Here is a 72089-nt window from a genome sequence, read left to right as displayed (position 1 = left end):
AACTCAGTTGTGTTTTTTGACCTTCTGAAATATGCACTAAAAGGTGGGAACATTTTTAAAAAAAGCGCAAATGTAGGTTTGGACTAGCTGGGCAAATGGCCTGTTTCGGAGGGTAGATTACATGTATTTTGCAGCATATTATTCAAATTATTACTAAAGGTGAATGGGTGGTTAATGGAGGGAAACAAGCTTCTTCAAATCACTGTTTATAGATGCAGACAGCAGGCTTACTGGGGTGTTGGCATTAATGAAAAGAGCTTGTACTATAAACATCAGTGGGTTTCTATTTTGCATTGAGGACAGCACATGATTACAGGTTTGTGTTCGCAATTTGTTTCAGGATTTTTTTTCTCCCTGGAATTTCCTTCAAGCTGATTTCAACCATAGAATGCAAAAGCACAACATAATTCTTATCTGCTCAGCAACAAGACACTGCCTCTGGCTGTATTAAGAAATGTGTAACATAACCATGCTCCAGGTCAGTCAGCTTCTCCGCAGTTACACAGTCTGCTGTTAACTTATGGGTCTCTTCAACCGTGGTTTTTACTGAATCTTCACCCTTGTGGTCAGGAGTGCCTGTTCACCTTTTTGCTCTGACATGATCTCCACCCATTAATAAGCTCCCAACTTTTGATTCTATGCACAACAACCTCACTGTTACTCTTCTCTATTCATTTACACTTCTAACTTACATGCTCTCTGGCTCAGTGTACTAGTCTATAACTAGTCGATTATCTTTCACCCAATCAGCCTTTCCACAGCAACAAATTGCCTTAAGCTTAATTCTGTTTCCGAATAAATATTACAGATCAGCTGCCTTCAGCTCAGCCTCCAGAAATGTAATGATTATTTTTGCTTCATTTAATCTTTTTTTTGTTTCTCCCTTAGTTTATTTAGCCCAAACCATTCTCTTTCACCACGACTTTTCTTCATCCCCTCCAACTGCAATACGGCAAACCTTCTACACCAATGGTCCATGAACCTATTGTTCATCTGTAAATGTCTCAGCTCCCTTGGCTCTTCCCAACCTGTGCCTAACATTATTTAGGTAAGAATTAGATAAGTGGGGTGTGTCCTTTCAGGGAGACAGTACATGTTCCTTTGTAGACACCAAAATTTACATGTATACATATGTGGAACTCGATTATGAGTGCTTCATGAGTTTTCTTTTGCATTATTAATAATAATAATACTTGCATTTGATATAGCCCTTGATCATGTCGTTGAGACATCTCAAAGCGCTTCACAGAATATATTGCAAAGTAGATTAACTTGTGTATTATGTGGGCGTGCAGCACTGTCTGTGGATTGAGTGACCACATTTTTATTAAGGGATTATAGCCCCCAGAAAGTGCTCTGCCAATTGAAAGCTAGGTTCCTACTTACTGAATTACCAATTAAACGGCACACTGCACCGAACCCAGCACACAACGCATTATAGAAAGGCATTCAGAACAAAGGATCAAGACTATGTTCTGCTTATCAGTATATCACACCAGATTCTAGGTGGTGGCCATGAGATTGAGCCATTGGTGATACGCTGCTGTGTTATATGGATTGGGGAGGTTTGTACTTGAGCTTAATATTGCTGCTGTCCTGTCCAGTCCTTAGTATTTTTTCCATTTTAACTTCCTTTTTAACATTGTCACTGTTCTTCAATTGTCAAACGCTTATGCATTATTCACTTTGTGCACAGCATGAATGGTACAAAGTGTCTGTTAGAGTGTAATAGTGATGGAGGCTTGCTGAGTTGAGAGTGGGTGTGGTCCCCTTGTCTGATAATATCTGAGTTATGTTTGGATTCTTACTGATGCACCAGCCAGGCTGATCCTTTTTCCACAGTGATTGTCAGTTCAGTCAGAGTGAAAGCAGCTCTTCTGGGCAGTTTCTAAGCAATAGCTGTTTAGTTTTCTATCAGCATGTTTGGATTGCCAAACGATTTATTTCTCATACGGGTCAAAATGTTTATGGATGTTTGTTAAGGTGCTAAGCTGCGCTCATCCATGGTTCCTAAATTGTTGGATTGAAGAATGGGGTATTATAAGGCTAGCCAGACCGCACTGCAGTGCTCATCTGCCTCGTATATTCTTCACTTTGCACAGACTGTTCTTTAGTTAGAGGTCCCAACAGCTGATGTAAAGAAAATTACTCCCAAATGAATTGCTGACAAGCGTAATTTCAAACAGAGGCACTTATTTTAAAAGAAATCACAACTGTCAAATGAAATAGCACAATTATTGGAAGATGTGGACGTCTTAAATGGTTTTATATTTATTTTGTCTGCTTAGCCAAACAGTACAATGATTCACCTTAGGCGACTTTTTCTGTGAATACCTTCTGCACTGTGCTACTTTCAAATTTAATTTTGATCCCTTGTTCTCAATGCCTTTCTGTAAGGATCAATGCAACACAGCGAGTAACAAGTAAACATGTACAAGTCTCAGACAAAGGAATTAATCATCACAAATCATTCCCTGCTAACCCATAATAAAACATCAATTATGTCAGCCGCTCCATACAAATGACAATCTTAAAGGACAGTTCCAAAAAAAGAAAATAAATTGCCTTTTTATTCTTTTTAATGTTTCCGAAAAGCATTCAACTGGGAAACAATGTCAGGATGCTGCCTCAAAAAGTTAGCTTTTGGCATTCTAAAGAATTTTAAATGTCACCTTATTCTCACTCGTGAGCAAAATAAAAGCATTACCTCAACTTAGAAAGTGTTCTAATTAATAATAAGGGGAAAAATGTATTTGTAGATGATTGGGTAAACTTTCTGAACTCCCTTGAGAGGAAATGGTAGAGTCATCAATTAGGTTAGCTGAAATAATATAGTGTTTTAATTAGTTTAGAGTTATACCTTCCTTCTCATTTTTCAAAAAAAATGGGATTGAAGGAACAGAGATAGTCCATTGTAAACATATCTCAGATCCACCACACTTTGTGTCAAATCGAGCATAACAACAATTGTTTATCATCGTTGGAATTTAGGTTAAGATCTCAAGGGATGAAAGTCTTCTCTCTCTGCTGCATTTCATGTCTAATATGAAATAGTACACAAATCGTAAGAGGTTCAGATCAAGAAACCCCTTCAATCCTTCCAGAATGCAAACTCTACCATCTTTCTATCATATTATCAAGCTGTTTCTTATTGTAAGATGTAATGTATTGGGGGATAATAATCCTTGTGTTTGATATAGAGCTGTATCACATCAAAACATCTCAAACTCCTGCACAGAATTTTCTGGAAAGTGTAATGACTGCATATTTGCAGATGAATGGAGCAATCAATTTGTGCACAGAAATATACCACAAACATGCATGAAGTGAATAATTTAAAAAAAAGATATATATAGTGGATTGTTGGCCAGAACATAAGAGAAACTCCTACTCTTTTTGAATCGTATCATGCAGTCTTTAACGTCTGCCTGAACAGGCAGCCAGGACCTGAGTATAACGTCTCATTTGATATCTCCAACAATACAGCACAACTCCCACTAGTGTATTGGATTATCAGCCCCTAAACTATGCAGTTCAAAATCATTTATCATGTATTTAACAAATATGAGCCACCAGGTGCTACTTGCCCACCTGCTTTCATTTAAAAGCAATAGACTGAGATGAGGCACTATCATGGAGCAGAAAAGTGAGCAGAAGTAATTAAATACAATCAATTGGTTCTGTTCAGGAAAAATTACATTTAATAAAATCTTGTGGTTTCCTCTTTTCATCTTATTACAAATCTTTGGTGTGAATCATTAGCTAACCAGCTTTGCTTCCAATAAACGAAAATCGTGCCATTGTGGGATTCATAATGATGAGATGGCACATCAGAAACGTGAGCTGGAAAGGGTGGATGAAAGATTCAGTGCTGTGTGTGAATGTTTGAAAAGCAGGCTTTGTTCTCATTGTCCCATATGTGTTCTTCCTGATAAAAAAAACATAGAACTGTAGCCGAATTTAGTTTATTCCATAAAGATACGTGTTGCTGAAGATAACGCAAAAGTTCTCACTTTGATGTCAACACCTTCTAAAATTTAATGCTTTTTTGTATTCACCACAAGATAGTCTTCAAGCAAAAGTTCACTGATTTATTCCATTGTCTGAATAGAAGAACACTACTTCTAGATCTACCGCAGCCCTGCTTTTCTTCTGTCTACCTTCTTAACTTAACTTCTTAACGTGCACTAGGTAAATAAAAAAAAGCAGGAAGAGGAATGGTTGATAAGCCCAAATTGGCTTTTGGTTTTATGGTCCTTTCTCCTTTTCAATCTTACTTGAAGTTTCAAACACATAAATATTGTTTTGCAAAACATGGGAAAACATTAAACATTAAACATTCCAATCTGTGATGATATAGGACTGTTTTAAAGCAGAACCTTTCCAGCGGAAATCCATGTGACCCGTTGTGATATTAAGAATGAAATTCTAGGAATCTCCCCACCCTACCCCCAACGATGTCTTGCTTAAAGTTGATTGAGACAACAAATATAATTACTCAGCATATTCTGTTGAAACATTGGAGATCTAGTGACTCTAGTTCTTGTATGCAGCAATTGGATTGTATTCAGTATGAACAGATCTGCTCATCCAGTCCAATAGCCTCTGGGTGAAATTGAAAAGAACCTTGATATTGCTATAAAAAGCATAGAGAGTACAATAATAATCTGCCTTATAACAACTTTGAGACATCTGAAAGTGCTTCACAGAATATACTGTAAAGTAAATTGACTGTACATTTTTGGTGGATGAAATGAGGCAGCCAATTGCGTACAGCAGTGTCCCACAAGCAGTCGTAGATTGAGTGACAAAATTATTAATATTATTTTTTTTTGAAGGGTTGATTACCCCCAGAAAAGCAATCCACTAATCGACTAACAACCTAGTTTCTACTTACTGCTAGGTGAATAGAGGCATGTGGAGTAAGGAATCTTGCCCAGTGTTTTGCCCTGCTGGGAATCGAACCCTGGTCCTTCACTTGCGAGGCGAGTGCTCTAAACACTGAGCTACAAGACTCCATAACAGTGGGGAAGGAGGAGACAGGATTGTTAGGATTGAATCACCACAGATGCTTCCATTCCTTTTATTCATTATGTTCTCCGATCTTATCTCAAAGAAGCAATTCTGCCCTCACTGTAGCCCATCCAATGACTCTTAGTGAGACATTTCACATTCTGTACCTGAATAAGGATTTATTCAGATACAAAATGTACCTTTGCATCTTAATGTGTTGTGATTTTGTTTTACACACTTTGGGTTTGGAAGTTTAAGCTATTTTCTCCTCCCCCACCCCCTCCCCCCCAAAAAATAAAACAAACTAGCTTGTTGGTAAAGATTATAAAACAGGACAATTTGTAGCTTTCATTTAAATTTTTATTTTATCAATAATTGACCAAAGTAGTGCAGACATGCATAAACATTCACGTGTATCAGCAAAATTATTTTACGTGTTTAGCCTTGTTCCAACTCTCTACTCTCAAATTCACAGAAGGCTTTTTCTTTATACAAAATAATATATGGTTATCAATGCAAAAGTATATGCACAGAGACTGCTGCTGCACATATTGCCTAGTTCCCCCGGGTTGAATCCTCAGAACGCATCGGGACTGTATAAACACAAAATAATTAATAACTGACAGTGTTGAAAATGTTGTATTCTATTATTTTTTGCATTAAAGTTTCACAAGCTTGACAGCAGAGTGCTGCAGCAGTTGTTTGAATATTTAACCAGCATTCCGGTACATACCATTGCACTATAAAGCTACCAAGAAACTTTTGTGTTTGTGACCAAATATCTCCTATTTACTGTTCAATAAGCCTGCCAGCACAAGTGTTTCATCTGCCTGACAGTGCTGGCAGTCTATCCAGAAAGCCTTGTACAAATTAGAGGACCGAAGTTCCACTCGCTTTTAGCCTGTAGGATCATTTTGCCTTGAAATATAAAATGGCCCAGAATTGCAGACAATTCTTAAATTCAGTATTAATTTAGAAGCTGTTATTCTGCATTTCTTGAAAAAAATAAGATACTGAAATAAGATTGAATTTAAGAGATTTTCCCCAATTCTGCTCTATCTTGAATTTTCAGACAAAATGGCTGTATCTAAAACAAAGTGAAATTTAGGGCCATGAATGTGAATGAAAGTATATTCAAGAAGCAATTCATAATAATAATAATAATCCTTGCATTTGATATAGCAATTTTCACGTCTTTTAGATGTCTCAAAGCGCTTCACAGTATATACTGTAAAGTGAATTGACTGTATATTTGTGGGCGAAATGCGGCAGTCAATTGCGCACAGCAGTGTTCCATCAACAGTCGTGAATTGAAGTGACCAATTTATTATTGTTTTTTTTCTTGAGGGATTATTATGAGGCGTGTGGAGTAAGGAAACTTGCCCAAGGTTTTGCCCTGCCGGGAACTGAACCCAGGTCTCTCGCTTGAGAGGCGAGTGCTCTAACCACTGAGCTACAGGACTCCACAAACTCTGTACTTTACATATGCTCTGACATGCTTATAGAAGCATGTCCCAGTTAAACAGTTAAAATAAATGTGCCCAGCACTAATTCTATGTCTCAGGAAACTTATTTTCACCAAAGAGGTATAATTTAAGGTATAATATACATATATATGATGAAGAATCAAAGGTGGATACAGCAATGGTTTGAATTAGGAGTGGGGGCGAAAATGTGGCATTTTTCTCCTGATAATAATTAACACATTGACCAAAAATGTGTTCAAAAGTAGTCAACGGGAGGGGTAGGGTTGTTGATCATAAGCAGAGCTGATGAGGTAAATATTAAAGTGGGAATTAAAGATAAAGAGGGGGTGAGGCGGAGGGATTGAGGCATGGAGTTCCGATGGTGGCACAGAGGGGTCAGAGAACATGGTGCCCATCTTAAATATTGTTTGACTAAACTGTTAATTTTCTGCATAGAGTATTTTACAGGCGCCATCTGCTTTCTTGGCTCACTTATCACCGTTCAAAACAGTTCCAAACAAATCTGCCAAAAAAAAACATAATTAAAGCGATCCAGCTTTCGGCTAAAAAAAACAGTTTGTGCAATTTCAGAAAATAATCATCATTTAGCATGTTTCCATCTACACTTTCTACATTAAACACTCTACTGATTTTACAGCGTGTGTTGTCAACCTTTTGGATCACAATTATAGCGTTTGCATTTCTGTCTTAGCCATTGCAAAAAAAGTAGACAAAACCATGGTCAATCAAAGCTATTTAAAAGAATATTTAAAAGCCCTTTAAGTTGACAGTAGGGTCTGACATGTCAATCATTTTTAATAGCATTTCTTAATAAAGTGGAAATATCTCAGGCAAGTCTCTCCTCCATAACCGACTCCTCAGATCCCAACACTTTTTATCTGCCTCCAAACAAATATTGCCCAAGATTGCCCACCACAATGGAGAAGGACATCGGTGGACAGTTGAATTTGGCAGGTAATCGGATCAGTAACTGTGACAACCTCTGTGGGAAATGTGTTGTTACTCTACTCCAAGGAGATATGAAAACACTTGATACTTTCGAGACTGAGGCGGTGCGAAAAACTACTCTTTTGCTCAGTGTTATAGGGCACACTCGAAGCTGGGTCAGGGAGGTGAGTGGGACTCCTCCTCTTCTGAAGGCATTTGCCTTATTTTTCCTTCTCCTGAGGCATTTTTCTACAAGCGCTGTTCACACACCAGTACCTCGCTCACTTGACAATTATATAGTTGTGAGTGGACATTCAAAAACACTGTTCTCCTGACACAACCTCAGATTTTCAGCATTCTTCCCTTCCTTGCAATAGACTTTGTCGCAGTTACAGCTGATTCCACTAATTCCATAATGTGGTGAAAGCCATTCGTTGTTTCATGAGCTATACGTGTCTTTCAGGATTTTAAGTTTATTTTTCCATAGAAGAAGGACAAATCTCTGAGTTTCAAATCCCTTTGTGTTCCCTTAATGAGAGATATCTTCCAGTTTTCAATTGATTTAATCTTTTTCTAACATGTATTTAGGCCTCTCTGCATTCTTGGAACAGTAAGGAAACGCTTGTGCCAAAATTCTTCTAAATGAATCACTTGGGAAGCGTTTGCTCTGCAGCAAATGTTGAATCAAATTATTCCCACACACTTTATGGGAAAAGGATCTTTTCATTCAAATTCATACCAGCAGGCATTCAGTAAGATGCAACTTTATCATTGTACACTGGTGTCACCATTACATTCACCTGGCTTTAAAAATTGCCAATGCCCTAATAATGGGTGATTGGGTGAAGGCTCCAGTGTAGCACTCTTCTAAGCAAATCAGAGGCCCACAGGTTCGATTCCTAAATTATGTTGAAGCAGCTGACCCTATAGCAATTGGGCTGCTACAATTTTCTTTAATGCTTACGTGCCAGGGAGAGAGGAGAAAGGGGTGGGGGGCGAAATTGGCCAAGGTTTCCACACTTGACTGATTTTTGCTGAAGAGTGTGTGCATGTGCATGCCTGTGATTCTTTGATAAGGATAGAGTTGAGCTCAGCAATGACTTCCCCCACTCCCCTGCAGTTATACAGTTTGTTGTCGACTCTGCACTTGAAGAATGCCCACTTGAGTAAGGTCCTGGAGAGTGGATGGTACCCATGGGATATGGGAGTACAGAAGAGTTTATGAGATGAGTAGAAAAACTGGCAAACAAATTAAAAGGGGCTAAAAGTTGATGTCACAGTTTTTTAAAGAAAAGGTAACCCAGCACTTGTATTAGAGATGCGAGAGGGAGAATTTGCTTATTTTGAGCTGGTTGTCTCGAATTTTCAGTTTTTTTTAAATTTGATGAAGCTAAATTTTCAAGGATGTACGCAGGAGAATTTGGTTTTATTTCATTGTCTGTAGGCGGGTTGCAGGTCACTTTGCAATCGTGCCGTTGAATGAAAGTGCTTAATCCACTGCAGTATTATGCAGCAGCAGCAGCCGCCTCATGTAGGGTCTATCAGTAAGTAAAACTACAACTGATGTCATGCCACAGTCCTGCAGTAATAGTCCATTAGAATGTCTGAGAGCAGAGCTGGCTTTAAATGCATGATATTAACCAGACTGGTGGAGACTGTTAATACATGATCACTGCTGTCACTCTCAAAGCCCATGCAATTCTTAAGCAATCCTTCAGAAATGGCAAGCTGAACTAGGCAATCAATCATTCAGAAACAAGGAGAGAACGTGTTCGTGGGGAGCTTCGGGGAGGCAATTAAGTGACAACATTACGAGGAATAAGATTGGTGGAAGTATTGCTCCCTCAACTGATTTGTCCGTTATGGAAACATTGACCCCCCACCCCACTCTTCCTTTAGACGGGGTCTGAACCTATTTTCCCCGTTTTTTGACAAACTGACAGCTTTGTTTCACAACAGGTTGAGAGGCAAATATGATGCACCAGTTTAGTCATACGATTTTTAGTTAGTCAAAACAATGACTGAGACTGAATCTAAGATAGCTAAAAATAAATAGCAATTAAGTGGTTCAAACATCTGATAAGTTCTGCAATTTAGGGAACATTTGAATTAGCAATCTAGAATATCTGGGTGATATTATTGTGCAGGGCTAGTTACCAAAGTATTAAATTGGGATAATGAATATTTCAACTCATCAATGCTAAATTTGATGAGACATTTAGCACTTTTGACCTATCCATACTGACAGTATTTTCAAATCAACTACTTTAAATTCCAACCAAAATGTGATAACATATGGCTGCTTTCATAAACTGTTTTACATACTGAGTATCTGCTGTCATTTCCATAAAGTTTTTTTTAACAAAAAGCTACTTTAAACTTTCTCAAAAGGCCTTGAGANTTTTTTAGTGAAAGGAATTGTGTTGTGTTTGTTTCAACAATATCTTGGCAGTGAAACTTTTTGACATAACTTCACCTTTTTAAATGGATGGGATCAAATGGATAAGCAGAGGTTTCACTAATATGAAATGGAAAATTTTGAATAGATTTAAGTTGACGCTATTCAGATTATGAAATGATCCTAAACCATCAGAGATTGACCATGTTTCAAAATTGCCAGTGAAATTAGCAATTTTTCAGACTACATTTTTTTTGATAAGAAAAACAGTAGGAATTGTCGCAATCATATAGCAGAATCATATTTTCCACTGAGCTATGCTGCTTGGGCATGTATTCTAACGTATGCTTGAAAATAAAGTTGAATTAATGAAATCATTTCAAACTGGCAAGCATGGGACTAGAACTGGGAAAATACAATGACTAACTTACATTTGCGAAGGCAGCTCTCATTGATGTACTGTTCAGTGAATGATTTTCCATCAACATCACCCTAGAGTGCTGACCAGTTTCTTAAATTGGGAACTGAATGCCAGTTCAGAATATATTGTCTTAAAAGCAATACAAGTTTGTTAGAGTAAACATATGGAAATTTAAACTTTGGGGATTTGTTTTTCTTACAAAATGAATCATGTGGTAGTTTGCAGGCACAATCCTTATGTAAACTGAGCATTGCTAAATGTTATTGTTTTATTCATTTGCAATGTAGAACCAAATATTTGTTCCAGTTTCGAGGCTAGAAACGAGAAAAGTTACAGAGAACCCATGTGCAGCTAGATTTACACAAGTGGGAGAAAAAGACAAAAAGAGATAAAATTCAGTGATTTATATAAAATTACACAATGCTTTAGTCAGAATGTTAAATAGTTGCCTAGAACTCTGACTATGTATGATACAAACAAAGATGAGCGAGAAATCAAACAAGCCCATTTCAGAATCATGAATATATTCATGGATGAAATTTAATAGGTTTACATTGCTAGTATGGTAAGATGCGGAGAGATCCAGGGAGAGAGAAAGAGAGAGAGAGAGTAACATTTTCTGATTTGGATCCATTGACAGATGTGAGTTCTCCTTAGTTTGATGCAGCTCAAACCAAGCCAGATGTGGTGCTTGGATCTCCTTACTAGACTTGCTAACTTTTCTGACTGGTTGGACATGATAAGGCAATCAATCATGCAACTGTGGAAGGCTTGAAGCAAAAGCAGTGAGAAGCATCGAAAAGCAGGAAACTGGAAAAAAACCCAACATCAATGGTTCGACACAAGTATGATAGGAGTAAAGCACCAACAGCTTGCATATACATATATAGCTCCCATCACGTGAATAATGGGGTCAAAGGCTGAGCAAGGAGAGAAGCGGGAGGGGAAGGAGGGAAGGTGATGTTGACGTGGTCGAACAGGTACGTTTTTAGGTTGGATTTAAAGACAGAGAGACCATGCGTTAAGTTGAAGGAAGGAGGGCGTTCCAGAGGGTAGAGGCGTAGTAACTGAAGACTTGGTTAACCACTTCTTGTAGAGGGGCTGGGGGACAAATGCCTGAGTTAGCTGACTAGCTGGGCGAGTAGAAGATTGGAGTAGGGAAAGATATCAGAGATCGGTTGGTACTAAGGCACGAATGGATTGATAGATGAGGGTGACGATCATGCCATGTGATCTTTAACATCCACCTGACCGTGAAGCCACTGGGGAGCTAGGTGAATTGTCATCTAATCTCTAATTGTTCCATCTCCAGATAAACTGAGTAAGCCTTTGTGGAAGGCAACACTATTTCCACCATTGCATGACCCAGCAAATAAGCACATCACTGGATTCTCAGTCTCTCCACCAACAGCAAGCTCCAATCACCCAGCACAGGAAATGCCATGGGGGGTATTTTAAGGGTTAAAAAACAGAATCTCTCGTGCTCTGCATCACATTTGCTTCTGTCTGAAATGTGCAGATTTGTTTTCCTTTCCTTGACTTCTCGGTAGCTCTGAATAGTAATTCGCATTTGCATGAAGTTCCTTAATTTGCTAATTTAATTAACTTTGATTTGAATAATAAATGTGCCGCACTTTCATGTCACTTCAAGTTTGTGTAGATATATGCCCTTCTCCAATCCTAAAATCTTTTGGATCTAAGTAATTTTATTTGCAAATTCCTCTAATCTTCCTTTCCCCAACAACCAATTTCATTCGCCCTGCAGTCACATAACTGCATTTTAAAGACATATTCCATCATGGCTCCAGTGCAGACAGTTATATGAATCTGACAGTAAACTGTTAGTAACACTCTGCAGCACTTTTATTGCAGTGCGTGGTTTGGTTTTAAAGGGAGAATACCATTGTTTAGGAGAACAAATGTTCATTATTTAATTTTGGAAGAGCCAAATATTATTTCAGCAACAACAACAACTTGCACGTATATAGCAACATTTGCAAAAAAAAACATTTCTTAGAGAGTGTATAACACTAGAGAAAGGAAATAAAGGCTTGAAACTTATGAAGTTTGCACATTTATGCACGTTTGTGTAATGTCATTATACGCAATAAAGCGTTTTTATAAATAGCCTCCGTAAATGCTCACCCACACGCATATGCAATTGTGTGAAGAAATTGTTTTAAGAAAGTATTCAAGCCAGGTTAGAAATATTAATGAGTTAAGGTAACACTACACTAAATAAAGTATATTACAATGACCTAAGACCTAATCAGGGTTCATCGTCAATTCAAATTCCTAGAGGGTAACAAATACAGCTGCCAAATGAAGCATAACTTGTAGAACAATCAAATTATTCATTTGGTTTAGTCGAGGGGATTTACATTTTTATGAGTGTACAATCTCCTCCTTTTCATGATATTTCTTTCTTCTTTTTACTCCTAGACACAAATTGTGGCTGTTAGAAGAGACAAGGGACATGATCTCAGGCTTCTGTTAACCCTCCTTTGCAATATACAGTCAATTCAGTTTACAACCCTCGGAGTTCCAAGAGATTTATCCGGTGTTGATTTTCCTCTTTCCCTGATCTCCTTTTACCTTTTGTGGTGATAGCAATTATTCAGAAAAGAAAAATAAATAGCCGTCTGCTTCTTCAGAACGGCATTTTCATTTACAGCTGTCACAGTAATTGCAAGGTGTCAAGAATACTGCAGTAAACACACGTTAGAGCAAATGCATGCAATCTGAACTCAACAGTGTGCAATGTGGAATCAGCACAGTGTACAATCTGGAATCAACTCAGTTTTCAATGTGAAATCAGCACAGTGTACAATCTGGAATCAACTCAGTGTTTGTGAAATCACATAGTGTGCAATCTGGAATTAGGATATCATGCAATCTGATAACATTCATTCATGCAACCTTCAATCATCTTGCAATCTGAAATCAGCAAAGTATGCAACCGTTTTTTTTAATCTGAAAACAGAAATGCAATCACATTGACCTGAACAAAGCTTTCAGTTTAAAGTCTGACAAAAAGCTTTTAGTTTAAAGACCTATAACTTCCAATTTATTTTAAAGTGGCTACTGCTCACTGCTCTTCTAACTGAAATTAAAATCCAAACACTTCCGAATTCGGGTGTCTCCCAAATACCCAAATGTAATTATCTTCGAAAGGGCTTGTCACTTTAAACCAAATTGCAGCACATGCATAAGAGAAGGTGTCAAATGTCAGCTTTCCAAACACTCCATATCCTTCAAGTTTGATATTGTGACTGAAGCCGCACAACAAAGATAAATAATGCCACCCCTCATCACTCAGCAACTCTGCAATGTCTCTCATCACATGTTGGAGAAACTGTTGGCTTTCAGTGTACTTTTATCTGTTACTATTTTGTGACACCATCCTTTTAATTTTTACTTCTTCTTCACCAGCTCTAAGTTAATCTTGTTTGCTGGGCAGTACTCATAAATTTTCACCTCTTTGTTGATTGCTGGGTTTTGTCACAGCTATTAACAGTTATATAATAATTATTTTGCCACAAGGCATATTTTCCTTTTATTCTGTCACTTGGACACTATTTCAATCTGGTTTCATTTTTGTTTCTGGCTTTATAGAATTAAAATTTGTTTTTAACAAACCAAAACTGATATCTAAACTGCAGATACTTTTACCAACCCATCATTTGTAGGAGTCCTGTAGATTAGTGGTTAGAGCACTCGCCTCGCAAGCGAGAGACCTGGGTTCGATTCCAGGCAGGGTGAAACCTTGGGCAAGTTTCCTTTCTTCATACGCCTGATAATAATCCCCTAAGAAAAAAAAAGTATTAAAAAAATTGGTCACTCCAATCCACGACTGTTTGTGGGACACTGCTGTGCACAATTGGCTGCTGCATTTCGTCCACAAGTATACAGTCAATTCAATTTACAATATATTCGGTCAAGCGCTTTGAGATGTCTAGAAGATGATGAAAAGCGCTATATCAAATGCAACGATTATTATTATTATTAGTTATTGAAATCTCATTCATATGGACATTTAGCTTTCTGACTACCTAGCCCATAAATGAAGATAATGTACACTTTACCTGTCTTAAGGTTTCGATTTTGATTACACCACTTCCAGTCACACACATTTTGTACACTGTCCCACATTATTGAATATATCTTAAGCTATGACTGTTAATACTTGTGCTCATTTAATACGATTTACAATCATATAGTACCTTTCACCTGGTGAGGATGTCTTAAAGCACTTGACAATAAGGATGGGCACCTGAGCTGACGGAGCCAAGGAGAGTGGGTGGGGAAACATGACCGAAAGCGTGGTCAAAGAGGTATATTTGAGAAGTGCCTTAAAAGAGGGAGTGAGTTGGAAGGGATGAAATTCCAGAGAATGGGGCAAAATGGCTGAAAGCCTGCCATCAACGGTGGAGAGGAGAGGCTGGGGACATAAAGCAGGCCGGTATTCTCTGTGCAAAGTGGGTGGCTGGGTTTGTGTGGTTGGAGGAGGTTGCAGTTATAGAAATATTGAAAACAGCGTTCACTTTATTTATTTTCAGGATGTTTATAATATGGGAGGGGAGGTGGGGGCTGGGGAGGAGAGATTTTTTCTATGAATTTCATCAACGAGCCTAATTCTATTTAGCATTCAATACTAGTTGTCTTTGGCTAATACACTCCACAAAGCATTCTTTGTGCTTTACCTTATTTGACAGATCTGTGTCAATTAAAGTGATCTGTTAGATTTACTGAGGGCAGCTGGATCCTCGCCAGGTGAATTCCATTGATTTTCCATAAAAAATGTACAGAACACAATACAGTTGTTGCAGTGTAATAAATAACATCTTTGCAGACAGTGACATTCTTAATAACTGTGTATCAGATTTACCATCATGTACACAACTGTCGAGAGTTGAATTTAGGTTTGTTGTACCCTGTGGTTAGAGATGTAAACCATGTAAATATGTAAGGCTTCTGCTATGCATTTTTAGGTCTTATTGTTATCTTGTCCAATACCAGTCCTAAGGATAATTTTTTTTCCAGTTTTAAGACGTGGTGATATTGCATGTACATTTTAAGGCTCTTTAGCCAGTTATGCGACGGTTCATGAGATATCGCTCTATATCCACGCATACGTTTTTGCATCAACCCACCATAAGCCATGACTGTTATCTTTACTGTATGTACATATGCATATAAATAAATAAAGTCTCCCGCCATGCAAGTCCCCTGTCAACTTATTTTTATCTGGACAAAACAAATCAGTATGTTCGCATAGCACAGTTTGTTATTTTCACCAGGTTAAAAAAAGGATAAGTCTCAGTTGGTGTCTGCTCAGCCAGCAGCAGCTTCTTTTGCAAATATAACCTTGAAAAGGGAGGGGGACATCAATGTTATGGATGCTTCAAACAAGATTCCCTCTCTGTGCTAGCAAATCATAAAACTCCCACAACTTTCATTAGATTGTAAAGGTGCTTTCTTTTGGCCCACTTTCCCCACAAAAAACATCCTATTGAAGAGAACCTGCCCCTTTGTTAAACTAAATCTCAAATGCTTTGGAAATTTTGTCTTTTGAATTTTTTTTAATACAGATTTAGATAAGGGTCTCTCTAATATCAGTCAAATACTTTCCTGTTTTGCTACTCAATACATGTATAATTTGAGACTCTCTCAAATCAGATCTAGGCAAATTTCTTTAAAATTCTGCTTCAAGGTTATTCTACAAAGCCCATAAATAAAGATGATAGCTGATTTTGGTGCTGCAGCTATCCTCTTCTGTGGCTGAATTAGTTATAAATACAGAAGACCTTGAGAAGTTTAAATAAGTCAAACAGAACAGCAAGTACTTCTGATTGTTAAAATATTATCTATATTACATAGGTAGAACATTATTATTCCAATTCTGGTGCAATTATTTTTTAAAAATGTATTGTCGATTTGATTTGGGATAGCTTTGATGTACTGTGTGCACAAGTCTTCAAAGAGTTTCAATGATTTAGTAATGAAACGTATTAACAGCACAAGGCTGCACAAACCCAAGAAGTATTGTTGGACTGACTTTATTAGAGTGGTTCCTAGTAATTGGGCCTTTTATGTGAGAAGAAAAATGCATGAAGGTATCATTAACCTCAATAGATCTAAACGCTATCAAAGTTGGTGTTATCTACATACCCTAGACATTTCATGGTGATAATGAGGTCGTAAAGTGATGTACAGTTATGGGACAGTAGTGCAGCACAGTGCTGAAAAACTAATTAGCAAGGTCATTTCTCAGTGTACTTGTGGCCCTAAGTAATGCTTCTTCTTAATGCAGCTCTGTATTGCTCATGATTATTTCAGGATATATTTGTGTGCTTGAATTTGAGACAAATTGGCATTATCAAAAACAAAATAAGGCTTTTTTATCAGAGTCAACAGAAGCTAACATTTCATTGCTTAGAATTCGGGTTTTCCTTTTCAACTGAGAACAGTTTAGGATTCTGCCTAGTTATTTTCAGCAATTAATTTCAAACTGATTTGCAGAACCCAATGTGGAAACGCGACTACTGGTGATTATGAAGCTCGCGCAGTTCACTACCATTCATGATGATCATTTTTGTGTCTTTTCTACTACCAATTAGGGTAAAATTATGAGAGTAATTCTCTTTGACCACTGGGGATCAGTTTCAAGACTGCTCAAATTGAATTTCATGCGAATTTCATCCTTCACAGAAAGAAGGTAAACGATTTCTCTGGGTTGGAGTTTCACCCAGGATTGAAAGGGCATTTGGAGTACAATGCCAGCTTGGCTCGATTATTAATATTCTCTGTTCAAAGTCAGATGACTGTGGGTTCAAGCCCCCATTACTTCCTGGGTACAACCCATACTGTGAGCTCACACTATGGACTTGTACCCCCCGAGCACACATCCATAGTATGAGCTCACAGTATGGGTTGTTATACCAGCATTAGTGGAGGTGCCGTCCGCTGGACGAAACAGCTTGTGATGCTTTTGGTTAAAGTGAAGAGAATTTCACCTATAATAAGCCTTGAATCTCAAATAGCACCTTAACATGTTGTTGAGATGTCTCAAAGCGCATCACAGAACATTTTGCAAAGTGGGTTGACTGTGTATTTTGTGGGTGAAACGCGGCAGCCAATTGCACACAGGAGTGTTCCACAAACAGTCGTGGATTGAGTGACTAATTTTTTTAAAAGGGATTATTCTCAGGAGAAGCAATCCGCCAATTGGCTAATCTGATTCCTACTTATTGCTAAGTAAACAAAGATGTGTGAAATAAGGAAACTTGGTGAATGATGTTCCAGATAAATTGGTTATTCCCTCATGGCTGTTCTTGAGAATGTGATTTGTGCATATTGGCTATTGTGGTGGTTACCTACACATACCGTCACTACACTTGACAGAAATTGTGAAGCACTTCGAGAAGTGTTGATGAAATAGCTGCTGTATTAAATGCAAGGATTATTATTAAGGTGTTTGCCTCGGTATTTTAAAATGCTAAATAAATATCCGGAAACTAAAAATGGCTGAGTATTTTTAATAACTTGGGACCACATTCCACGGTTTAGAGATAATAGGATTAAAGAGATGACTGAGGCTATTGTTATGGCATAAATAATTTTCATTTAATAAGTATTTCTTAAAACTATTTTAAAAATCAAATAAATAGTCTTTGAACTCTAGGCATGGAGAATAGTTTCCTTCATAAAAGCGCAGACCCTGGGAAGAGGGAGATAATACGTATTCTGATTTTAAGTGGAAAATTACATCTCCTGTATCTCATGGGTCTGAATATGCAGGAGAAGTGCTTTGACTGATCTATACTTTATTTCGTCACTTTTACTGGAAGCACACCGTGACCTGGTTGAGTGAATGTTTTCGTGTGTGTATCTGAAACAAAGGGGGAGGAGGAGGTGGGCGGTTTGTGGGGGTGATTGGGGGGCCCTCCCTCACAGAGGCAGGGCGTTCCAGAGGTGAGGGGCATAGTGACTGATGGCTTGGCCATCGAGGTTTTAGAATGAATATTGCTAAGCTCTTAAATTGAGCAGGGTGTCATTTTTTTTTAATGAACCAACATAATTGCACACACACTCTCCCATATTGTGTGTACAGTTGTTTTTCATGCTCTTCCAGCTGCTGCGGAAATTGCTAAGCAAGTGCAGTTTATACAATGCCTGAGGCCTGAGCCTAACTGCCTTAAGCAGCAAAGAAAGTGATAAGGCCACACAGAACACATTTGAAGGAAACAAACTGAAAGTACTGCAAAATTGAGAAGGTCTAGGTACAGAGCTTTGGCACAGCCACTTTGATCTTAAAATCCCAAACGCTATTATTGGGAGATCAAAGAAACGATTGGGCAGAAACGAGCAGCTCTACAGCAAGAGATTCCTACGCCTGAAAACAATTTGGGAGGAGGCCAGTTCTAACTTCCACGTGGCAAGAGATGATTGCTGTTTGTTCGCTATCTGTCCACATTGTTGCAGAATATACATTTCCTCAACAGACTTGTTTCAATTGATGAACTTGAAGAATTATAATCCCTCCAAAACAAAAAACAACAATACATTGGTCATTTCAATCCATGGCTGTTTGTGGGACACTGCTGTAAGTAATTGGCTGCCGCGTTTCACCCACAAAATATACGGTCAATTCGCTTTACAGTCTATTCCGGGACCGGGGAAGGTGGAGGGCAGGGGGTGAAGTTGGGTGACCAAAGACACGGTTGAAGAGGAAGCTGTTAAGATGGGTTTTGAAGGAGGCAAGGGGGTGGGGGGGGGGGGGGGGGGCGCAAGGCAGAGGACGTGAAGCAGGCCGGAGTCCGCAGAGCGGAAGGAGCGGCAGGTTGGTAGGCTATTAGGAGGTCGCAGAGGTAGGGAGGAGCAAGACAATAGAGGGCTTTGAAGGTGAGGACCAGGTTCTTGAACTGTATCCTCTGTGTGATGGGAAGCCAGTGGAGTCGGGCGAGTAATGTTCCAAGGACACAGGCTGCAGAGTTCTGGATGATCTGCAGCCTGTGGAGTGAGGAGTTGGGGAGGCTGACAAGAAGGGGGAAGGTGTAGCCCAGCATGGATTTTGTGAATGCGTGTATGAGGGTTTCGGCGGCCTGCGGTGTGACACAGTGGCGGAGCCAGGTGCTGTTACGGAGATGGGGGAAGGCAGAGCGGGACATCAAAAATGGCACGGATGCGGGGTAGAAAGTATAGTTGAAGATCAAACAAGATGCCAAGGTTCCAGACTGGCTTAGTAAGGTGGAGTGTGCATCCTTGGATGGTGATGCTGTTGTTGCCTGAGGTGTGGAGTGCCTGAAGGAAAATATACAAAGCTAATTGACAATTATTTACGGTATTAGTCCTGGTATCAATCATTCAAACTCTTCAGTGAAGTATAACTAGATTATGATACAGTGAGCTATGAATAGCATGCACACATATTGCAATTTTAGGTGGAACCTGAAATTCAACTTAGTTTTAGCCTGTGTTGGTTAGCTTTTCAACTGAACAGGTGGTTATCGGAAAGCTGATCAAGGTCCATGAATCACTGGATACGATACGGAATAGGACCACAAAATGGGCATGAATTCCCATCTCATCCTTGTCCATGTGACCATTTTGCCTTAAAATTTAGATAGTGTTACAACTGTGTAAAATCCTTCAATTGAGACTTAATATAGAAGCTTTTTTTTAAGAACTTAGAAACATCAACTTCCAAATTAAGACTGAATTAATGAATGTTCTATGATTCTGCACCATCTTAAATTTTAAGACAAACATCCTTTAGGGCTAATACTAGATGGAATTTCAAAGTGCTGGTTTGCACTTCTTCCCTATTTCAATTGTAAAATGAATAACAAATCCACTGTTCTTATTCATCAGAAGTATCATATTTAATTTTGTTTGCGTATCTGGTTTGTAAACAATTTATCTAGTGCTTGATCCTTGTATCTCTGCAATTGAGTTTGGCTGGAGGTCAAGAGATGTTGCTTCTCCAATCAACTGTGTAATCGTGCTAATAACAGGAGTGCAGCAGAGTATTTAGCCTTGGACTATGGGGACACTTGGACAGGCAGTTCTGATGTCTTCTTCACACAAGAGTAACTTGGCTTGGAATAGACAGGAAAAGCAGCAGAGTAAATAGAGATAGGATAGGCCATTTCATGAAAGATTTGATGTGATAACTAACACGTTGAATCTGCTCTGAGACCATGTTTATTACCAGCTGCTGTGGAACTAAATAACCCCCCACCGACTTGAACACAATGGATTGAATCAATTTGCGCTTTGAAAATAATCGTTGCCATATTAGATTTCGGGATCCCAGCACAATTTAGCTTTCAGATCTTGGAGGTAGCATTTGAGTACATTTTACTGAAGTAAGTGCTATTCTGCTTTTAGTTGTGCACAAACACTGTTCTCTGCAACATCAAGCAACAACAAAAACAAGATTACATTTGTATAGCGCCTTTCACGTCGGGAGGACGTCCCAAGGCGCTGGACAGTGTGCAGGATTTCATACCCGAGCTGAGGTCAGGGAGGGAGAAAGGAGGGGAGGGGAAGGGGGGTGACTGATGGCATGGTCGAAGAGGAGGGTTTTGAGGCGGGACTTGCAGGACAAGCAACTTCCTTTGACTCAACCATTGTGTTGAGGTTGTTTGAGGTTTGGGAGTGGGGAAGAATACGTCTGATACTTTGTCCACATTTGTAAGATCAGACAAGCGTTGAGTGCAGGCAGCCAGTGAAGAAACATTATCACTGAGCCCAACATTCACATGTGAGTGAGCACTTTCTAGGAGAGGCCACTGGATAGCAATCTGGAACTGGCTTTGCTTCAGTATAATTTGATGGGATCTTGAGTGTAATGAACCCAGACAGAAGATTTCTGTTTTGGATGAACATCTGGCACCAGCTGCATCACTCACATAAAATGTCCATAATTAGAACTCCATTGGACCCAGTGATTATGGTGGTTGCAGCATTGGAGACTTTGGCTAAAATATCTGAGCTGATTGAATGAAAAAGGTTGTGTTTGACAAATTGACCTTAAAGAAGTAAATTTTAAAATTGGATTTAAAGAGATAGGGAACAATACAAAGTGATACAGGGAGAAAGTTCCAGAAGTTATTGGAGTAGTTGTTGAGGTTTCATCCGCTGGTTGGTGGTAGTACAGACGGTGGTGGAAATGTGCACAACAGATCTGAAAGGGCAAATTCTCCATTAAACGTAAGGAGATGACACAAACTATGCAGGCTTAAAGAAACCCCATTCCAAAAATAGTTGGAGAGTGACTCTCAAGTCTGCATAATGTACTTCCAGATTTCTTCATTAGGAAAGAAATACTGCAAAAGTTATCCCATGAATGATTTTATCCTTGTAAATCACTAAAAGGCAGGTCCCCATCTAAAAAAATCCACGTGATGATTTTATCTCACTGTCAGTGGGCAACACTGTTGGTATCAGACAGCTATGTTGTGAGGCAGTTTGTATGAAGGAAGTTTTAAAAACATGCCCCAATTTAATTACTATTCAAATTAAACCTAATTAACTCTTACTCTTCTATTAATGACCATGTTAAAAAAAGTAATTAAATGTATTAGTAAATTAATTTATTACTAATTAGCTAATTAAAACACAATTAAGTATTACACTTGATAGAATGTTCGGATTAATTGAAATCAAACTGAAATCATCAATTCAAAAAATTCATCTTAAATCCAAAAGTAACTACAAACTAATAAAAAAAGGAATAAATTTGATTGAATTGGAATAAATTTCATGAAGTGGTAAATTTTACAGAAGATCAGATTATTTTTTTCTCTCTACTGCCAGTTTTCTCTCTTCGGCTTTTGAATATCCCTACAGGAAATAAGTTTCTAGTTTTTCTCAGTTTATTTGCTACTTCCTTTCCTGCAGTTCTCTCTAGCTTATCTTGTTTTTACCCTCAGTCTCTCAATTTATCTGCATTTGTTTTCTCCCCATCCCTCAATTATTTCATAACCTCACTTCCCGACATTCCATCCTGTGTCTCCTGTAGTGATCTATATGGAAGCTGACACCCTGTTGATTCTCTCTGATTGATGTTCTAACCCCAGCCGACATTTTGAAAAATATTTCTATTCATTGAACTGCTTCGAATAACTACCCCAAACTAGGTCTTGGTGTTAGTCTGCAGACTGGAACGACTAGCCATTGCATATTGATATTTAAAATCCATACATATGGTGCTGCACATAAATATAGATAGGCTCAAGTGTTGGCAGCTAATACTACGATGAAAGAAGAACCACACATGGGCATATTTTGCCTGTGAATGAGATTCCAATGGGTGCAGTTTAGTTTTTTCTCTTGTAAATACAAATTATGTTATATTGTTGGCTTTACGTTTCAACGCACATCCCGCAAGTTAAAACCCAAAACAACAGCTCCAGATGCCAAGGACTGCTTTTGGTAATGTGGTTCATAGCCAATTAAAATAAATGACCATACCAATAATATCATAATTGCATCAAATTCATGAGTAATGTTCCATTTTATATTGGGTTGAACACTTGGGTTTTACATGTATGCATTGGGCGTTATGATTTCAGCTCTCAAATTTTTTACAACCTCTACTCAATGTCACAATGCCCTTTTTGTAGCCAGTGTTAATGGTGAGACACTGTACGGCTGCTCTACTGCTCTTGAATGGGAAAAATTACACGCCCTGTGAGATACATTGTGATTAATGCTCATAAAAGGCAAGAGTCTATGCTAGCAAAGCATTCTGGAAAGAAATGGAAAACGACATGGTCTAACAGATTGGCACAGGCTTATGTCAAAGCAGGAGAAAGACTCTAATGGTCACATTGGATTCTATACATGGATCCAAGCAATATATCAAGGACAATGGGCTGATAGGTTCTATGTTCTGAGTTTGCTACATATATTTAATTGCCCACATCCCCTTAGTACGAGCATTTTGCTTTCCATTCTCAAATCGAATCACCTAGCTTTACACTGTCAGGTTATTGACATCTCCCTCTTGAGATACTGCAACCAGGGCATTAGTGAATCTAAACAAAGCTGGTAGAGGAGAGCATTTTACCATTACTGTAATGTGTTGTTTTGATCACTGTTGAGGAAAAAGGGAAGAGCTAGCAGAGAATAAAACAAAAATGACAGATTCTATGTTCTAGGATCAAGAGCCTCGCAAGGTCTCAGAGTATGCTGTTTCTCCCTACTGCTTAGGTCTAGACAAAGATAGGAACGTGTACCTTGTAGTACATATTACTTCTTAGCCTGCAGCTATAGCATCGCATTTAGCAAAAAAAAATCTAAACACAAGTCAAATTCTCTGCAGGTGATCCTTGCTGTTACGGTGATAAATTAAAGCTTAGAGAAAATTCCAAGCTTGCTCCAGGCTATAAGCAGATGCCAGTTGACAGCTATTGCAGGACTGAGAATAGCATATTTGCAAGTATGAATACCAGTGAATATCAAAATGAAGATTGATAGTGTAGTACATGCAACAGACGGTAACTCACTTGAAAGATATGGCCTCAACCTGGTCATGAGATTAATGCCTTGACTTGGCTTAAATTGCTATGACATAGTTTTGACAATAATACTGCATAACCAGCTATGCCCATCAGATATCTCATCTGTGAGAAACCTATGGATCTCTGACTGTTGTTTCAAGTCATGACATCAATATTGCATGCGAATAATAAAAAAATTGGACTGATACTAATTGGATCAGACTAAAACATCTTCCAATGGATTGCTTCATATCCTGGCTACATTGGCCCTCGCTGAGGTCAGTGTCGCTTTGTTTTCAGTCCACCGCTGCTCCCTTCCAACCCTGCCGCCATCATTATCATCAAAGTTATCACAGATCATTTATTAATGATGTACTCGGCAACATACACACCCAACAAACCAGGACACATAATATTTTGACATCCCCATTTAAATGTGTTTAATCCAGAAACCCATCAGGAATTATACACATTCGACATTAACATACAAAACAGGTGTAGAGTTGAATCATATGGTGTTTACCCAATTTAGGTTTGCAGAAGACAAAGAAAAATCTTTAATGTTTTGATTTACGTTACCCACTCCCAGTTTATAATACAGTACCGCCTTAAAACTTGCTTTAAACTGCATCAATTTATTATTGTATTTTATTTTCAGGTTGATGTCTCTAACCTGATTCACTTGCAGAATAATTTGTTTATTCCATACTTGCATTGCCTCAAACTATAGATAACAGCAGTTCAATTACATTTGAGCAGAAACTCATTCGTGAAAATGTTAAAACTCTCAGTACAAACTAAATATAGTTGCCGTTGCTGCCGAGCTTCAGCTGACATGACTTTTAGTCACTGCTAGACTCAGCTGTCTAAATGCAGAGAAAAAATATCCAAATTTGGGACCCCGTATCTGAAGATTCCTTTTCAGCTCTATCTCAAACCAATAGCACCACCATACCAAAATTACCTTAGGTACCTAGCCAAAACTATTTTAAGTTTCAAAGAGAATAAGTCTGCACCTCATGGTAACTGTCTATTAATCAGATAACTTCCCTTTCACTTAGTCAAATGGCACTGCATCATTAGCTATCACACGTCAAATAACTATTAAATACAAAAGGCATTTACTGACAGACATTGACCTGTGTTCTTGGGGAATGAGCTTCTGTTTCTTTGCAAACATACTGTATTATCTGTATTTAATAAATTACAATGCGCTGTCCTAGATGGGTATCAACAAAATATCTGCAGATGGAATGCACTATTTCTCGCCATTTAATTATTATGAATTGTGCAGAAGGAGCATGTTTAAAAGTATGGTAATATTCTCTCTCCATTGTTGTCTGAAGCTTGCTAAATGCAACACTGGAGTTTCAGTTCTTCTGCTCAACTTGAGAGCAGGCCTATTATGTATTGCTAATGATTATAGTTACACCTCTCTTTTACTTCAAGCTTAGAACACAGGCAGACCTCTTCGAAAAACTGGGGAAGGCCAGTTTGGCAATAATTAATCTGTTCTTCACAAAGGTTTTGTTCCAAATTTCATCACAACACCATAGAGCAAAAGAAATGTAATTATCGTGATACACAGTTCCAGCCTCATCCAGAACCATTTCAGATCTAGTTGATATTCCAGGGATGAAGCACAACAGAAACAATTGAAATTCAGCATCAAAGATGCAGGCATTAGTTAAATGAAGAATAGTAAAACACAAAATTAGAAAGCAAAACACTATCATAGCTGTGTAGCGCAGCTCATTGGAGCATTACATTGCCATTGAAGGGATAACACTGATAAGGAACTTTCAATAATTGTCTCAGTCTGTACCTAAGTGTGGAATGCCAGAGCTGATAATTATTTAGCAGCTTTTATGTTATAACACTTAAATAAGGCATGGATTGTTCATTTAATGTTCCAAAAGGGTAAATTGTTTTTGCAGATAACATTGCTTGCTTCAAGTGATTTTGGATCATCAGCTATAATGTCATCACTCCAGAGAGATAGGATGCTAAGTACTGTAATATAATATGTTGGCTTCACTCTTTACTGCTCCTCTATAGTTTTTCAGTGAAAAATGAAAAAGCAGATGGAAATCATTTGATAAAAACTGCAAAGAAAAATCTCATCGGAAAAGATGTTGAGATTAGCATAGTGCATTTAGTTTTCATTACTGGCAGACTAGCTTCTAAACATCTGATTACTCACTTATTTACTTATATTTTCCAGTCATTTTCAATGATGTCAGTGTTCCATCACATCTCATTATTTCTGTACCTTTCATTGAGTTATGGTACTGCCCTCTAGTGCTACAAAGACCAAACGTATGATTAATTTGAATTAAATATTGAATTTTTTCGGTAAAATCAATTATGCATATTTGCACTTGGAAAGCTATCAATGTATTCTAGACCCAAAGCAAAATTCATCTGGGAGTTTGTGTTTGGGAGTCTGAGGAGGAATGAGTATAATTTATACAATATTAATAAGACCACAAATGGTACAGTTGCCTGTTAAAAAAGTTAGCTGTTGTATCCATGCTTCTTTCCACATAGGAATGCTTGAGAGCATTATCCCAGCAAGCATTTCAAGATGCATTAATATGTGTATAAGGCATGTTTGATTGGAACTGCTACCTTGCTCCAGATAAAGGTACCTCTCTTATGTTGTTGCTAACAATCTTGTGTCAGATTTATGCTCCAAGTATTTTTAGTACAAGGCCACTGAAGTTCAAACTAACTCAGGCCCATAACTTCCATCAAACAGATGGGTTAGTTAACTTAACGGGCACGGTGTTGGATTCCAGCACCACCACTTAAATCATATACAGAGAAGGAGATAGAGTGGGTGCAGAGAAGTCCATGATCAAATAAGTTTTGAGAAGGAGGAAATGATTCTGTTCTTACAAGAAGCATAATGTATCTGAATGTATTTGCTGCACTGTTTGTGTATACGTGGATAGAATCAATTTAGTAGCAGATATTCTCAAAATTCAACCTAGTATTTAACTTTGTTGACAGCAATTTCAAATTGAATAGGAAACCATTGGTGTATAATCAATATTCACACCTACATTCTTTTACAGTTCACCTACAAATACACAGTCAACATACTTCATAATAAATTCTATGATGTGCTTTGAGACGTTTTGACATGATAAGGAGCTTAATCAAAGCTATTATTACTTGTATCATATGATTTACCTTCTCCTCCTCTGCTGGACACCTCACTTCATTTTGTTCAAATGTTTATGATTTCTTGCTCCAAAATATACTTCAAAACCCACCTGACCCTTCTTTATCCGCCTGCCTAAATAGGTTCAGCTTTTCCTGAATGCACTGAGTCCTCCATCCTCCTGACATTGTTGCCAGCCGATGTTTTCGTATGTTCTCATAATCCATATATTTATGTTGGCAGAATGACATGAAGAGGCCAAAGCTGTCCATTAGCAGTTATATAACTAAAGAAGGCAAACAGAAAAATTGTTTGCTTCATGTATTGATCTTCAAATATCTTCTTTCCATTCAGATATGGATGGTTTGGAAAACAGCATTTACAGAGCTTTATTTATGGTCCAGAAGCACTGTACCATTGAAATTCTTAGTGTATCAGGTTCCCCTCAAAACCTAAATGTTCCTGGCTTATTTTAATAAAGATCGAGTTATTAAAGATAACTTCCAATAATTAACTCAGAAATTCGATATCCTAGAAAATAAAGATCAGTTATTTAAATAGGATTTATCCAAATAAACAATGTATGTTCATGTTTAAACCTCAATGTTTCATTTCAGTCCTAAATCTGTCAATAAATTCAGCTCGATTTGTAACTGCTGTAGTTAAGCAACTTTTTTAAAATTCTATTTCAAATACCGTGGAAGAAAATTGCCTACCATACTGTATACATGTGAAGTCCAGAGATGAGATTGGCAGTTATATAAAACTACATATAACACTATATTTCCATATGGTAGCTATAAAGTAAAATTCAATTCAGTAATAATTGGGACATAAAACTGTGTTCTGTGGGTCATTCTACTGAAGAACAGAAAATGGAATGAAATTCTTTCCCAATGATTTTGAAATCATTTATAATAATAATCCTTGTATTTGATATAGCGCCTTATCACATCTTCAAGATGTCTCAAAGCTTCACTTAAACATGAAACATTAAACATGAAACCAACTGCACTCAGAAATGTCATGCAACACAACTAATTACATACACCATTAATGAAACTTCCTGGAGAAATTAAAAGCCCAGAATATAACAGTTTAGAAAACCTTCCTGAATTGAATTGTTGCCTTTTAAGTTTATTGCAATGTGACATTTGATAAAGAAAATAGCTGTTTATAGTCCTGCTTGCATCAATACAGACATGTGCTCCTCTGTCCTGCAAGCTTTAAATCTATAATAATGTATATTTGAAGGAGGTTTACAGTTGAACAGTATTTCCCAAATAAAATATTATAATAAAAATTACGGAGAATAATTGTTTTCAATTATCTACCTACCTTCGAGTATCTGTGTGAACAGATTGAAAATGAGCTAAAATTGGTTCTATAACTGTTCAAATATCCTCCTTGCACAGTGTGTTCTATTCAACTGAGTACTAACTAAATGAGAAACAATTTCAACCACTGTGTTGCCTTAGCAACAGGAAGACATCTGGAAGCAACCTTAGAAAACTATTAGCAACTGCACATCTGAGTTGCCCACTTATCCTAGAATCATAGAATTATACATCGTGCCCATGCCGGCTCTTTGAAAGAGCTGTCCAAACTAATCCCACTCCCCCCTCTCTTCCCATAGCCTTACAAATTTATCCACCCCAAATATATCCACTTCTCTCTTGAAAGTTGTTATCAAGTCTGGTTCTGTCCACACTTGTTTTCATTTGAAACTACATAGGTTCCAGTCCTCTAGACATGTGGCCCATTTGCTGGGTTATTTTTTCTTGGCGGGTGACAACGTAACAATTGTAATAAAATGTAATGTTCGCCTACACAAACACACAATCGCTGGACTTTACAGTCGTGCTTCGAGACAACCTCATGATGTGAAAGGCGCTATATCAAACGTAAGGATTATTATTAAAAATAAAATTGGATTTGGATGTGTTGCAAGCTTTCATTTTAACACTTCTGTAGCATTATTCAAAACCAATGTCTTTTTTTTCCCCCTTGTATGGTTATTTTTTTCCACCTTGTTATTAAGATGTTGGGATTAATTATTCAGGAAAAATGTTTTGAGACATGTTATTGTGATGTCTGAGACCATGTCATGCAGCAATTTTCTGAAAATATGTCAGAAGTTTAACAAAATTGTTGGTTAGCATAACCTGGAATATTATGATTTGTGAGTTGTTCGTTTCAAGGAGAAAGAGAATAGATTGTGATCTCCGCGTGCAGAATTCATTTAAATTTCATCTAGAAATTTTGTAGATAATAATCGTAATAATCTTTACATTTGATATAACCCCTTTGATACACGTTGTTAAATAGTCTAAAAAGGGATTCACAGGTTTGATGTGTAGTGACTGTGAACTTGTAACACGTGCAGCATCCAATTTGCCCACAGCAATGTCTGACAAACAGCCATGGAGTGAATGCCCAATTTTACCTGGAGGATTGTTACCCAGGGCACCTCATTTTCAATTGTGCCATGGGATCATTAATATCCACCTAAAACATGCAGACAATATTAATAAAATCATATATCTTTAATCTCATTGTGTGTTATTTATAAGATTGCTACTTTTAACATTATTACTAAATATTTCCACATTCCACATTGGAAAAGAATTGATATCAATAATATTATTGAAAAACCTTAATACTGGTATTTGATATGTTTCTCTCTCTACTTTTACATATAATTTATAATTTGTTGTATTCATATTCAAAATGCTCAATATCATATATTTTGTTCTGGCATTTAGTAGATGTTAAATATAATACTAACTTTCAGAACCATTGACAAGGGCTGCTTTCATGAATAATTTAGGTACCAATTGCATAAAGTATCACATGGAGTACAGTACTCATGTGGTCCATTATTGATACTTAGAGTTATTGATGAGCAACAGAATGGGTGTGTGAGAGCATAAAGCTAAACTCCCTTGTTACTGGCTTCCAATAAAATGCCTGAAATTTCATTATTTCATGAGAAATGAACCTACATTTTACATCGCAGTAGATGATTCAATAGATTGCAACCAATTAAAACTAAAGTTGTACTGAAATATATCAAACAGCTTTACTGTTTTTCAGCTATAATAATCTAAGTGTAGTGACTGTGTATTCTGTAGGTTCTACTCTTTATATACGGTTTGTGATGTACATACAGAAGCAAGTAGGTGACGTTAAATGTATACACAACATTGGCTGACAGCAGCTGGGAGCATTTTGTGCAGTTCCGAGAGGCCCTATGACAGAACGATCATCAGAACCACAGAAAGGGTACAGAGTAAGTTCATACGGATAATACAAAGGATGAGGAGTTGCAGTGAGGGGGATAGGCTCGAAAAATTGAATCTGGTTTCGCTAGAGCTGAGAAGGATAAGAGGGGATTTAGTAGAGGTCTTTAAAAGCTGGTTCTGTGAGTAGGTGAGCCATAGCAATGGCCACCAAGTCATGCTCATCACTGGGAGAATAAAGGATAGGTTAAAAGAAGCACTTTGATGCAGTAGTTTTTATCTGAACATGGAATGCTTTACTCCAAGTGGATATTGAAGCTGAGTGCTTCAGAGGAAATTTCATAAACATTTGTAGAGGATCTCCCCAGCCTCGCTCAACCCACTATTGGCGGGCGGGCCTTTTGCCCCTCTGCCCCCATCCTCTGGAGCTCCATCCCGAAGTCCCTCCACCTCGCCCCCTCCCTCGCCACCTTCAAGACCCATCTCAATACCCTCTTCTTTGACTGTGCTTTCGATCTCCCTGCTTCCCCCTCTGCCCTCCACCCTCCCCGACCCCGACCCCCAGCTCGGGTCTGAAACTCTGTCTGTCCAGCACCTTAGGACGTCCTCCTGATTTGAAAGGTGCTTTACAAATGTAATTTTGTTGTTTTTGTTGTTGTTGTAGAGGGACAATATACGAGGCTATAGGGAAAAGAAGGGGATTGGGATTAAAATATTTAGCTCCAGTGAAGAAACTAATTTGTAGATCAGTGGGCCGAACGGGCCATTCCTATTTCTTTGATTTTATGATAATAAATCGCCTTCTTAATCCCTCTCCTTACTATAATAGGAGTCCTGTAGCTCAGTGATTAGAGCACTCACCTCACAAGCGAGAGACCTGGATTCGATTCCTGGCAGGGTGAAACCTTAGGCAAGTTTCTTTACTCCACACGCCTGATAATAATCCCTCAAGAAAAAAGAACAATAATAATTTGGTCACTCAATCCACGACTGTTTATGGGACACTGCTGTGTTCAATTGGCTGCCGCATTTCGCCCACAAAATATAGAGTCAATTCACTTTACAGTATATTCTGTGAAGCTCTTCGAGACGTCTAGAAGATTTGAAAAGCTCAATATAAAATGTAAGGATTATTATTATTATTTATTATATAGGAGGGTCATGAATAGTTATCTAATTTTGATTCATAATCATGTCTTTAAATAGAACAGGAGATTAAACTTCCACAGCAATGCACTGCAACATAATTTAATACTAATGTATCCGTAGACTGAATTGCTAAGAAAATGTACAAAATTTGAATTAGACTGAATTGGACCAGTTTACCTGCATTGAGAACAGCCCTTTCCTTGCCCAAGTCTGAATACTGTGGCAAAATGATAGAAATTAAAGGCTGAACTGATCCTAGGCCTGAGCTGTACAAAACATTCACTTGTGTGATTGATTCAATTTCTGTTTTAACATACTTCATTCTGATTTATTCTTTTGAATGGGATTGGGTTCCTTGAAAAGGAACCAACCTTATTAGATCTGACCACTCAATTCCTCCAAGGACACCTACAAATTCACCAGCAAGAGACAAAAAAACTTCCCTGGCAAATTCAGCATTTATATCAAAATTATAGTAGTTAAGATGAATTAACTATGAACACATACGAAGATGGATGTACAGCGAATTGAACCATTGCATTTAGCACCAATCTAAGTGACTGGGGATGGCAGAGAATTGTGTCTGGCTTTTAAAATGGCCTTGTCATCACGCGTGTCAGCTTTGCAAGCCATAAATTCCTGTAAGCAAGCAAACAGTAGTGGCTTCTAAGCATCAAAGATGATGACATACATGCATGTCTACTGCGATTATTACAGCAATAATTCTATCAGGTCACTTTAAAGTATTCGTAAACATAGAAGAATCTTCTTTAAAATTGCACACATTTGAAATTGCTCTTGTGAAAACTGTAGGAGAATAATAGTCTGCAATCCACTTTCATTAGATACAGGCTTTTAAAGCTCATCAAGCAAATCGCTGTCAAGTGTAGTGACTGTTTATTTCTCGACAAGTACAGTAGTTGATTTGCAGGCGGTCAGGTCCCACAAACAATCCTGAATGAACGAGCAACATAGCTGGAGGTTGCCATTTGACCAGGTGTGGGAGTTGAACTTGCAACAACAACAACAACTTGCACTTATATAGCGCCCTCCGTGCAGGGTAGCACCTCAGAGCACTTAGCAGTGGTGGAGGTTGACTCCAAGCTGGGGGGGGGGAGGAGGTGACTGTAAGGACAGTCGAAAAGGAAGGTTTTCAGGCGGGGCTTGAAAAGGGGGAGAGGAGGGTCAAGGCGGAGGGTGAGATTGAGTGAGACTGTTCCAGAAGCAACTTTCTGATACGGACGATTACCAACAAGTACACACTCACTGCAATTGACCGAAATTCCCTGTGAAGCACTTTGGTTTCAGCATGAAAGGCATTATACCAAATGCAAGCATGATTTATTTATTTTAGTAGCAACTGAGCTAAGGTAGCACTGATTTGACATGTTATTGCATTCTTCCAGAATAACAACCCTAGCAGTTTCAATTGCGCCTGTTTCATAAATGGTTTTAGAGTCCCAGGCTCCACCACCTTCCTACTAATCCATTCCAACACGTGCAAAAGCAAACAAGATTTAATTTCTCCTTATAGAGATATAAGTATCCATCATGCAGTGACAAGTGGTGTCAGGTAAGGATGGAATAGGGCTTGGCTGTGAATGGTTCACACTACATTTCTCTAAATACATTTGTAAAATTCAGCTTGATTTGGAAAATATGATGAAATGGGAATCAGATAAAGCAGGCACAGTTGTATTTGAAGTGAAGACAAGAAAGAGGATGTCTTCTCGGCAAAGACCCTGCAATTGCAATACAGTAAACCCCCTCCCCCCCTCCACTCCCCGTTTTACCAATTTAGTTTGAGGAGGTGAATATTGAAGTGGAATCATAGGAACTGGGAATCACTGGGAACTATGTGAGACTTGTGCACAGCATGTTAAGTGTGCCCTGTGAAGATACCCTGATGCTGACAAGCAAGTGAAACATCATCTTCCCCATGAAAGGACACTTGCAGTTAGTAAGAGAATGAGATGACCGAGTATAGTTTTTTCCGCAAACTTCTAAATCGGGAACTTTGTGAATGCGCTTACATCACCTGCCCCAGAGCAAACGGACTCGGTAACTGTGCTTTACTGCAGTCTGTGACCAGGTAATCAAGTCAATGGGATTGCTACCATCATGACAGTAAGTTTCTGTGCGAAATTATTCCTTGATTATCTAGCAAATGTCATTCGAAAGGTATCATCACAACATCTGGGCGAGAAGAGCTTTTCAATCACTGAGGGTGTCAGGATAAAGTGAAAACAAAACAACCTCAACATTTGTTGCGAGGCTGCAATTCCTGCAGGCACTCTTTATGGATCGGTCAACAATTGACTTGAGGCTGTGCATGCAGGAGATAATCTTCGAGCTTCAAATAATCCGTTTGTAAGACTTATTTACAATCGCATAATTCCGAGAAAATGGGAACAATTCTAAAAAGCGGCAACATAATATGATTTGTAATGGAGAGAGAGGTAGTTTTGCTGGAGTACATACCTATACTATAATTTCAAATATCTATTGAAGTCTAATACGAATTTGGGGAAGGTGGAATAAAATTGAAAAGTAACATGAGAATTTTGCTATAGCATATAATCTCTATTCCTTTCCATATAATATCTTGCATTTAGTATTAGTTATTGTCCTAGGAATCGAAATGTACAACTAAAGTCAATGTAGAAAACGCGAGTGGGCATTTAAAAAAAACACAATATTTTTGTTGCCACATGTGGCAATTTCAGGTTCTGCTATTCGGGGAACCAATTTAGTCTCACAGTGTCACTCATGGAATGTAAAGGGAACATTCAACCCTGAAGGAAACAACATTATTTTCTCCCAATTCAGACAAAAGAATCAATTTAGCTGCAATACAAAGAGGTTTACCTTCTTATTTACACCTCAATTACTTTCTACACAATCTCCTTGCACCAATCATCAGAAGTGACATGAAAGGACATAAAAACATGTGTTTCATCAGGACTGGACTCTGCACGAATAAACAGACAGCATCCCGAGTCTTTGCTCTTCTTGACATTTGCGGGTTTGTGCAAGGTCAACCTCAGGTTGCCATTAACATCGCCCTATATATTCGAGAATTGAGCAGTGCTTCAAGTGAACAGCCACAAATCCAAAAATAGCTTTCCTCACCTAAACTGATAATGTCCTGAAGCATTTATGTGAAAAATAAACAAAGTGCGTAAATGGAGATTAGCTTAGATATACAGTCTGTTCTCAATCACTGGGATTCTGACTGCAGTATAAAGGAGAGTAGGTTGATGTCTTGCTGAAGGTCACAAGGGAAATTAGTTGTGGCCGTTTCAATTTGGCTCTGAGTGAAAAGAATGCATGTCCCCAGACTGTTGTACTTTTTTCACTTAAGGAAGGTGTATCATTGTGTTTGGCTGGCTTTGATCATGAAGGGAGCTACACTTTGTGTCCAGTAAGGTTAACACACATATTGATGATGAGTAATTAAAAAGGAAATCCCATGAAATTGCATTAGGCTTACACTGAGCACGATCACCAGAATAGCCAAAGATAACCTGCACAGAAACTCCCTTAAATGGTTGCTAGGTTATATTATGATTGGCAGCTCGTGTTATCAGTAACTTTGTCAATGTCATTGTCAGGATGTCACACAGAAACGATGGGGCTTTACTTAACTTTAGTTCCAGGATCTACTACCCCGTAAATACTTTCGTGGATCTCTTTGATAAAACATAACACCATTAAAGTAAAGGTTAAAAACACATTGCCTTACCGCACTGCTGCTTACACCAGCCTTGACATCAGTACCAGCACCACAAAGTACCCGAAGTGGGGATATTGTCAATAGGGTATATGAGAAATGGCCGATACAGCAGTTTTTCTAATAACTGATGACATTTGGGAATGAATAAATATTCATGAACTTTTGTTTGATTATTATAGGGAGCAAGGAATATTGCACATTACTTTCCACCTGTAATAAGAGGTGGAGTGAAATCCGTCACAGAATTGGTTTTATGCAACTAAAGAAGGAGCTGGTTAAATGGGCCAAATGACTGTTGCTTATCCCAATGCTTTGTTATGTAAGGACCCAATCGTCTATGTGGTGGGTATCCTGGGCATTGAATTGCTGTTCACATTTACTGTGTCGACTCCTGGAGGTTAAAGAGGTGGCTCAAGTGTCATCGCCACCAAAGATCAGCTGCTGCTTTCAAGAGTGAGTGGTATGAAGAGAAAAATTAGATATATACTTCAGCGAGCTTTTCAATAAATGTTACTTCAATTCCGAATGTTCTGAGATAAAACCTCATAAACAATAAGTGTATTCTTTTGAGAAAGGTGTTTCTTTGAGTAAGTGATACTTTGATGTTGAGAGTGTCACTACTGTCCCGGTAATGTTCAAGTTGTCCTGAGAGATCTGAGAGCTGAGATTTTGGACTAAAATCTAGACTAGGCAGAAATGGGAAAGAAACAGAACAAAGTAAAAGAGGAATGGATCCAGTGGCATGCACATCTTAGTGTTTTGTAGCAATAAGAAAGAGTGAACCTCTTTAGTGGGGTAAATTGAATTCCTAACTTGCAAGGTATGTTATGGCAGTCTGATTATTTTCTATAATGTAATGCTGTAATAATGGATCACTAGTGGATAATGTTATTACACGTATCACAGCAGAAAAGAACAGAGAATTATGTTTTGCAACTTCTAAAGCTAAATTACGAATGTATTAAAGACATTGAACACATAAAAAAATTAAACTTAATTTATCTTTACAAATGCTGCTGTTTGAAGGATTATATTGATATATTTGTACAGTATCCCTAGTGAATTGGACCACATAGGACATTTCAGAGTTATGTATTTTCTTGTGACTGCCTTGAACACATTTTATCTCCCTACTGAGTTGTCGGAGATTTTAATACTTTCAATACTGTAATATCAGCCTCTCACTCCCCACCTTTAAGACTTATGTTAATGACTACTTTTGGTCACCCCCCCACAAGTTTGGGCTCCCCAGTTAGATCTGTGAAGTGTTTGAGCCATCCTCTAAATATGAAAAAGCACTGCATATATTTCAATTGGTCAATTGCTGTTGAAACATTGACCACCCAAGCAAGATAGACATTGACACGTGCAGCTCACAAATCAAGCGTTATTCGCAAGTGAGAAACCCACATGGTCCTATAGAGGTACAACACTCTAAGGATCTTGCAATATGTTGCCCTTGTGATCTCCTATTTATGTTGTGATGTTGTGTTCTGGCCAGGGTTACAGAAAAACAACACACATTGACATTTTGACCTGCCTGGATCTATGTGGTCCTCAAGTAATGGCTGTCAGAGAAGATAATGGCATTTTCCATCAATGGATCCAATTCAACACTCTCCAAATCAATGAAGATTCCTGCAGACACTATCTCCTCTCTTTATATATTCGGCACTCTACACTCATGATCCAGCCAGCCTCTCCAGATCACTGTGGAATCCAAGCCTGGAAGCAATGTGAGTTGTGTTCAAAGCACTTGTGGTTTTTATGTTTTCTGTCTTGAGTTGCTGATCTCCTGGCCTTTTCTTTTCGTTGTTGTATCCCAGATGACCTGCACTATTGTTCATTAAAGTATGGATGCTCCTGTCAGTCATTGCAGAGGTTCCCAGGCAGGGAATTGAAATCCGTCTCTGAAGTAAATTGTGTCCAACCTTAGACAAATCATTTTCAGTGCGAACAATGTAGATGCTGTAAAGGTGAAATTGTAGACTGCCAAAGCTAAGACCTTCGCAATATGATTGAAGCACAGACACATGGAATATTCTATGGAAGGATCATTTGTCTGTGTTGCTGCACTGTAATACTGTTTGATTTGGGATGTTTGCAAATAAGTTTTAATTCTTAAAGATTGCGATTTTGAGCTTAAGTTGGGAATTTAGACAATTCTGAGAGTATGCCAAACAAATCAATCATTAAAACAATTCCACAAGGTGAGACATCATCCATCTGAATGGTAGTTATTTAAAACTGATGAGTTTAACTAAACTGCCCACCCAGCATTCTCATACAACTTTAACAGATGTTATGTCATTTCACGGAAGTTCCTATATTGAAATAGTACAATGGGTAAAATATCCAAACATGTCCCTATCTGAACGGGATGATCAGTCAAAATTTTAGAAACTAATACTTGCTGTATTTTGCCTGCTGGAATCACTCATGAAGATGAAGTTACAAAAGCTGATATCAATAAAATCATTCTGGAGATTTATTAATAGCATTTGTATTATCACAAATGCCAATAAGCTTCACCTTATCAATTGGAAAATCAAAGGTGGAGAAAACACTTAAAACTAATGTGATTCCTCAGTAGCAGAGTAACTAGATAGCGTTTTTAATTAGGATAGAAATTGGGATTTGGGCTATTTTAGTAAATTTTATTTATATGACACCATCTGTCAGAAACCATTTTTTTTTGTAAAAATAATACTGCGGCACAAATTCATGGCATTGTTGCAAAGTACCTCTTGTGTATTAGTAAATTAAACAAGAATATAACATTCAGAATGTCTTTCGGTCTTGTTTTTTCAACCCCCACTTTCATTGGCAATAGACCCGTTCTCCTTGCCAAAGATTTTCCATAATATTTGGTCTTTCACCTCAAGCTGTTTCTGAGTCCTTGCCAATGTAAATGGCTGTTGCATTTCCCTACCAATAACAGTCACCACATTTGACAATAATTATTGTTGAAGCGCTTTCAGACATATTCACATGAGAAGGCACTTCATAAAAGCGAGTTCTTTCTTTCTTTCTTTCTTTCTTTCTTTCTTTCTTTCTTTCTTTCTTTCTTTCTTTCTTTCCTTCTTTCCTTCTTTCCTTCTTTCTTTCTTGCTTGCTTGCTCCCGGAGGTATGTTTACAGCAGCATTTGCTGACAGAGCATTAACATAGTGCTCAAAGAGTGTCAGCAGCTCCCACAGGCTTTCTCTCTCAATCTGTTAGCAAGTTCATAAGAAACTAAAACATGTCAAGAACCATAAAGCTCTCAGGTTAAAGGCATCTCTAACCCCATTTTTCTTCTTTTTTTAAAAAAAAACGCACATCCTCGTCTGAGTGGTGCTGTCAAGTAAACAAAAGTAATCTAGAAAGAACAACTTCTTGAAAAAAAGTCAAAATGATATCAAATATTTCTCAGTGTTTTCTCTCCTGATTTATGTTTCTTGTTGGAAGGTGAGAGATTAGACTGGGTGGTGGATGGTGCAGTGAGTTCGATCATTGTCCTTTCATTTCCCTGACCTGAGTCCTGGCAAGTCTCCAAGCAGCTCTGAGGTCAGGAACCCCATGTACTAGAGAGGGATTATGGCCATCAGCAGAAAGAGAAGGCTTGGCAGTGACCGGCAATGCTATTCAGTCAGTTCTCAGGCAGATCAATGACAGCTTTCAGCTTATGCAGACCAACGCAGGGTCAAGGGCTTTTATTAGGTCAACAAGCTGAATACAATGATACAGAGCCCCAGTAATACCTTAATGCACATCTCCCAGAAGCTCTTCTTCGAGCTAGCTCAAACCGTTTTGTGCCATTCTGTTTTCTTGCTGCCCTTGTAATCACAAAGTGCTGTGGATTCGATTTCTGAACATCATAAATTCAACAACCCTTTTTTGCTTGTAACTCTGCACAAAGGAATCATAAAGGTAACAGAGCCACATGTAGGAAATTGGTAAGAAGATGTGTGATGAACAAAAAAATGCAAAGTAGCAATACTTCACCTACAGGTGCATGATCACTATGATTTACTATGAAGTAAATCTTGGGACATTTTGACAATATGATGAGGTGCTATACCAAATTAAAAGATTGTTATTATTATTAATATACATCACTCTTCTTTAAAAATGGATGATTTGACACTCACTTTTGTGTCTAGGCAGAGTAAAGGCCTGATGGAAAATAGTACCACACTTCAAATCATAGGATACACTCCCCTGTTAACTGTTATGATGCGTGTTTTAGTCCACTGGGGGCAAATATTTAACACAGCTGCTTCCAGGATTTGAACTAATTTGGAAATTTAATTTGCTCTTTACATTGCTAAGCTAAACATTAACTCCATGGGAGTTATTCTGCTCTGCTAACTAAATTGTGGCATCTTTTTGATGCTCAGTTTAATGGCAGATCCCATTGCGTGATTCTAGTTGGAATTAAGTCAACATAAAAATGACTGACTAGTTACTGACGGTGAGACAGAGTAATAGATAGCTTCATGTTGAGTGTGGCTGTGGTGCATAAGGCCAAGGAAGAAACGGTCCAGTTCCCAGCACTAATAATCCTCACCATGAATTAAAAGAAAACCATGAATTACAAATACATTTGAAAGTTAAATAGAAATCTGCAAATGTAATCATTATTTTAAATCAATGGTTATTCAAAGTCAATGGAGCTTTAAGGTAATAAAAAATGATGTACAGAAGAGATGAGAACATAGTTTTTATTTGGCAAACTGGAAATCTCATACCATGCTTAATAATTCAGTTACAGATATAGAACCACAGACATTTGCAGTATAGAAGAAGGCTATTTAGTCCATCATGTCTGGCACTTTTAAGAGCAATCCTTTCAGTCCACCTACCTGCCTTTTCCCCATACCTCTGTAGCTTAAACCTTGAGGGGTATATACTATTGCTTATAACACTGGTGTATCAATTGAGGTACTGCTGGAATTGAAACATCTAAATTCACACAACTTGTTAGTAAAAGGCATTCACAAAGGGTCCCAGGGTTTGTCTGTTAAAAAATTAATGACCCCCAAAAATTGTTTATCATTAAAGCGTAAAATGTGTCTATTAAATTGGTTGGAATTGGGATGAATGAGTGGAAGTCGAGAAAGAAGCAATGGCAAAATTAATGGAGCAAGTGTGGTCTGTATAATATCAAGCAAATGTGCCAATTTTTGCTTCCTGTTTTCTAGTCAATTATTTCAATGGGACATGGGACTGGCCAGGAAAAATAAGTTTAAATCTCCAAAATTCTTAGAATCTTAGACATTGCATATCCTAAGATTTACTTCCTGCAAAAGTTGGAGATACATTACTGCTGATTACAATAGTTTTTTTAAAAAAAATGATTTTTTAAGGAAATGTATCCTGTTAAAATAATCATCTGTGCCTTTTATGTCCCAATGAAATAAGTGACTACAGAAAACAATACATTCTAAAGCAGTAAGTGTCTCACTGGCATGAACATGACCACTTTAGGGGAAATTCTATTAATCTGAACACAAAGAGATAAACAAGGTCTTAACTGAGCTTGTACACTGAGATATTTTGTTGGAAGTGCAGAATTTGGCTCCCATGTGACATAATGGCTTTGAGAGACATGTTACAAACCACTTGTACAGCACTAACAGAAAATAATGCTGCAACGAAAACAACTGGCAGGAAATCATCTGCCCTGGGCAAAGAATGAGTCCCTGTCCAGAGGGACTCTTTAACATGTCTCACAAAGGCAGTATGTCACAGTGGGGCTAAATTCTCCTGTGAAAAAGACCTTCTTGTAAAGCCTCAGTGATCTACAGTTTAACTCTTGGTTTTCAGATTAACAGAATTGTCCCCCAAAATACTGCAGATCTTAGAATTCTCCCTAAGATTGGCATAATTTTCTGATATATCTTTTCACAGTAACCTGGTATCCTAATTGATATTTGAATCATTTGCCTCAGCATTTGGCTACAATGCAATAGCTGAGAGATTCCTTTTTTGCTCCTTGCAGTAATGGGACTGAAATTGCTTCAAGCTGCTAAAGTAATTAGAGTGACAGCTACAGCATCAACCCGGAGACAAAACTCCCCTCATTGCCATCAACAAGATATAAAAGCCACTTTGCATTTTACTTTGGCAAGTTGAAAAAACATGAGTGCTTGCTGTGTTCTTGCATGGCTGCTGAAGAAATCAAAACCACCTGACTTGGTATACACTGCATAAAGATGACAATATCACTTATTTGAACTATAGAAACAATATATATTGCGGGTGTTTTTTTTAGTATTGTTTTCAACAAGGAGAACAATGCAAGACCCATTGGAATTTTGGTGAATGCTGCTGTTATTGATCAAGGTAAGTACAAATATATTTAACTGGTGATTTTGCATTAGAGTCATTCTTAATAATAATAATAATCCTTGCATTTGATATAGCGCTTTTCACGTCGGGAGGACGTCCCAAAGCACTTCACAGAACTCACTGTAAAGTGAATTGACTGTATATTTGTGGGCGAACGCGGCAGCAAATTGCGCACAGCAATGTCCCACAGACAGTCGTAGATTGAAAATGACCAATTTATTATTGGTTTTGGTTTTGGAGGGATTATTATTAGGCGTGTGGAGTAAGGAAACTTGCCCAAGGTTTCGCCCTGCCTGGAATTGAACTCAGGTCTTTCGCTTGCAAAGCAAGTGTTCCAATTACTGAGCTACAGGACTCCACACTTGACAGATAAGAAATGTCACAGAGACACACGTGACTCATGAAACCTTTTACACAACGCAATAAAATACTACCAATAGAATTCTAGTGAGTACACCTACACAATGATGGAGACTGAAATACTAAAAGTGATATAAGGCATTTCGCAAAATCAAACTGCATTTAGACGTCGCTATTACCTTTTCTGTGATTAGTTGCCAACCTTTTTGGTTGTATAAAACAACCCACTGAAATTGTACAATGTCATTGCATCTGAATAGTAGATTACTGTTAACTACTTTGGAAAGCAAGGCAATTGCCTACCACAGTGTATGCTGATGTGTGAGACACAACAAGGAGTGTTGGTGATGACATGAATCAAAAGTCTTTTACAGATATATTCCGTTTCTGCAGCTGCTGAACATGAGGCAGGTCTTTCAGATAAGATACATGGACAAGAAACACTCTTTAGTTGTGATTCTACAAATAAATTAAAAAAACAATGTTCAAACAAATATTTTGTTTTGTTTTTTGACTTTGAAGTAACCTTAACCTTCAATTATCGATAGTGGCATAATTTCTTTCTGTCCAGTTATTTTGTCTCGTTTTTAAGAACAAAACATTGCATCTCTAAATAGCCCTTTATTGCTGATTTAATTTAACAATTTAAATTAGAAACTAATTTGACATTGTCCATTCAACCAAAATTATAGACATATTTACAATTTAAATTTTATATTGGGTCATTTTGCAAACCCTGAAGGCTTATAAGAATTGAAAAGGTTTAAAACAAAAATCCAGTAAATTCTTCAAATGTAGACCCAAACTGACAGGTATGGAAAATTGGGTATAAATCTAATTCGTATTATTTTATGCAGGATTCATAATCTTGGGCTGAACAGCAGAAATGTTGAATAACTTATGAATAAAATGAGTCAATGCTGATAGCTTTAGACAGCCAAGCTGGGGCACTTCAGTTTCTAATACTTTATATAATAGTGTAAAAATGCCTAAAAGCATATGAACATCAAAGAATATCCCTAACTGAACTGCACTGAAAATCCATTGCAACTCTTACAGAGTCCCTCCCTTCTGCCTTTTTTCAAACTTGGAGGCCGAGTTAAAATGACTGCCCTGCTGCATCTTTCCTTCATGAATTCCTACAAAAAAAACTTTGCATTAACAATAGGATCCATCACATGCCAGTGGCTACTCGGGATTAATGGGGAACTCCACCCAACTTTACAAAAGAATCAAAGTGTAATTTGATTTAAAATGAGCAATGCAAATTTATTTGGCATCTTGGGCATGCCAATTTGATCATATTTATTTCAGGCCCATCTTTTCTTAACAGACTACATTATGCTGAAATTGTATAAATATGTTGCTTGCTAATTATAAAAAAATCTTTATCATCAGAAACAAAATATCTGGAGAAATGGAATGAAACCGCAAGCAGAGTTAGAGTGAAGAAGTATTTGAGCCCTGAACTAAGAGACCTACATGCAATAGCATCCATCAAGATTGCAGGACAATCAGAGGAGTCTATGTGCAAAGTTTTGACAAATCAGAATCACGAGACTTTCAGGAAACATCTTAAGTTAGTGAGACATTCCATAAAACACCTCAGAAACGCAAGCCACATTGAACTGAGTGAGCAACTAACACTGCAAAATCATGCACTTCAATTTTCTCTTCTGTTTAGTGTAAAGGAATGAACACTGCTGCTAAGTAATACCTTGTGGTTTGAAAGTCACGTAAATGCACAGATATTAACGTTTTTTTTAAAAAAACTAGCGAACCATGTTAAAAAAGGAAATTTGGAGTGTTAAATGTGATGGAAAGCTCAAAAAGCTAAGTATCACTATTTTGGCCTCAGGGCTATTTCCATTATGAGTTATACAATTTAGGGTGTTTGAAAGAAGTTAACTGTTTTCTTTGACAAGGTAAGTTCTCCCAAATGAATACAATATTGTTCTCATATCAATGATACAAAGAAACTGTCGATAAAAACCTCATAATGTACAGTCTGTCATGATATCTTCCTCAGACATAATGGGTTATCTCCAAAACTGCTATTTTTCAAAAAAAATCTCAGTAGGTTGGAGCTATTGGAGCAGTTTGGGGCTTTCCTTTCTCCCTCTTCCTTGCTCAGCAACCTACCCCACTGTTGTAAAGTGCACTGAAAGTGCACTATACGAATGCACTACTTTGTTGTTGTCTTTGATTATCAACTTCCTGATTATAAACTGGGAGTTTAACGAGTCTCTTCAGAAACGGAGACTGTACAAACCTTGACATTTTAATCCAGTTTGTTTTCTTCACCTGATCACAGTGGAAAAGTCTTCAATTTATAGTCTAACCATGATTTGCATTCCCTTGATTCATAGTTACTGCAGGCTGGCAAGAGCACAATGAATGTATCACCAGATATTTTCCACTGAACGTCAAACAGAACTTCCACAAAATCTTCCTTTTTTCAGTCCAATTCTTTCCATGTACCAGCAACAAGTTTAGAGACGTCCGAAAATGGCAAAGTCACCTAGAAGTGAGTTTCTAGTGTGCTGATATTTCTAAAACCTTAAATTAAAGAACTTTTCAGAGGTAGCTTGAAATATATTCATATATCCTGCTTTGCTTGTTCCACAAATAACATGAAGCTATTATAAGCTTCATCAAATTAATCTACAGAAAGGTGATCTTTGGATGATTTATGAACACTAATGACTGACTTGAGGCTATGATTAATACTAGATAGCCAGCCCAACGATACACTTGTTACAGGGGAATATTTTACGCCAGTGTTTCCTCCTGTTTAATACACTAATAGTCCACTAATTTTAATGTGTTCTGCAGTGAGGCAGGGGACTGATGTATTATTAGCTTGTCTCAGTTGCAGAGACTAAAGTATGCTTCTTCCTGGAACCTGTAAGAGATGCCCGTAGTTTCGAAATGTGATACCGATGACAAGGGAGCATAATTTCAGGATTATTAGTGGAAAAAAATAGGAAAAATGATAGGGGCAATTTATTCTCTCATAGAGGTTGCAAAGGTTTGAAATTCATTGCCACAAGTAGCTGCATCAATAGAATCATTCAAAGGGGAACTAGATAAACACCTGAACAGTAAAAACACAAAGGGGTAACTGGTTAGAGGTGGAAAGTAGGATTGATAAATTAATAAAGGTGATTTAGAAAAACAGCTAACAGTGGCACAGCTTCATGGGCCAAATGTTCCGCTTCTTTGATGAAAATGTCTGTGTTTCCAAGATGTTCATTCAATTGAGGAAGCGGAGATTCTTTTTGAAATGTGCAGTAAATGCGGTGCGATAATTTTTCAAAGTCCCCACCTACTCCAATAAGAACCTAGAATGTTGTTGTCTTTGATTATCAACTTATTACAATGCCAAGAAAATTATATCCTGTAATGGTGAATTTAAAATATGAGAAAAAAGATTTCCTTGGAAGTGCAACATACCAATGCGATGTTAAGGCAAAATACTAAAACGTACAGCTTTATTTACTGCACAGCTTGTGACTGTTCAACTGATCGACAATTCAGAATGTGGGGTGAAAATGTGACTATCTAATGATTACTATGGGCAATAATTATTAACTCACACGTCATATTTTCATCCCTATGCATAATTATACTTAGACTGCAGCAAGTTTTTAATGGTGATTATGTAAAATAATATTGTCTGACACACTGTACTACTATATTTAATTCTCGAAGACTTGGAGCATTCAAAGCGAAATAGGGTAGAAATATCAGTTGGAAGTCAGATACAAAGAGATTCTAAAATAACATTTTTATTGCTTCTAAAACAATTCTTATCTTTGTTTTCCAGTTGGTTGGAAGAAACTACACAGTCCCCTGTGTGAATTAAGATAACACTTGACAGGCCCTAGAGTGGAACCCGAGGACAAAAGCAAATGAAAAACATGAATTGCATACCTGTAATCCTGCTTTTATTCATGAAACTGGATGGAAATCTGATTTTTTTTTGCCCTTCACATTTCTCAAATTAGTATTCCATCTAATGGGCATTAAGTAGGTTTGACTGCCCTCCATGGGTTAGTAATTTGTCCTACATTTTGCATGAAAATCGTACATACATAATGCAGTTGAATAATAAACACATATGTCAGATAGATAAAAGTAATGTGAACATTTATGTATTCCAAATGGAATCATTACCTTACAAACAGACTGGTTAAGAGAAAAGAGTCACAGATGTATTGCAAAAAATGACTTGCTTTGTTTTCTAAACCACCTTATGTCCATTCGTTTCACAAAGACACAGAAACACTTGGGGAGGGGTGAAGTAATTAACCATAAACATGGTTAAACATAGAAAACATGCAGTCTACAGCACGTTACAAGGTATGTTACACGATAGTAAAACATAAAATGGTTCAGGTCACAATGGAGATCATAATTAATAATTGAGTAGATTTTCTTTGACATAATCACAAACTTGAATGACTTACTATCTTAGAAACACTCAACACTGTTATTTTGGTATAATATATGGAAACGGGCTAATTACTTAATACAGGGTCAAAAGTTAATAACAAATGAAGGGCAGTCAAAACAAATTTGTAGATATTGTAATGTAGAATTTAGCTCGAAATGTAAGGTAAGTGGATGTATTTTAATGTAAATTTAGTATCCAGCAGAAAGTATTAGGAACTAGCTGAACACTTGATTTTCAGTGATCAATTAGATTAGCCAATTAGATTTGATACAGCAATAAAAGCTATGACCAAGAATGATATATGTGAGCTAGATAATAATTCTTCCATTTAGTATAGCCCCTTACCATGTCGTTGAGATGTCTCAAAGTGCTTCACAGGATTTACTGTAGAGAGTAATGACTATGCATTTGTGGTCGAACGAGGTAAACAATTTGCGCACAGCAATGTCCTGCAAATAGCCATGATGTGAAAAAACAATTTTATCTGGGGGATTGTTGGCCAAGACACCTTTTTTCAAATTGTGACATGGGCTTGTTAATGTCCACCTGAACAGGCAGATGGGACCTCAGTTTAATGTCTCACGTGAAGGACGGCACCTCTGTCAATGCAGCACTTTCCCAACACTGCACTGAAGTGCCAGACTAGACTGTAAGTTCAAAATCCTGACGTGAAGACTTTGTGCACAGATGTGCATAGAGTAAACTTTAGGGGCAATAGAAAAGTTCAAGGAAGTGGGTGACAGCACAAAACAAAACAAGTTGAATGGAAATCAATTTCCCCTCTGAGCACCAATGCTTTAGCAATACTGGTCAGGAGTGTATGCATTTGCTTTCTGAGATTTATCTTCTTTTGGCAACTGAAAATGCAGATGATATGATCTGACCCAATTCTTTTGATTGCAATCATTCAAACTTTGATAGGGCACTTTTCATTTGGCTGACAAACCCCTCCAGTTTCAGCACAGATTTTTGGGTCAATAAGTAGCCTGAATTTTACATTGATATTCTCCCCCACTGTGAAAATGTTGAATGGATTTTGACTGGAGAGATGATAAAGGATCTGACAGTGAAAAGGAGCCCAGCAGTCCAGCTCTGAAGAGACCATACGTCAGGATGAATTGCCTTTTTTTAAGATAGAAAAATAACTGGTTAGTGATTGACTGAGGCAGGTGAGTGAGTGATTTACTGAATGACCGGCTTGATGTTTTTTCCTGCCATTATAAGAAAAACATTTTCTTTTTTTTCAGATGGAGTTAGAATACAAATATGTCCACACCTACAGCCTATGACAGAAACATATACAGGTTGTGCAGTTAAGTTTAGAATTTTATGCTAAGGATTCAATTGTAGAAAAACTTTACTGAAATAACATCCAACTTGGAAAGTGAAGACTGTGCTGCCAGCATTCTGAGAGTGGAGACTTTTTTTGTTTGAAGTACATATCTATACTCTTACACTAAAAGGAAAATTAATGAGGCCCAAACGATAGCAACTGAATAAGGAAGTCAAAATAAACTAACATCAAAATAGATTGGAAGTCATAAACAAGTCAATTGTAAAACAGAGCAGAGGGCATCAGGTCAGTCTGCAAACCTTTAGAAGCAAACAGGTGTTAGAATTTACACTTTGGTCTGACCCATCGGGATATTGGGGAATAACGAACAAATTATAATAAAACAGTCTGATATCTGGTTAGAGGAATTAGCGTTATTTCCTAACAGATTTGGCTGATTTTATTTTCTAACAGATTTGGCGTAGTCGGCAGGATTCCCCAGTAAACAGACAAGGGAGGTACAATCAAGCCTTGACGAACGTTTAATGATGTTGCATGTCTGATTGTTTTTAAAGCTGAATATTTGACTATATTACCTAGGAAGTTTGTGATTGTCTCCTTGTCAGGCATTTGAGTACGCTGGCGATCGCACCAGGCATTTAAGTGCGCTGATGTGTGTGTGAACGACATTCGAATATGTTGATATATTGTGTGTCGATGTGGAAATTGCGTAAGTGATGGAGTAACTTTCGGGCGTTCGAACAGTCAGTGGGAAATCCCCTATTACCTCTGGGTAAGGAGAGGGACCGGGACCGACAGTAATTATGGCTGTGGTCGCTGGAAATAACCTGTTGGTTACGACTGAGCTGTGAAACTCGAGAGAAAGCTCATTAAGAGAGTTTGCCTCCTGGAAGTACCATCCTCCCTCCCAGGTTGTGTGACCTTGTACTATTTTTCTGACTTTGTATCATCTGTCTTTTTGTACTATCAGGTTGTGTAACCTTGTAGTATTTTTCTGATTTTGTATTTTTTTGTTATTTTGTGATACCTCATGTTCATTCGGTATCAAGGTGGGGACTGTTAGAATTTACACTTTTTGTATAATGTTAGAATCATAATAGATGTTGCGAACGGGTTAACTTTTAAGTTAAGTGTGTTGTGGGCAGCGGGACTGAAACTCCCTACACGAACACGAGATAACGGACTGTCTCAAGGACAGTGTGTTTGTGTGTGTGAGGCACGTACACCCCATGAGGTGTTCACGTGAACCCAGCATGATTTCGACCGGGTGATCTAATATCCACACCATGATTGGATGAATATTGGTATAAGAGTTCCGATAACTTTGTGTACGGGGCCGTCCCGGGTCGCGGAGACAAGGATACGGGAGATGGAGCCGTCCCGGGTCGTGGAGACAAGGATACAGAGATGGAAGACTGAGAGCTGGAAACACTAAGACTGAGGATATCAGATGGAAGATTGAAAGCTGTAAGCAAGAAGACTGAAAGCATGAAGAATCAAGCTTGTGTGCTGGAAAGACACAGTGTTGAACTCTTGAAGTCGAAATATCTATAGTGGTGTTGTTCTGTTATAAGATCTGTTGATTGTACCGGCCTTTGGTCTGACCCATCGGGATATTGGGGAATAACGAACGAATTATAATAAAACAGTCTGATATCTGGTTAGAGGAATTAGCGTTATTTCCTTGCAGATTTGGCTGATTTTATTTTCCAACACAGGCACCTGCCTCAGAAATGTACTGGCATTCTTTAAAGTGGCAGCTCAGCTGGTGGATAAGGGCTGTTCAATGCATACTAAACTCGGTTTGACCAAAAGCACATGATAAAATTCTGTGACTGAAATTATTCCTGCCAATGCTACACAGAATATTGTTCACTGTTACTCACTTTTTGTAGCACTCCAACCCTTTGCTCAGGAAGCCAACCCATCTTCTGGCTCAAACCCAACATTCAGGCCTTTTTCTGCTAGTTCTGTAAGAGGATGAGACTCACAATGGCTCACAAGTTCTTCTGAATGTTTCAGTGACTACACACTATGGTTACAGATTAATAGGAATACAGTTCAAGCATTACGCACGGCATAAAGTTGAAGAATCGCATCATTATGCAAAAAGAGAGCATGAGATGTACAATGAAGTTTGCTTCCGAAGTTACAAAAAATGCTCATTTCCACAGCTCCTCAGGATGTGCTCCCAATACTCAAGATTACTGAATGGAACATGGTCTGAGCACACTTAACAATTGGAGACACTCATCTAGAAAAAGTAATTGATTGACAAAAAACTGCATTCAAATTTCCATGCGATCATTACAATGGACATTGTACTCCAAAAACACCTTTCATTTATTCCTTTTTTCTTTCAAGATGGGGTCTGGATTATTTTTATTGATGGGTTTCAATAGGCCTTATTCTGGGCACTATGATGGTTGAAAGCATGCTGCATTCATTGTGCATTATTCCACTCTATTAATGTCATAGTAGAAAGTGCCAGAAATTGGGCTGATGCAGTTTTCGGCTATGAAATTGCAATTGTATTGGCATACTTGATATTGCAGTATGAAAGAGGCACAATATGAACATAATGCAGTGGGTAAAAGGTACATTGCCACTTAGAAAATTTAAACCATTGTTCTGACAGTCCAATGCAGACATTGAAACTCAGTGCAATTTCCTTTGAACAACTCATTCCAAACATGAACTGAACCTGAGGGGCATTGTGATTATAAATTGCACGAATATTGCACCAAGCCTTTTGAGATTTCTTTGTGCAATGCTAATTATTTTCACGAATTTCATATTGTTAGATTGTTAGCGTGGCTTCGTCAGGTACAACAACAATAACTTGCACATACATATCTTTTTTAAAATACCACTTATATAGCACACTTCATGTAGGATAGTGTCTTGGAGTGCCACACAGGGATGAGATTGGACTCGGAAGAAGGGAGAGGGGGAGGTGACTATAGTCACTGTCAAAGAGGTAAGTATTTGGGAGGTAAGGTGGGATGTAAAGTTAGATAAAGAGGAAGAGTGATTGATACAAGAAGTACCAGAAGCTTGGGGCGTGGTGGTTGAGGTGGTGCAAAGGAACAACATGAACAGAACAGGAATTGACAATATGGTCACATCTGGTACTCCATGTCTCAGATAAATACAGGTATCATCTCCTGGACATCAATGCTTACAACTAGGTATTCTTCCTCATGTTTGTATGACTCTGGGGTTGATTTTTAAATCAGCTTTCCTTATTACAAATACTCCTCATTTCACGATTCTGTACTTTCTCCACAGAGAAACAAACACAGAACTTGGATCATCTTTGTTTAGAAGGATTTTCTGCTGAGGCCTTAGGTGCTGTACTGCTCTCTAATAGGTACATGAGCCACCTTTGAGTGGCTTTTCCCTGGCAGATCCAGATTGGTCTTTTCACTATCACTATTTACTATCAGCTTTGCTTAGATCTGACACAAATATAAATGTAAATCTCTTAGTCAGAATGGTAAAGCCATTAGGAACACAAATTTCTCCCTGGATGCTACTGTAAGTGGTCTAACGTTGGTCAACTAGAGGCAAATATCTAGAGGAGGCAAGGCTTATTTCATAATCCTTACTGAAATATTCTGAGAAAGCAGCCTCAATCTGATGAAACTTGTAACAACTGAAGCCTTTGCAGCTTTAAACTTTCTGTGGCATCTGGATTGTGAAGTTAGCACTGTGCTAAATCAGGAGGGTTTTAACGAGAGATGCTGCTGTTTTCAATAACACATTTTAATGCAGATATTTCAGTTCATTTGTGTTTTGAAATTGAAATGAAGCTGAAAGTGTGATTACAGAGTTATGAAAATTAGGGGGTCTGTAATGAAAATCTTTGACATAAAACCTAGGCCTGTATAGTGGTGGGGGGGTGAATCTTCATTCAACATTTTTTATATTGCCAATAAATGAAAGTGTCTAAAAGATCATCTCACCTCACACATTACTTATCACAGAATTGTTTCAGATAAGTTAGAAGTCAAATGAAAGGAACCATTTTTAAGTATTGAACTCCTGCAAATGCAGCAACTTGAACTATTACTTTAAGAAAATACATTTTTGTTTTTACGTTTTATAAAGACAGGCAAACAATTTACCTTGGTCCTCCTATCTCTTAACACAGTAGTAATATTGTCAGCAAGTATTGATTTGTTTTCATGACGAAGTAATGAGCAACCTCCTTGAATTACTTCCTAAACTGGGCTATTCTGTATCATTAAGGTTTGTTAGATTTCAAAGACCAACTGTTTGTGTGGAAGAAAAAAGTAAGTCTGAGGCGGAATTGTAGTCACTCCTGTGTATAGGATTTGAACAAGTAGTGATTTCTCCCAATCCATGTATTCACATTGACTCAAACTTGTAAGATCATTATGGATTTATTTTGTCTGGATTTTTGTCAGGCTTGTTCACATAATCTCTGAGCAATATATAGATTGCCTTTAAAAACCTCAGGTGGTGCATTCCAATAACCCCTTCAGAGAGCAAATGTGTTACTAGTTCTATCTGTCACTATTTCGATGTGTCATTGTGCTTGGGACTAAACTGTGAATCTACCTTCACATTTTATTTTCTCTTCACACTGGAACGCTGTGAACATCAGTAAAGGAAATGGTTCAAGCCACGGTTCAACCTGTTTGTACTAATTACTCATATGACAAGCAAGGTAGGTTTGTAATGATATCACAGTTCATGTGCAGTGACCCTTACATACATCTGACATTTATATACAAGTGAAATCAAGGACAGGCTTTGACCTGATTGTTACACTGCACAATGTCAATATTACAATGAAATTCACAGGGTGAAGATGACAACTTATGATGTATGAACTAAATTGCTAGATTTAAGGCAGATATGTTATTTGGAACAAAAGTTAAAGTAATGCTGCAATATTCTTCTTTATACATTGAAAATCAGCAGTTTCCAATAAATAATCCTTGCATTTGACACAGCACCTTGTCACATCGTCGAGGTGACTCAAAGCGCTTCACAGGATATATTGTAAAGTACTATGACTGTATGCTTTTTCTAGGCGATTTGTCTAGGTTTTAATAAGTCTAATTTACCATTTAACCACTTCACTTCTACTTTGCATGGTTGGGCTGCCCTCTAGAGACTGTGTATGGAAGCATTTACTTTCTCTTTCAATAACTGTACTGCTGACCCACAAATATACATTACAATGAAATGTATTGAACTGAACATTAAAGCTAAATGTAACACCTGCATTAAACTATGAAAGGGGGTAGAATTTTTTTTAAAAAAGACACAAAGTGAATTTTGCAAATCTCCCGCAGTCAAACATTATCAAACCCATGCAAGGTTGTTACATGCCCTACTCTTCTCTCATAATTGCTTTCTTTTCTAATAAAAGAACATTGTTAAATAAGTTCTATTCAGATGAATTGACAGTTCTGCTTTATCATATCAGTTACAGAAATGATTTTTTCACCAATTCCTGTTTCTAATCTATAGAGTATTTTCTGCCTAGTCTCCGTTTCAAATGTCTGGAGTCTAATGTTCAATTCATGTTTAATCTTCTGGTAATGTTACTGTGAAGCTGAACTTGTCCAGAAGACTGAGCCTTATCACGACTTTGAGACGTCTCTAAGCTCTTCAGGGAATATACTGTAAAGTGAATTGACTGTATATTTTGTGGGTGAAACGCATCAGCCAATTGCGCAGAGCGGTGTCCCACAAACAGTCGTGGATTGAGTGAACAAGTTATTATTATTTTTTTTTTGAAGGGATTATTACACCAGGAAAAGCAATCCATCAATCGACTAACAACTGGGTTCCTATTTACTGCTAGGTAAACAGAGGCGTGTGAAGTATGAAAACTTGCTCAATGTTTTGCCTTGCCTGGGAATCAAACCCAAGTCTTCTCATTTACGAGGCGAGTGCTCTAACCACTAAGCCACAGGACTCCACATAAACCGCTGTAAACTGATGTACTTCCCTCTGTGAAAAAAAAGTAATCTTTTTTAATCTATATATCTTCTATTTTGATTTCTTTTTTTCTAATGCAATCTAGCAAAGAAACAGCCCAAAATATCAATACATTTACAAACTGAGGAAAAGGCAATACAGAGGTGTCCAGTGGTGACACTGGGTCAAGCTTTCCTGACACCTGGAGAAGACTTGCAAGAGAAATCAATGATAGACTCAGACAGTGGCTCTTGTCTTGGAATCACAAATTAAAAGCTCAACATAATCTGCTCAATACTAAAACACATTGGGGGAAAAAAGGATTGATGAAGCATTTTCCACGATTAGGATGCTCCAGCAGACAGTCTGATGTCAAGGATAATCGCAATAAATTGGAAAAATGCTTGGAGGTTCTGGAAAGCTTGGTTAAGCAGCATCAAATTAAAATGGATGAGAAGGGAATCAGAGCACGAAGCAAAATGTAAGAACACTGAAATAAAAAAAAACACTGCCAAGGGAACTGATATAACCTTAATGCATAATTTGTGCAAGGTTCTGGTGGGGTCAAACAGGAGAGAACATTCTGTTGTTCGACATCAAAACTAAATCCTAAAAATGAACTCAAGGCTTTCATTTTCAAGTAACACGATGCATGCATTATATCGCAAGGTGATTAGAAGGGTAAAGCCTTTTATAAGAGAGAGGACTTCACTTATTTGCAGCTCGTTAAGTACAGTCTAGGGACACAGGAACAGAAGGAGACCATCAAGACTGTTCCACCAGTTCATTAGATCAGAGCAGAGAGGAGTTAAAGGGGGGAGATGGGTGTCACTTTTTTAAAAAAACTTTTGATTTTAAATTGCGAACAATTATTATTTGAAACTAAACAAAGGGTCTTGTAAGCCTTTTGAATTTCAACCTTACATGGACACAAGTCTGGGAATAATTCCAGAAATAATAAGATGTTTTTCTAAAAAAAATACTTTTAAACTATTCGAAAGTAGTTCTTCTTGATTTATTCTAAATGAATTTCTGGCAAATAATTTGGAAATGTTGAAAAATATCTGTCACTTGCTGCAGATAATACTATTTGATTTCAGCAAATCAATCCTTCTGTCTGATGAAGAAAACCAGATGCATTTTTTTGAAGAAAGAGTTTTGAAACATTATTAAAGAAACAGCAATATATCTATCACTGCACACATCCCAAGGCCGCTGATGCAGATTTAAAAATAAAATATAATTAGTGCTTTATTAAAGTCAATTCAAGGTGAATCTTAATTCAAACCGCACCCTATGCAGTGTCAGAATAGATTTCAGATCAAGTGTGGAAATCATCTTGGTCCAATTACACCGTAGATTGGCACAAGACTAAAATGTTATCTAACCACATGCAACGGTAAACTCAACGATTCTGAACCTGAATGAATCTGACTGGTACAGACACTGTTCAAATCCAGCTCATCTGCATGTGCTAATTTGGTGTAGAGAAGCAGTTGAATTTGGTTGTCCTTACTTCCTAGCTAATTGACATAGTCCAGCTTAATTCTAACCAAATTGAAACTAACTCATGCTCAACCTTACACACTTCTGAAACACCGCAAGAGACTTTTTATGCCCCCCCTCACACGCACAAAGACACACATTGCATATGTACACAGTATATCTGCCTTTGGAAGTGAAATTACACTTTCAGTTCAAGGCAAAATAAAGCTCATGCGTATTTACCTTTTTTTGAAGGTTTATTAATAACTGCAGCAAGTTTGAGGGTTTAACAAATTTCTGAGACTGGTGATGCACTGGGTTGGAACGCCGTTTCCACCTCTGGGATGAAATGCCGACTGTATTTAAAGGATGAGAGTCTTGTTCGGATAGCTGTATGAGTCCTTAATGAAATAGGTTTGAGCAGTGTCAACCAATTCCCAGTGGGTGCAGACCAGCAGTACAAAAGCGCTCACAGTTCAGAGCTAATTGACACTAAATTAGCAATCTTACTCAGAGGGACCGTAAGGATGGCTGATGTGTGAAATGGAAATATTATACTGTTACAGTATTCGGAGTGTGGTGGTTAAAGAAGATATATGCCAATAAATCTATCGAAAACCTGCTTAACTGAGAGAATCACTGGAATGCTTATACGAACATTTTATGGAGGCAGGGTCATTTATTCCTCCAAAATAACTTTATGAAAAAAAATAATGACGTAGCTCTGTGTCATTCTGCAGTCAGGCAGTTTAACTGCTTACAGGGCTGATTCAAAAAATGGCAGCCCAGCCTTGGCAGTGCCAGGGAAAACTTGGTAAAATAAAACAATTATTTAAAAGTACTAATGAACTCAAAACTCTGACAAGATTACTCAGCGAACCATAGAAATTTACAGCAGAGAAGAAGGCCGTTCGACCTATTCTGCCTGTGTTCTCTGAAACAACAGCAGTGGAGCGATGTGCCATGGGCTAGTGATAACTTATGCGGTAATGAGGGGATTATAAAATTCCAATAGCATTATGGGTCAACAACAACAACAACTTGCAAAGTACCCTCCACGCAAAGTAGCATCTCAGAGCACTTAACAGTGGCAGAGCCTGACTCCGAGCCAGTGGGGAGGGAGGGGTGGGTAGGACAGAGGTGGCCGTAAGCACGGTCGAAGAGGAAGATTTTCAGGCGGACTTGAAAAAGGGGAGAGAGGGGGCAAGGCGGAGAGATTGAGGGAGAGTGTTTCAGAGTTTTGGGTCATCAGAACGCTGCCTATATCAGTTCATGGAACTGACATCGCTGCAGCCTGATCACCTGGGCATTTCACCTTCCCCACGTTGACCTGTCTTTTATCTTTCTGTTTCCAAACGATGAAATGGGATGATGTGTTCTGGACATTTTGGGTAATTTAATCTCAGGGTCCAAAGCCTGGCTCAACCACGGTTCCAGGAAAGGCATTCCACATCCCAACAACTTGAAGCCAAGGCTTGGGAAGCTCAGGGTGTGTGCTGGGGTACTGTTGGAGTTCAACAAGAATGTGAGCCTTTCATCTAACATATCCCTAGCACTATGCAGCTGAAATCAGCTAACTTGAGACCTGGCTAGCCAACAAGATGCAGTGCCATAACCAACAGAGTAGAAACAGAATCACAGGATATGGTTCTATCTAATATCCACCTCCAAGGAATAATATTTTACTAAAGAGTGATTTGCAGCCAGCACTTTGTGAATAGCACAATGCTCCAGTGAAAAGATCTCAACATGCCATTTGCCTGCCAAGCACAAGGAAATTTGGCACAATTTATATTTCTGGACACTGATTAAAAAAGTGCACTTCCTAAGTCTGCACTGAATAAGCTTTTTTGTTCTTTGGTTGTGAACGCAGCTTCCATTGGCATCCAACAAAAACTGTACCAAAGTCAGCTCTATGTGACATAATGAGACCAGTGACCGACACAAGTGAAACCCATCTGTTTCACTTTTGTTTTTGGTCAACTGTATCTGACACATGTGGAAAACCATTACCATTCTGATGTATAAGCAAACCAGACTGAGAGTTCCATGTATGCCACCTCCATGTAGAAATTCCTGTTTGGAATGCACACTCTCCCCAGAGGGACACGCTCTGTTTACTTGATTCTGGGAGTATCAGATGCTGGTTAGGCACTGGGCAGCCTGGAATGCTAAGGAAATAGAATAAATGTGGACTCAGGCGGAATTTTTAATCCTGGGTTTAATTCCCCACTCCTGGGTCAATGGCAAGCTGACTCTCATTGTCGAGCTTACAACTGAAAAGTGGCCACTTGCACACGATATTTACAGCCCATGGAATCATACATCAACAATGGGACTTTGCAGGGGATTTGTCTTTGACAAATAAAAGAAAAGGATATTATTCTTCTGGGCACTAATCTTGTGCTCTAATCATCATGGATTTAAACCCGGTTTGGTGATTAAGGCTTTTTAACATTAAGAAAGCTTTACCTGTCACAATGACTGAGCTGTTGTGATGCGTGTTGCTCTGAGAGACTATCAGGCAACACGGAGGAGCTCATATGAACAAACAGAGCTATTTGAAAGCCAGAAATGTTTCCTATTCTGTAAATACCATTCTATTACTGCCATTTATCAGATTGACCAATGCCTGCTTATTGTTGCACAGTTCAAGATGCGAATATCCATACCATTTTAAAAGGTATATCTCATTTACCAGTGCAACAGAGCTGGCAATGACTGAATAAAAGGGAACTCTTCTGTCTCCTTTCAATCTCATACTAACAGGAAAGATTATCTCCAATGTCTATCTCACAGACGTCTTTGTGTGCAGCATGGTATTGTAAAAAATGAACCTTAGTCTTGCATAGATGCAGTGCAAGTTAATTCCCAGTAATTTCCTAATACAATCAGTTTCACTGCTTATTTATGAAAAGATCTCAAGTGCACAAACCATGTGTGATCTCAGCTCAGGCAGCAATTGGGCTATTACAATTGGTTGCATACACATAAGACGGGGAGCGATGCAGGGTTCCAACTCCTGATTCCTAAGCACCATTGGAAGAGCATTTGTGAGGGTGCTGAATGAGGCCTGGATTGGGCTTGAATGTGCTCCAAACCCCCATGGTCAAATCGCCTTCCAATGCTCATCATCATGGCTCATACATGAATAATAGCCAACTAGGCAAGGTGCAACTAGCACTTGTGCAACTATGCCCCAAGGGGGGGAAAAATGAGTCAAATAATTTCAGGAGAGCAGGAGGAGAGGGAAACGCTTTGGAGACGGAGAATTAGCAGAATTGCCAATTATGTGCAGCTTATCCAGTCTATCGGTTCAGTGGAACTAATTAAGTTGGACAAAAGTTCAGCTGATTTAGCACTAAGAGATTTACTAGCAAACACACGCACAATAAACTAATGTTGCTTGGAGGCAGATATTTTGGTTCCCATCTGCTGATATTGTTCATAATGTAATTAAGCAATACTACTATTTTATAAAGTTCATTTTTGACATCTGAGTCACATTCAAAGCAGATGCCATTCAATTAATTGATATCAATTCTAGTCTCTATTTTTCTTGCACATAACTTCACAATCCAGTAACACCACATCCTAAGAGACTAAAGAGTCATTAACTGGGCAAATTGTTCATTCATTACAATTATTTACAGAGGGGCAACGAAATCTAGAGTTTCAGTAAAGTTGACGCTGTGGAATACACAAACACAGGGAAACAGGATTAATTTCACAGCACTAGAAACTCCAACATTACAGAAAGAGTTTTGGCTTCAGGTGAATTATGCTGTCTGATTGCACAGATCAACTGTTTTTCCTCCAGATTACCCAATATTTATGAAACAATTAGTATCTGTAAGCTATCCTGTGAAATTCCCATTGCTAAACGCATTAACTATTGTAGGATCTTTCTGTTAATGAGGGTAATGGATCGGTCCTCAAAATTAGAAACAGCCTGAAAGAAAATGTAAACCCAGTTTCTGGTTTCCTCTTTCAAAATTATAATTGAGGTATACTGAATTGCTATTGTAGAGAAGTTATATTGATGTGAACATAAGGCATTACAGTAGGAACGTTAATGTAAAGATAAATCTCCCATTTGTTTTAAACTTGGGCGTGATTCAAAAGAAGGTTAAGCTATTTCAAAAGAGAAGGGAGTTTCTCCAGTGTCTTGTCTGACAATCCTCCGGTTAAATTGATCAATTAAAGTTGGCGCTATGGAATTGACCCTCCTGGCTGTTTGTGGGGAATTGCTGTGTGCAAATTGGTTGCCACATTCACCTACAAATACAGTCACTACATTTAACAGTAATTACCATAAAGCACTTTGCGACGTCTTGACATTATATGTGCTGCATGATATGCAAGGTTTATTACTTTTAATACATTTTACTGCAGGCTGTGAAAAGAAACAATCATGAGGATATTTGGGCAAGTTTTCTCTCGAGAAAGTATTTGATTTCATACTGAATCTTCCAATGAAAAGATTACCATTCAAATGGAAAGTAATTCCACCTAATATCATAATTTAAGAACTGTGGCTGCTAATTCAAAAAGTGTAATTAAGGGCTTGTTGTTACCAGAAAGATATAAACTTCAGAGCTGGTTTGAAGTTGAACTTAACAGGGTTAGGGAAAAAAAATGGAAGATTGAAAATTAATTTACGAAATAAGTTATCCATCAGCCTCTCCTATTGTTTTGAAGATAAAAAAATTCTGAAGTTACGATACAAATAAAGTAGCATGAAAGGCATTATGTAGCTGATCTGCCATTTTATTAACTAAATCAATTAGACTTTGAGCCATGAGGCAACTTTAAAGAGACATGACCTTACAGTTAGAGGAAGCCATGCACATACATGTACTAACATCAGCTTAAAAACAGGACGCAATATCACATGCACCACATCAGGCATTCACTTCCTTGATAGCCATGTATGTACATCTCATTCAATAAGATTTACCCCCCCATTTAAATATTGATATTTCACAACTGCACTGCAAGATTGATAATTATATATACAGGTCTGTCACACATTGACTGCTAACAAACAAGTGATGTTTATAGTTATGTGTTTGCAATGGGAAATTCAATTATAACCACGTAACACAAAGATTGCTAGGGTTAGTGTCATCGACCCTACTCTGACAAAGTTTACATTGACTAGTAAGCATTCCTCAATATTATTCTTTTACCACCTTATTTTCAAGGGAGTGATGCCATTTGCATTTTGAGTTTTAAAGGATTTGCACTGCATTCCATTTGCCTCGCTAACACCAATGATCCAAATATCACAACTTCAAATTATATTGACCCGATAAGGCGCTATATTATCAAGATGTCCCATAGGATGGTGAATAGCTGCTCCCCTCACAAGCGAGAGGACCCAGGTTCATCATTATTATATTAGATGCAATTATTACTAATATAGTAATATGGCAATCAGTGTTCCAAAAACAAATGTTTATTGCAAGTCTAAACAACCATAAATCTGAAAGCCCTCAAGCTATTCTGATTAGTCATAGTTTAATGGATTGAACTTGATTCATCAACCAAAAAAAGGAAATTGTTGTATAAGGAATTTCTTTATCTAAAGAACAACCTTACCAAATACGACTGTTAGCCATATGTCTGCTACAATGATATTATACACAAGGCGAAAAATGTGATGTTTTGTAACAGATTCAATGTGATAATCATATTATCTGTTTTCACACGTTTTGAGAGAGACTGAATGACACCAGCTGTCAGATGGTTATAAAATCGGTAGTTTGTATCAGCGAGAGCATTAACATGAAAGCATTTGCATAAAGTTTAGCACCTTCCAGCAATCTGAAAGTAAACTGTATCCTTAACCCTTTTCCATGTCGATGAAATCACTGCATTGTATCAATGCACTATTGGAATATTAGCACATTATCAGCACAAAACTGTTTTGTTTGATCACTTGACATCAATCAGGCAAAGATTTCAGTGGATCAAAACTCTTTTTGCCCATACCTCACTCCAGTTGAGATTATAGTCAGATCCATTAGGATTCAAATATATTGATGAAGAAGAAGAAGAAGAAGAGCTTTACTTATCTATGATGAGCTTGCAGTGCATGTGTGGGAGAGAATATGGGTTGCAAAGTTCTGGATAAACTAGAGCTTATGGAGGGTTGAGATGGAAGTACATTTAGGAGAGCATTAAAGAAATTAAGTTTGGAGGTGACGTAGACATGAATGATACATAAAAGTTCAGATCTTAATTTCTAAAAGTGTAGAGGACCCAATAAAATGTACTGAAAGGCTCAAATTGGAGAAGGCTAATAGCTGCACCTTGCTGATTACACCCTGGAAAAGCTCAACATCCATACATAATGGAAACATTAACGTTCGGCCTCCCTTACACTTTCTTTATAAATTAGATGAACTAAATAAGATACATTAAACTAATATATAAACTTAAAATGATTTGCAGTGTTATAAAGCCACCAATGAAACTCTTCAGGTGGACGATCGATGTCTTCACCTTCTGTGTCACAAGCACTTCTGAAAGCTCCGGCTGGAACAAAGTCAATCAGTAATGTTCAGAATTATTTCCTATATCACTGCTGTGTTACCCAGGAGGTAAACATCCTTACAGCAGTCACTGGGAAGCAGAGTTTGTTTGCCAATATAAACTGTTACTTTTCTTTCTTTATCGGATTGGCAAACTGAGCTGAGTGATTGCTTGCTCCAGGAAGTGTGCTCACAGCAAAGGACTGTTAATATCCAACCCACTTGCACCTAACAGATTCTGAGTTATGTAAAAAGAAGCTCTCAACTACCGAGGCTTAAAACAATACATAACAATCTCTTGGACAGTCTTTATTTTTGTTCAGTGTGAATACATTTTTTTTTAAAAAAGCAAATGTCTGCAACTTTGATTTCCATGTGAATACCCTGCTTAAAATTTAAACGCTGATCACTAAGCCACAGAGATTGTGTTTATTTTTATCTCACCTAATGCATAATTAATTATTGAAGTGCATTAATAAGGATTATGCTCGTTCAAAAACATCAGGGTGTATTGTTTCTGTAATGGCTGTATTAAAACTATACATTATTAGGATTGATAGCTGTTGTCAGCTCAGAGCAATATCTGTTAAAGTTACAAACTGGATCGGATCCAAATTTTCTTCTATTGCAATTATAAGTTAGAAGGAAATTAGGATCATACCAAACCAATATTGCCTGACCTCTCATTGTACCTTCCTATCAATGCATCTACAGTACAATGGTGTCCAACAGTCAGCTACGTCTAACTAACAGAGGTCTTCAACAATCCAAACAAGGACTCCCGGTAACCAGAGGCATGTCACACTGAACCATATTATAATAATATAATAAACCTTGAATTTGATAAAGTGCCTTATCACGTCTTTGAGATGTCTCAAAGCACTTCACAAAATATACTGTAAAGTGAATTGACTATATTTTGTGGGCAAAATGCAGCAGTCAATTGCGCACAGTGTCCCACAAACAGTCATGGATTGAAGTGACCAATTTATTATTATTATTTTTGTTTGACGGAATTATTACCCCCGAAAAAACAATCTGTCAATCGACTAACAACCGGATTCCTACTTACTGCTAGGTAAACAGAGGCGTGTGGAGTAAGGAAATTTGCCCAATATTTTGCCCTCCTGGAAATCAAAGGAGTAGATTGAGTTGGAGCAGAGTTCTTGCAAATCCATCTGATTTACTTCTGGTTTCCTTAATCAAGAACCCTGTTAGAAATCGTTGCAAATTGTAGTACCAATGTAATGAACAGGAAATCATATATAGACTTATCTCTAGAATAATATCATAAGATTGTACCAGTCCTGACGGGTGATGCAGAATGACGTGCTTAAAAACAAATCACATTCAATGATAATCATGCAAAAATTATTGTTATGATGATGGCAATGAGCACAGAATTGGAAAATTCCAATTTCTGAAAATAATAATTAGAGAGTATAGCAATAATTACAAATATATAATTTCAGGGCATATTTCAATAGATGTAATGTATACCCCGGGTTGGAATGGCTATGTAAATTGCATCAGATTTAATCTCATGGTTCCTGGCATCATCTGAACCCCTTCAATGTATTAGTGGCTCACTGCATGATCCCTGCCATCATTTGGTCTTTATTTAATCTCACATACCCAATGTTCATCAGCTTGACAAGAGTAACTGTTTATTAAACCTCTTCCGTTCATTACCAGGCTTGTTCAAAGCGGAAATTAAACCGATAAAATGCAATGAGTTACTTTTCACATGGACTTAATTATTGGAATAAATGTACTTGGTGCACTTTTACATTTAGTGTAGTGACATTTAATGGAGAAAATGTGATAAAGTTTGACTAAGACAGACATGCAGAGATGAATAATGATTGAAACATACATTGTTAAACCAAGTGAATACAATATAGTCTATTAAAATATAATTGGTCATTCTATATACTATTGATTATCTTGTCAGTTGGGGCACATATCTTTAGTCACGTACATTAAAGTTAATTACACAGCAGGTGGTAGAGCTGAAAATGGCTGAGCTAAAAAGGTACATTTCAATTGCCACTGAATGGATGGTATAATTTCCTGTTAAAGTGAGACAGCAACTTTAATTAATCATACATTCATACCTGAGCTTTTCAGGAAGAAGAGGAAAAATATAAATTAGCAAATACAAGGATTTTCTTGTGCGCAGGCTATACTTTGCTAAATCGGGGAGTTGCATCACACACTTTGTACTGATCTGATTCGGTGTTCATCTCCAATTGTTGAAATTTTGGTTGTATTCTCACTGTTTCGCCAGCTTGATTCAGGCTTAATGAAGCCCGGCCAAACCACCTGAAGCAGCTATTGTCATCAACCTTTCCATCAACTGGATTGAAACACGGGTCAGTGTGGAGTTTTGGAGGAATTTTAAAGTTAATGAAGGGCCAGCAATCCTGCTGGATTTCAATAACTTGAAAAGCAACCAGCTTTTGAGCATGATTTTAACAGAGAAACACCACCACCAATTTACATTTATATAATGCCTTTCTCATCGAGGAGACTTCTCTAAATGCTTCACTTAAGTGACTGGGATGGGGGCAGTGGGGGGGAGAACAGAAGTGGCTGAAAGAACAGTTGAATAGATAGGTGTTAAGGTGGTTTTGAACATACTCACTTCACTTACAATGATTTCAGGCTGAGAGTGGTAGAAAGCTGGCAGTGTAACCCAAATCTGTTGGCTTTCCATCTTGCTGCAATGGTCAGTGTGCAAATCAGTGTGCTAGTAGTGTAACAGAGGTATAACTAACCATCCTCTCGCTAAATGCCAGCTGCAGCCTATACCTGTAAGGAAATGTTTGATTTCAGTCATTTCCTGGTACACAGTTCACTGTACACACAGGTCGAGCTTCCCACAAGAAAAGATTGAAAAGTTGTCAGATTTATCAATAAGTAGCAAACCAAATATTGCGCAAGTAATTCCTAATAATGTCACTGACACAGCAGGCGGAAAAAAAGCCCACAAGATTTTCAACAAACTATCAAAATAGAATTTTGTCATTTCGGAGGTAAAATGAAACAAGAATAAGGACAAGACATCAATAATCTGCTCCCTGTGTCACTCACAGTGCAATCATAGGTAGTTGATATTCAACAGACATCAGCACTAACATTAAGTAGTCTGCTCCCTTCATAAGCTGTAAACTTGTGAATCAGTGCTGAATGGCATTCATACTGAAAAACACATTACACTCTTTCACAGCATTTGACATTCCGAATAGAAATGCTTTCAATATGCTTTGTCTAAAGGATTATGAGCGGGAGGACATTTTCCTTCAATTGGGAATGTTTTTAGTTTCATCCCTTTTTATTTTTCTCTCTTTGATTTGTGTCTTTCAGCAGCTAGCCATATTACTCGGTAAAGAAGAGAAAGAGAGAGAGAGAAAATCAGGTTATTGCCAGTGAATCAGTGGGAGATATACTAGCGTAGCCAAGGTGACTCACTCTGATTTTCCTCCCTGTGGTTAAACAGCTAACGTTTTCCTCTTTTCTCCAAAGACACGCTCAAGATCAGGACCTAATTCCTTGGGGAATCTTGACTGTGTTCTACTCTCTGTCGTTGAACATTTTCAAACATAAATACACTGAGGTCTTACAGTAGAAGTCTCTTAATGGTAGAATCCAGAAGTACATTATTTCAACGTATCCAGTCATTATTATTATTATTATTTGCTATGAGACAGAACACAACAAATGAACAACGGATTCTGATGGTTCTATTAACTGCAATTTGCTGCATCCTATAATAATAATAATAATAATCCTTGCATTTGATATAGCGCTTTTCACGTCGGGAGGACGTCCCAAAGCGCTTCACAGAACACACTGTAAAGTGAATTGCTGTATATTTGTGGGCAAACGCGGCAGCCAATTGCACACAACAATGTCCCACAAACAGTCGTAGATTGAAAATGACCAATTTATTATTGATTTTGGTTTTGGAGGGATTATTATTAGGCGTGTGGAGTAAGGAAACTTGCCCAAGGTTTCGCCCTCTGCCTGGAATTGAACTCAGGTCTCTCGCTTGCAAAGCGAGTGCTCTAACCACTGAGCTACAGGACTCCACAATAATGCAACATATGCTTCCGAAGGTCTGTTTGAAATATGAATTCAGACAACAAAATGATGACACCTCATCACAGGTTTAATCACAGCAAATCTGATACAAAACATTGTCTTTTATTCTCACTGTGCACAGCAGCACCGCTGAGTAGGTCTATAGGTGTCACCCTCTCCATGGCACCTGCCCAATGTGATCATTCTTCATGGGTGCAGTGAAAGGGCGAGCTTCTGCAGGCCATTCAATTGGCAGAGCACTTTGCAGTTGAGTTTGTCTGATGCCCACACATGCCTTTGTTCAAGGAGTGGTCTAAAGATGAAAAATTAGCAATAACCCCAGCTATGTTATGCTTCTTCCTTCCTCAGACTACTCAGGCTAATTCCAGTGACTCTACTAACTGTCTTGACAGAGATCAGCTATTGCAGGACCATTCTATTTTGCAATTTTTCTTTTAAAGGATGATTCCTTTCCGTTGAATTGGTAAATCATTGCACTGCCTAGTGGCAAATTAAGCCATATAGACGCAGAAGGTTCAAGAATCCATCCCTGGTCTTTGCTGCGTTAGCCGAAGCTTGCTGTGCACACAAGGATCAGTTACCAAAGACAGAACAGCAAACATGGAACCATATCACAGGATGGTTGCTGTCTTCAAGAGGGAATTCAACAGTTAAAGGTGACAAGTACCTCAAAACTGTTCAAATTACATTTTTGTTTCATCTGCATGAAATGGATGCCATACTAGACCCTACACACTGCAGTGATAACTTTCTGCATTTCCTAATACACCTGTCGACTAAAATTTTAGTGCTACTAGACTTGTCAGCTGAAGGCCTAAGTTCAGTTAATTCAAATGAATTGCTTGAATTTCTTCAGTCTTCAAGATTGGCATTAAGATTGAATTGTTAAATTCTCACTGGCATAATTTTTTCAGTGTTTTCTAAGTCTCGCTTCTCTATGTTTTATTGCCAAAACATCATCATTATACGTCCTTTGAAGGAACGTATTAGCAAAGTCATATTGTCACTTTAACTCTAAATGAAACGACTTTAACAATGGCTATCACGCTTTTACCCTCATCCCTGCCTACTTTCTTCCAGCTACCACTATAGGACACAGGTCCCAAGTTTTGAAAGATGTGATAAGTTTGGCACAAGGATGTTTCTCTGGTCATTCTTTTAGTAGAGGGATGGCACTTCTGAAGCTGACTGTGTTGTAGGTGTCTGTGATTTTTAATCTTGAAGTGGTTAGTGTCTGTCCACATTTTGATACGTGTTCAGTCATGGATTATTTTAGGATCGGTAGCTTTCAGAATTATTTTGTGTGTCATCTTTTCTCTACTACACCAAAATCTCACTGCTGTCCACGCTGATCCTTGGAGGATTCTTTTGAACAGAAACCTCATTCTATTGAAACAATCCCATCTTGTAATTTTTATGTCTGCTCATTGAACAATGTCATCAATGGACACTGAAAGGTTCATCAATTCTGCCTGTTCTTTGGTGAAGAGCCTCTTCATCTTCATCTGAGATTCCCCCTATTCTTCGTCTTTAAGACCATTTTGCCTTAAAATTAAAAGAAAATGCAAATTTATATAAAATCTGTGAATTCAGTCTTAATTTGGAAGCTGGCCTTTTAAGAAACGAGGAAACCAATTTCCAAATGAACACTGAATCTTCCATAATTTTGTGCAACCTTAAATTTTTAAATCAAAACTGCCTTATGTGTTAAGACTAGGTGTCATTTCAAGTCTTTAGGGGAGACTGATTTTTCCCTTCATAGCTCAGGGATATTGAGATCAAGTGTCGTTAAATAGTTGCGATCAGGTTTTGAATCTCTTTAAATATCTTTTCTAACCTCTTGGTGTTCATTTCACCAAAGCCAATTTGGATCTCATCCAACATCACATCAAGTGCATTTTATCCCTATTGGGATGATCCACCACAAAGGCTGATTATTTTGTTCTCTCATCCACATTCAACAGTTCTGGAAATAATCAAGCCAATGCTTTTAACCTTCAGTGGAGAATTTCATTGATAACAGGAAGATTTCTAAATTCCCTCTTTTTGAATGACAATACAAAACAACACAATAGCTATTTTCTCCCTTTACATCTAGTTCTTCATAGGCTTTTCTTCTAGCAAGTTTCATTGCTTGTTGTAATTTAAAATTCTAAACCATCTCACTTTCACTCCACATTCATTCCATTATTACGGACTAATATTCTCAAAGTAACCCATTTAACATCATCTTCCTGTTGGGTGAACACGTCAATTAGTCTTATTGTAGGACAATATTGCCTTCGTTTTCTAACCACTTATTTTTATCGTTTTTCTGTTCAATTATGCTTTGCTTTCTTCATCTCAATGACGTGAAATGGCGCTATCTCAAATGCAACAATTATTATTATGATCATTATCTGTTGACAAGGTTTACTTCTCTGACTGAAATGATGTAAGTGCTATACTTGATGGGAGCTACTCTATCATGCAAGTTGAATAATATTCATGGTTGATTGATGAGTTTCAATAGAATAACTAAATGCTTTGAGACATTCATCCTATGTGAAAATGCAAGTTATAGTAAAGTGCGCTCATTTCTTAACTGATTAGTTATTAAAGCTATAGAAATTTGCAAAACTAGAGAACAGTTATAATGTATAGTGTTTTCTGGATGAAGTTCAAAATTGCATTTTATTAATTGGACTTCAGTTAAATTATTTGTGCCTCTGTGGTAGCATTGGATGCAATGATTATTGTCCCCAAGTAAAATTAAGTGGTTAATCTTCACTGGGAGGATTCTATTAAGGATTACAAACAAATGCTTAACATTTTACTAATTGTTCCAAGTCCAGTACCACATAATAATGATACAACAACATTTGCTCTCAGGTCACTATGTTATGGAATATCATTTTTACAAGTTGGACACATTTCAGTCAAACTAGCCACAGGGTTTATAAACATGTATATTTAATAACTTGCCAAGTATTTAACATGAAGGAGAACAATATGACTTTATTGTAATAGAATATCAATTTGAAAATTACTCAGCTGCTTCAAACTGACTCCTTTCACTCAACATCAACCATTGGTTTGCATCTGCAAAGCCATTTCTTTCAATTGCAGCTTTCTGCCAACAAAGGTTGCACTCAATTAGATCTTTACACACAAGAAAACCCTGCATCGTAACAGATAAATCCCTGCTGCTTTTTGGAGGTTTAATCCAAGAAGGTGGAAAAGAAAGCATTAACAACTGAACCATTTTCCTGGAGTTCTGGCATTTTTTACTGATGTTAAATGGTATTGGAGAATTTTGTGTTATTCTACGCCTTCACCGGTGAATGCAATACATGAAGGTTGACAGGTGTAAACTCGTACCCTGGTGCCATTAGATTACGTAGTTCTAAAATGTATGCAAATATTCTCTCTGGACCTATTGTCACACTTCATTCTGTTGTGATAAAATGAAATGCAATCTTTTTGTCATGTAGATGTTATGAGCAGTATAAACTGGAGCACCTCCTGACTCCGAGCCGGGGGTGGGTGGGGGGGTGGCCGAAGCGGAGGGTTTTCAGGCGAGACTTGAAAAAGGGGAGGGGGAGGTAAAGGAGGAGAGATTGATGGAGAGTGTTCCAGAGTTTCGGGCCGAAGTGTCTGAAAGTGCAACCTCCAATGGTGCGACAGAGGGTGCGAGGGACGAGCAGGAGGCCGGTGCCAGTCGGGAACAGAACAGACAGGGCACTGAAGGATTCCACCTCTATAGCTTTCTGACAATTCTACATCTTCACAATCCTCTGTGAATAAATGCTTCCTGTCCTCAGTTCTAACTGATTTTAAGCCTGACAACAGGGGGTGAAATGTGTGATTCAATGATGGTAGTGTAATTAACGTCTGAAATGTTGCCCCACTTTGGAGCGATCACCTCACACATTTAATTCAATATTACAAAATTCAACATATTGATTAACAATTGAATTGTGGACAAAGTAATCCTCTGTGCTTACTGTTGTAGATGGGGTATCATGTTTTAATGCATGAGTTTCTTCCAGTTTTTCTATTTGTTCATTGCTTCCCTGGACATTGAAAACTGATTAGTATATATACGAGAGGCATCCACATCTTTCCACATTTTTAAATTATGCTGCCTGTTCTGCACCGACATGAAGTTGGAATACGTTTTGAAACAATCCTTTTAGCTTCAGATAAAGCAATTGATTTGTTTTAGAAGAGAGTTTCAGAAATCGTGTCACTGAACGGGTTCCGGAACTGAATTGATGGGCATAATTGTATGTAACTCCGATCTTTGGACTCACAGACCTATCCGACACTCCAATGCAATGCATTGCATTGTTGCAGGTGCCATCTTTGCATGAGTCATTAAATTGAGGTTCTGCCTGCCTGATCAGATGGATGCTAAAGATCCCATTGTACTACTTGAAAAGAGATGGGAGTGTCTCCTGGAGTACTGGCCAAGAATCCCTCAGACAAAATTAGTCATTCACTTCCTGGAACATTGCTGAACAAATTTGCGGTTGCGTTCGCCTACAAATTACAGTCACTTCCTTCTGCAGTGCTCCTGTGAAATATCTTCTTGATGTGAAAGGTGCTATATCAAATGCATGGACTGTGATTAATTTTTTTAAAAATTTCCTGCCGTTCTGCTTATCCATTTTTAAGATTGTTAACATTATTAAAGAGGAAGGAATCGCAACTTTTTAATTACATTAAAAATGAACTGGTTGCACAAGCACAAAGCTCTCTGAGGACTCTGCCCCAAGCGAGGGCATTTCACAACGAGTGGTGCAACTACAGTCTGCCAACTCCACATCAGTCCATTAAAACCACTGCACTGAATCGATGCTTATGCTACAGTTGTAGTCTTTGCATATTCTGTGCCATGGGAATGCAGTTTCAGATATTATTGGAAGCCTCAAAATGCCCTTCGCATGCTACTGGAGTTCTGTAGCTCAGTGGTTAGACCACTCGCCTCGCAAGCGAGAGGATCTGGGTTTGATTCCCGGGCAGGGCAAAACATTGGAAATGTTTCCTTACTCCACACGCCTCTGTTCATCTCGCAGTAAGTAGGAACCAGGTTCAATCGCTGGACTTTTTTTCCAGGGATGATAATCCCTTAAAAAAAAAATAATAATTTGGCCACTCAATCCACAACCCTTTGCTCTTTGTGGGACACTGCTGTGTGCAATTAGCTGCCGTGTTTCACCCACAAAATCAATTCACTTTGCAGTACATTCTGTGAAGCGCTTTAAGACGTTTCAAAGAGGTGTTAAGGTGCGATATCAAATGCAAGGTTTATTATTATTTTTATAATTTGCAACATAGAATTTTACGCTAAGATGGGCATATGGTCATATAAAAGAATCAGTACCTGGCAAGTCACAAAGTATAGAAGAAGAGGTAAGTGAGCTTGTGGATAATGTTTCAATATAAAATGAAGCCATCATTGGGCACAGGAACCTGTATCCATACTTGTGGAACTCACACAAGTCCTCTCACGCTTTATAACTCCTCACCTCGGACCCCTCTGACTGCAGCATATTGCTAACATTGCCAAGTTGTTAAGAAGCAGAGAACTCTTTTGATGTGCTGTCAACCAGATTAAAATCATTTTGGATTTTTTTTTAGTTTGTCTGCGAGCGAACAAATAATTTTTCTAACTCTTGGCTTGGAATTATTTGAAAAAAAGTTATTTTATTCTTCTCTGTTATGGCTGTGAGTTTACTACAAGATATGCAATGATTTAACTTCCAATTTGGATGCAATTTGCCTTTTTACTAACCGTACTGTCTGACTTATTTGCTGCATTTATGTAGACAAGGGCCACTTACTAATGCTTGGTTAGTCAACAAAGGATATCTTGAAGATACCAATGGTACTGGTGATTGCCTGTTAACGTATTCAGCTACCAACCCAGTAAAAATTACGTTGAGATTTTTATTCACTTTGCAATTCTAAACATAATCAATTTAGGAGCTGTCTGCCTTTCACATAGAGCCAAATAATTCATGGATATATTAAAACTTGTACCTCATTTAATTCCTTATCCTAGATTTGTCATTGCTCTTTACTCTTCTTGCTGTTGAACATAATATGCTTCTGGGAGCACTTTTGAAGTGCTACTTTATTATTAAGGCCATATTAGGCTTGGAGAATAAATGCTGAAGATAGATAATGCTTAGATTTATCATTGAAAATTGCAAGTGAGCATTCTTTCCACCATTCCTCCTATTCACAAGGAAGCAAATTAGCAATCACTTGGCAGGAAGCAAGAGCACCAGCCATTAATGCAAAGTAGACAAGAATTTCCAGCAAACGCACCAAATCCAGTCTTATCACCATAACATTGTGGTGTTATCTCTGATCACCAGAGATCCATCTACCCAAATCTAAATTGACAAGCTTGCGGTTCCCACCCCCTATTTTTGCAACAAAGCATTTCAGAATTTCATGGAAATATTCCTTGGGGAAATGAACAATTGTTGTTTACCTGAGCATTA

Source organism: Callorhinchus milii, unplaced genomic scaffold (genome assembly GCF_018977255.1).
Source record: "Callorhinchus milii isolate IMCB2004 unplaced genomic scaffold, IMCB_Cmil_1.0 Scaffold15, whole genome shotgun sequence".
NCBI classification, from domain to species: Eukaryota; Metazoa; Chordata; class Chondrichthyes; order Chimaeriformes; family Callorhinchidae; genus Callorhinchus; species Callorhinchus milii.
This window is presented reverse-complemented; position numbering follows the sequence as displayed.